The 70,568-nt window shown below is 48.4% G+C and overlaps 4 protein-coding genes across 5 annotated transcripts in view; 1 reads left to right on the forward strand and 3 right to left on the reverse strand.

Moving 5' to 3' along the window:
• Nucleotides 1-5,446: 5,446 nt before the first annotated feature.
• On the reverse strand, nt 5,447-26,633 carry six5 (SIX homeobox 5). The gene is made up of 4 exons (XM_033014370.1): nt 26,627-26,633; nt 8,120-8,563; nt 5,936-6,099; nt 5,447-5,699 (listed from the first exon to the last, which is right to left on the reverse strand). The coding sequence occupies exons 2-4, from the start codon at nt 8,513-8,515 to the stop codon at nt 5,462-5,464; spliced, it is 798 nt and encodes a 265-aa protein (XP_032870261.1). The 5' UTR covers nt 8,516-8,563; nt 26,627-26,633; the 3' UTR covers nt 5,447-5,461.
• LOC116967760 (hypoxia-inducible factor 1-alpha-like) lies at nt 21,179-38,510 on the forward strand. The gene is made up of 13 exons (XM_033014367.1): nt 21,179-21,677; nt 22,154-22,293; nt 23,608-23,692; nt 24,664-24,773; nt 25,345-25,547; nt 27,963-28,069; nt 29,032-29,179; nt 30,592-30,764; nt 32,106-32,347; nt 33,818-34,284; nt 34,628-34,721; nt 36,138-36,234; nt 36,614-38,510. Exons 1-13 carry the CDS (start codon nt 21,449-21,451, stop codon nt 36,754-36,756), a joined length of 2,238 nt encoding a protein of 745 aa, XP_032870258.1. The 5' UTR covers nt 21,179-21,448; the 3' UTR covers nt 36,757-38,510.
• A 3,534-nt stretch (nt 38,511-42,044) lies between these two features.
• nop53 (NOP53 ribosome biogenesis factor) lies at nt 42,045-59,308 on the reverse strand. 2 transcript variants are annotated; one of them, XM_033014369.1, is made up of 13 exons: nt 58,860-59,308; nt 57,901-57,965; nt 55,980-56,064; nt 54,513-54,700; nt 53,464-53,534; nt 52,000-52,095; nt 51,075-51,179; nt 50,673-50,852; nt 47,746-47,921; nt 46,595-46,661; nt 45,532-45,608; nt 44,639-44,695; nt 42,045-42,147 (listed from the first exon to the last, which is right to left on the reverse strand). In XM_033014369.1, exons 1-13 carry the CDS (start codon nt 59,204-59,206, stop codon nt 42,141-42,143), a joined length of 1,521 nt encoding a protein of 506 aa, XP_032870260.1. In that variant the 5' UTR covers nt 59,207-59,308; the 3' UTR covers nt 42,045-42,140. The 2 variants fall into 2 exon arrangements, with proteins under 2 accessions (XP_032870260.1, XP_032870259.1); XM_033014368.1 differs by having other exon boundaries at nt 47,746-47,918; nt 50,667-50,852.
• Nucleotides 59,309-68,637: 9,329 nt separating this feature from the next.
• The window catches only part of ehd2 (EH domain containing 2), a 19,100-nt gene continuing 17,169 nt past the window's right edge, over nt 68,638-70,568 (reverse strand). Inside the window, exons 4-5 of the mRNA XM_033014562.1 lie at nt 70,416-70,568; nt 68,638-70,010 (exon numbers count right to left, since the gene is read on the reverse strand). The exon at nt 70,416-70,568 is cut by the window's right edge and continues 12 nt beyond it. Of these exons, the coding sequence (XP_032870453.1) occupies nt 69,474-70,010; nt 70,416-70,568 (690 nt within the window). The 3' untranslated portion in view covers nt 68,638-69,473. The remainder of the gene's footprint in view (nt 70,011-70,415) is intronic.

A 70,568-nucleotide genomic window follows, 5' to 3' on the forward strand; every position in this document is an offset into this window, starting at 1 on the left:
AACTGGAAGATCAATCGCTGTTGTCTTCATCAGCGTAATTGGCTGCGGAGGTGTGGGAATTAAAGGAGGATAAAGTCAAAGAGAAGAGGAGAGAGGTAAAGGAAACAGATAATGCAAGGAACCGTTTTATAAAGAAAGACACAAAATACTAAAGTAACTCAGGTCAGGCAGCATCTGTGGAGAACATGGATAGGTGACGTTTCAGAGTGCTGGAGTAACTCAGCGGGTCAGGCAGCATCTGTGGAGAACATGGATAGGTGACGTTTCGAAGGTGAAATAAAATGATGCAAAACGTCACCAATTCATGGTATCCAGTGATGCTGCCTGATCACTCCAGCACTTTGTGCCTTTTGAAAAGGTCACTGCCCATATGACAAGGTGCGAACCAGCTCCTTGTAGCTGACCTGGGCGTGACCGGGCTGGTCTCCGCACTTGGACCTCAGAGTAGTGCCGGTAGGTCCGTGTAACGAAAACTCAGTGATTTTCCCACTTTAATTGCAGAGCTCCAGGGATTGAGACGAGAGCCGATAATCCCTGTTCCCAGGTCAGGGGCTTCATTGATCGGGGAACACGGACACATTCAGAGGCCGTGACCAGTCTTATTATTCCCATAATTTTATCTTTTTATCTTCTCTTTGACTTTAACCTCCTTTAATTCCCACATAAACCTCCTTCCCACACTCACCCAGTGACTCTCCGCCCTCTCTCCTCCCTGACACCCACCATTCTCTTATCCTTCACCCCCTCAATCTCCACACGCGTCCCTGCCTTCCTGACCTCACTCTCTACCCAAACCCTTTGAATTCCCCTCTCCCCCTTCTGCTTCCCATGGTGTGTAACAAAGGGAAGAGACTTAAGCTTTAGTTCGCCTTCCATCACAGTGAGGAATGTGGTGGATCTTCGTGTCAAAATGTGTTTTGGGTGATCTGTTGCTTTTTATTTGTATGACTGACTTGGCAAATTAAATTCCTCGTATGTTGCAAAACATACTTGGCAAATAAAGTACTATTCTGATTTCGATTCTGATAACCGGTTTACCCATCCAGAGTAAGTGATTATTTCTTTTTGCCTTCACGAAACACGGGCCCCTCCCATAAAGACCCTTTAGTTACTGGAATGCCACTTTTGATTCTCTCCCAGCCCAGTTTCATATTCCCTGAGAAGGCCATTCAACCCATCGAGTTTCAACTAGCTTAGTTCAACTGCATAGATCCTATTATACTCATACAGCACAGAAACACGTCACGCCAACCAAGATGCCCCATCTTCACGAGTCCCACATGTCCATGTGCCTCTCCAAATGTATTTTAAATGTTGTTATAATACCTGCCTCAACTACCTCCTTGGAAGCCCGTTCCATACTCCAACCACCCTCTGTGTGATAAAGTTGTCCCTCAGGTTCCTATTAAGTATACCCCCCCCCCCCCCCTCCTATTTCCTCGTAACCTTTTCTCTTTCAAATGCCCTTCAACTTCCATCTGTTCCTCCTGCCACCCATGTACACCTAGAGCAATTCACACTGGCCAAATTATTGTATCATCCAGCATGTGGAACAAACCAGAGGCCCCAGGGGACACAGGCTGCACTCACAGGATGAACGTGCAAACTCCACACAGGCAGAACCATAGTCAGGATTGAACCTAGGTCACCAGAGCTGTGGGGCATCAGCACTATCTGATTTGTCATTGTATTGACGTCTCCACTGAGCAAGATGCCTCATCTAAGCTAGACCCATTTCCCTGCTTTTGGCCCAGACAACCTTTTTCCCTCGGATGGAAATAACAAAAATCAGAGGGCACAGCTTGAAGGTGAGAGGGAGAAAATGTAAAGGAAATGTGTGGGGCAAGTGCTATTCCATTGTAGGTGGTGGGTGCATGGAACACACTGCCGTGGTACATGGTGGAGGCAGATAGATTGTGGCATTTAAAGGCTTTTCGATGAAAGACACATGAATATTCTCTTAAGATCTTCACAGTTAAACTGATAAAATAATGTTGGTGAATTACGGTGAATGTTACTGAATGTGATGGTGGGGAGGGCGTGATGGTGGGGAGGGGGTGATGGTGGGGAGGGCGTGATGGTGAGGAGGGGGTGATGGTGGGGAGGGGGTGATGGTGGGGAGGGTGTGACGGCGGGGAGGGGGTGATGGGGGTGTGATGGTGGGGAGGGGGTGATGGTGGGGAGGGTGTGATAGAAACATAGAAACATAGAAACATAGAAAATAGGTGCAGGAGTAGGCCATTCGGCCCTTCGAGCCTGCACCGCCATTCAATATGATCATGGCTGATCATCCAACTCAGTATCCCGTACCTGCCTTCTCTCCATACCCTCTGATCCCCTTAGCCACAAGGGCCACATCTAACTCCCTCTTAAATATAGCCAATGAACTGGCCTCGACTACCCTCTGTGGCAGGGAGTTCCAGAGATTCACCACTCTCTGTGTGAAAAAAGTTCTTCTCATCTCGGTTTTAAAGGATTTCCCCCTATCCTTAAGCTGTGACCCCTTGTCCTGGACTTCCCCTACATCGGGAGCAATCTTCCTGCATCTAGCCTGTCCAACCCCTTAAGAATTTTGTAAGTTTCTATAAGATCCCCTCTCAATCTTCTAAATTCTAGCGAGTACAAACCAAGTCTATCCAGTCTTTCTTCATAAGACAGTCCTGACATCCCAGGAATCAGTCTGGTGAACCTTCTCTGCACTCCCTCTATGGCAATAATGTCCTTCCTCAGATTTGGAGACCAAAACTGTACGCAATACTCCAGGTGTGGTCTCACCAAGACCCTGTACAACTGCAGTAGAACCTCCCTGCTCCTATACTCAAATCCTTTTGCTATGAAAGCTAACATACCATTCGCTTTCTTCACTGCCTGCTGCACCTGCATGCCCACTTTCAATGACTGGTGTACCATGACACCCAGGTCTCGCTGCATCTCCCCTTTTCCTAGTCGGCCACCATTTAGATAATAGTCTGCTTTTCTGTTTTTGCCACCAAAATGGATAACCTCACATTTATCCACATTATACTGCATCTGCCAAACATTTGCCCACTCACCCAGCCTATCCAAGTCACCTTGCAGTCTCCTAGCATCCTCCTCACAGCTAATACTGCCCCCCAGCTTAGTGTCATCTGCAAACTTGGAGATATTGCCTTCAATTCCCTCATCCAGATCATTAATATATATTGTAAATAGCTGGGGTCCCAGCACTGAGCCTTGCGGTACCCCACTAGTCACTGCCTGCCATTGTGAAAAGGACCCGTTTACGTCCTACTCTTTGCTTCCTGTTTGCCAGCCAGTTCTCTATCCACATCAATACTGAACCCCCAATGCCGTGTGCTTTAAGTTTGTAAACTAATCTCTTATGTGGGACCTTGTCGAAAGCCTTCTGGAAGTCCAGATACACCACATCCACTGGTTCTCCCCTATCCACGCTACTAGTTACATCCTCGAAAAATTCTATAAAATTCGTCAGACATGATTTACCTTTTGTAAATCCATGCTGACTTTGTCCAATGATTTCACCACTTTCCAAATGTGCTGCTATCCCATCTTTAATAACTGACTCTAGCAGTTTCCCCACTACCGATGTTAGACTAACTGGTCTGTAATTCCCCGTTTTCTCTCTCCCTCCCTTCTTAAAAAGTGGGGTTACGTTTGCTACCCGCCAATCCTCAGGAACTACTCCAGAATCTAAAGAGTTTTGAAAGATTATTACTAATGCATCCACTATTTCTGGAGCTACTTCCTTAAGTACTCTGGGATGCAGCCTATCTGGCCCTGGGGATTTATCGGCCTTTAATCCATTTAATTTACCCAACACCACTTCCCGGCTAACCTGGATTTCACTCAATTCCTCCAACTCATTTGACCCGCGGTCCCCTGCTATTTCCGGCAGATTATTTATGTCTTCCTTAGTGAAGACGGAACCAAAGTAGTTATGGTGGGGAGGGTGTGATGGTGGGGAGGGTGTGATGGAACCAGGGCATAAAAGGGAGAAACTCACGCAGGTATCAGAAGATGCTGTTTTACACTGGAGTAACAGTGGGTCAGGCAGTATCTCTGGGGAACATTGATAGGTTTCCACCCGAAAAGTCACCTATCCATGTTCTCCAGAGATGCTGCCTGAGCCGCTGAGTTACTCCGGCACCTTGTTTCATTTTGAGAATAAACCCGGGTTAATAACTGTATGAGTGAAATGGAAAAGGTAAATAAAGGCAGAGAGAGCAGATGGACCTGTAGGAGTGTGATGGGAGACGGGGTGTGGGTACCAATGGGTTTGCAGCAGGGAGTGTTTCCGTGGGCAGGCACTAGGGAACGCTGTCTGCACACGTATCATTGAACAAAGCCTTTTCTGCTTCAGACCAATGAAGAGTATGTCACTGCTTTTCCCATTATGTGGGCAGAGCACGTGTCCACAGGTAATATCAGTAATTAGTTTACAGATACAGCATGAACCTGGCCCTTCGGCCCACCGAGACCACGCCGACCATCGATCACTACTTCTGTTACATCCACTTCCCACACGTTAGGGGCAATTTTACAGAAACCCAATTAACCTACAAACACTCATGTCTTTGGTATGTGAGAGGAAACCGGAGCACCAGGAAGAAACCCACATGGTCACAGGTAGAACGTGCAAACTCCACACAGACAGACAGGGCCTGAAGCCTTTATCAAACCCGGGTCTCTGGCACTGTGAGGCAGCAGCTCTACCTGCTGCGCCACTGTGATATTGACTGAAGCACTGACAGGAGTAACCTTCGCTCGAACCCTCACAAACACAGTAGACCCTCTATAACGTTACCTATCCATGCACTGCATCTCCGTATGCCTGCAGGGTGACAGGGCGACGGCAGCGTCAACACCAGAATAGCGGGCTGTGTGGATCAGGGATCTATACTGGACTCAGCGCAGCCCCATCTCCTGCTGGTAAAACCAGGAAAGGGAACACAGAAGGTTGGAACGAGATTTAAGCAAAGTTGTAAACTAGCAGAGTGCAAAACCACTCAGCGGGCTAGGCAACATCTGGAGAACATGAATAACTTTCGGTCGGAACCATTCTTCAGACTATGATCACAGTGAATGGCGGTGCTGGCTCGAAGGGCTGAATGGCCTACTCCTGCACCTATTGTCTAATGACTGATTGTGCTGAGGAAAGGGGGCAAAGCCAGGTGAAGGGTGGTGTCCGGGTAGGAAGGCGGGGAGTAGGTGGGAGGTGGGTCTTTGTTGGTTGGTTTTCCAAAATTAGAGAATTCAATGCTCATTCCGTTAGGCTGTAGGCGACCCAAGCGGAATGATTGGCCAGTTGTTTGGAAGTTCTCGTGTTTCTAAACCCCCAACACCGCCCCCCCCCCCCCCCACTTCCCACTCCTCCCCCCCCCCCCCCCCCCCCCCACCCCACTTCCCACTCCTCCCCCCCCCCCCCCCCCCCCCCCCCCCCCCCACCCGCCTCCCAGCGCCCTCAGGAGCCCAGGTCGACGAGGCTGGAGGTGAGGGTGCCGAGGAGGGAGTCCTGCAGGAAGCGAGTGTGCTGGAGGGCCAGGCCGGGGGGGTAGAGAGCCCCGGGGGTGACGTCCCTCGGGTCGGGGCTCAGCTCGGCCAGCGCCTCCTCTTCGTCCGAGCTGCTGAGGAGGAGCCCGGCGCTAGGCAGCGGCAGGTGGGGCGGCCCGGCCCGCGGGCTCGAGTTCTCCGCGTTCTCTCTGTGCAGGGAAAGTAAGCGGGTCACTATGTGCGCTCCCTCACCCCCCCCCCCCCCCCCTTCACCCTCGCGGCGCTCCCTCACCCCCCCCCCCCCCCCTTTCACCCTGCGCGACACTCCCTCGCCCCCCCCCCCCCCTCTTCACCCTGCGCGGCGCTCCCTCACCCCCCCCCCCCCCCCCCCCCCTTCACCCTGCGCGGCGCTCCCTCACTCCTTTCCCGGGTCACTGGGCGGTACCTGTCCTTGGTCTCGGCCGCTCGGTCCCTCTGTCTTCGGTTCTTGAACCAGTTGCTGACCTGCGTGGTGGTGAGTCCCGTCGCCTCAGCCAACTCCCTCTTCTCCCGCGGGGACGGGTACGGGTTGTGCAGGTACCAGTCTCGCAAAACACCCCGGGACTTCTCCTGAACAGCGGGGGGAAAGACAAAGTTCCCTCAACTCAAAAGCCCAACCAACATCACCTGAATACTGAGGCCGGGTCCAACCATCCATTCATCGTAACCTTTTAATTCTACAGAAGAGAGGGGGTGGGATATACAGAAAGTGACCGGCCAGGGAGGGGAGGGGAGCAGAGAGGTGGCGAGAGCGGCCGATGATGGGGGTCTCACAGCAACTTACCGAATGGTGAAAGCCTTGGATAGAGTGGATGTGGAGAGGATGTTTCCACTAGTGGAAGAGTTTAGGACTAGAGGCCACAGCCTCAGAATAAAATGATGTTCCTTTACAAAGGAGATGAGGAATTTCACAAACAGAGCTCGATTAGTATGGGGTTGAGAGGGAAAGATAGATCAGCCATGGTGGAAGAGGGGAGTAGACTCGAATGCCCTAATTCTGCTCCTATCACTTATGAACTTATAAGAGTCATTTAACACCTGGGCCGCAGCACAGGGCAGGTAGGTAATGACAACTAACTGATTGAGAGCAAAACACATCGTGCTGGAGGAACCCAGCAGGTCATCTGTGGAGGGAATGGACGACGTTTCGTGTTGGGACCCTTCTTCAGATTAATGGACAGAGAGATAAGCCGACCCTCCTGGCCTACGGACAGTGGGTGAACGACCAGACACCAGACATAAAGGGAGAGAGAACATCAAGCGCTGACAAAGCACTGGGCAGGTATGGACAAACCTCAGCTAGAACCAACCCCAATTAGAAGACCCAGGCTCTGCAAACGTTTCGCGCGTTTAAATTCTTGTTTTGACAAGTTTGGAGGGATATGGTCCAAGCGCAGGCAGGTGGGCACGTTGGGCCGAAGGGCCTGTTTCCGTGCTGTATCACTCAGTGACTCTGTGACTCTAAGTCTACCGTCCTCGCCTGGGGTCCGGTCGGTTATGAATATTCCCGCCAACCATCACACGAGGAACTGCAGATGCAGGAATGTTCAGCAAGATACAAGGTGCTGGAGGAACTCAGCGGGCCAGACAGCATCTGCGGGGGGAACCCTTCTTCGGGCTGATGGAGTTTGGGGGGGGGAGGGAGAAAGTTGGGAAAGAGAGGCTGTCTCACACCTCACTTTTCCAGCTTTCTCCCCTCACAATCAGGCTGAAGACGGGATCCGACCCGAAACGTTGTTTCCCCTCCACAGATGCTACCTGGCCCGCTGAGTTTCTCCAGCACTTCGTGTTGTGATCACTATTGCCACTTCATTTGGCCCTCGCCCCCACCTGCCACCGACCAATCTCCGAACTGGAATCCCCAAACTAAGCACCCTCGACACCAATTGTACTTAAATCCAACCGAGTGGCAACATTCATGTTCCATTGACCCCCTAAACTCAACAACAACTCTGCCAGAACCGACCTTGCAAAGACCGATGTCCAATCCACTCCCAACACACGTTTCAACAACAACGACCCCTAAACTACAAATACAGGAACCCCAACACGGAACCAACACTAATCTCCATCCAAACACTGACCCATTCCTCACTTCCTGACACCAATTCCACTCGAAACTCCCCAATACCAAATCTCGCCGCGGTCCAACCACAAAACACGAGGCACTTATCAGCAGAGAAAGGCACAGAGTGCTGGAGTAACTCAGCGGGTCAGGCAGCATCTGTGGAGAACATGGATAGGTGACGTTTCACAGAGTGCTGGAGTAACTATGTGGGTCAGGCAGCATCTGTGGAGAACATGGATAGGTGACGTTTCACAGAGTGCTGGAGTAACTCAGCGGGTCAGGCAGCGTCTGTGGAGAACACGGATAGGTGACGTTTCACAGAGTGCTGGAGTAACTCAGCGGGTCAGGCAGCATCTGTGGAGAACATGGATAGGTGACGTTTCGGGTCGGAATCGTTTTTCTATCCATTCTCCAGGGATACTGCCTGAACCTCGTTACTCCAGTACTCTGACTTTCCTTGGTAAACCAGCATCAGCAGTTCCTTGTTTCTACATCTGAGCAGACGCCACTCCTGGCTCTCACCTTGAAGCAGTAGCTGGTTTCCTCTCCATCCCAGATAGTGCGGGGCAATGGGAACTTTCTGCGTACCCTGTACTTGCCCACCGCGCCCAGTGGCCGTCCCCGCAGCTTCTCAGCCTCGCTGTAGTGAGCCCTGAGCCACAGCTGCTGCAACTTGGGGTGGCTGTGCGCTGAGAAGTGGCAGCTCTCCAAGATCTTGTAGAGGTCTCTAAAGTTGCCGCGGTGGAAGGCTACTGCAGCCTTGGCCTTCAGCACGCTCTCATTCTTGTGCAGGTGGTCGCAGGCCGGCAGCGACCAGAGGAAGCGCCCCAGCCTCTCCACGCTGCCTCTCTGTTGCAATACCTCGCACACGCACGCTACCTGCTCCTCCGTGAAACCAAACGAACCCAACATGGCCATGGCGACTTGGCGAGGAGTGGCGGTGGCTGCTTGGGGCTCAGTCTGACCCTCACCCCGCCGCTGCCACCCTTTAACACCCAACCTCATTGCCATTGGCTCGTCAGCCGCTCAATGCAGGGAGGGAACAAGATCAAATTGTCTTCAATAATTCACCAGAGAGACTGGGGAAACTCGATCCCTGCGCCTAGCAGCTTCAATTGTTCGGCAGAGGCCGGCAGCAATAACACCGGCTTGCATTTGTGTAGCGCCTACCACACGTAGAAAGTCCTTGAAAAGAGTTTTGTGGAAAACGTGGTCATTAGTCAATGAATGTGGAGTGGATGTGGTCACTAAATAGTATGTGGGAGGGAGAGAAGAGAGAGGGTGAGTGAGGTAGAGAGGGTGAGTGAGGTAGAGAGGGTGAGAGAGGAGAGAGGGTGAGAGAGAGAAGAGGGAGAGGGTGAGAGATGGTGAGAGCGGAGAGAGGGGGAAGAGAGTGGGGGGGAGGGTGAGTGAAGGTGATAGGGAAGCAAATGTAGATTTTAGAATCTTGACATGTCAAACAATTGTGAAGCAAATAAAATCTGGGAAAATCATAAATATGGAAATGACAGAGGGGAGCAGAGGCCGGAGGTGGTTACAGAGGCGGGGAGGGGTGTCGGGGACCTCTGTGTCCCTCTCTCTCCACTAATGACATTTCTTGAAACCTTCTCTTTGACCGGGTTTAGTGTCACCTGATGTACCAAGTGCTGGAGGAACAGCATATGTGGAGGGAATGAACAGGTGACATTTCAAGTCCGGTTCCTTCTTCACACCAATGTAGGAGGGAGTAGAAAGCTGGAATAGAGGGGTATGGGTGGGGTAAAGCCTGGTAATTGATTGCCTCTCTGTTCCAGCTTTCTCCCCACCCCCCCCCCCCTCCCCCCACACACACCCCATTCCATCATTCTGAAGAAGGAAACAACATCTGTCCATTCCCTCCACAGATGTAGCCTGACCTGCTGAGTTCTTCAAGAACTTTGTGCTCCATCCAGTTCCCTGTATCTGCAGTTGCTTGTGTCTGCTTTGCTACCGCAAGGTCAGATTTACTTGACTTTACAGATACAGCACGGAAGCACGCCCTTCGTCCCACCGAGTCCATGCCGACCAGCGACACTAACAACAGGCAATGGACAATAGGTGCAGATGTTGGGCATTCGGCCCTTCTAGCCAGCACCGCCATTCACTGTGATCATGGCTGATCATCCACAATCAGTACCCCGTTCCTGCCTTCCCCCATATCCCCTGACTCCACTATCTTTAAGAGCCCTATCTAACTCTCTCTTTAAAGCATCCAGAGAATTGGCCTCTGCGAGTCAGAGGATTCCACAGATTCACAACTCTCTAGGTGAAAAAGTTTTTCCACATCTCCGTTCTTAATGACCTACCCCTTATTCTTAAACTGTGGGAACATGTTTCTTGCCTCTAGCATGTCCAATCCCTTAATAAACTTATATGTTTCAATAAGATCCCCTCTATTCCTTCTAAATTCCAGTGTATACAAGCCCAGTCCCCCCATTCTTTTAACAAATGACAGTCCCGCCATTCCGGGAATTAACCTCATGAACCTACACTACATTCCCTCAATTTCACAAATGTCCTTCCTATTTTCTGCTTTTCTACATACTAGGAACGATTTACAATTGAACCAAAGGCAAGGAACCCACAAACCTGTCCGTCTTTGGAGTGTGGAGTACCCGGAGAAAACCCACACGGTCACAGTGAAAACGTACAGCCTCTGTACTGACAGCACCCATAGTCAGAATCAAACCCGGGACTCTGGCGCTGTAAGTCAGCAGGTCAGGCAACATCTGTGGAGGGAATAGACAGATGACGTTTCCTTCTTGTGAAGTTTTGCGACGTTATAGTCGCCATCAAGATTCCCCTACCCCTTTACCCCAGATAGGGGAATCAAGAACCAGACGACCAGATCGTTTACAGTGATGGGGAAAGATTTAATAGGGATCTGAGGGCCAACATTTTCACACAGAGGGTGGTAGGTATATGGAACGGCCTGCCAGAGGAAGTGGTTGAGGTAGGTACTATAACAACATTTAAAAGACACATGGGCAGTTTTAAGTGCTGGAGTAATTCAGCAAGTCAGGCCACATCTCTGGGCAGGTACATGGATTGAACCACTGTTCTGTGCTGTATGTCTCTGAAGTCATTGTTGCCCTTCCTGAGATAAGTATCTTCAGGCAGTGAGTGTCCCATGAGGACTGGGGTCTAGTAATGGGCTGGCGTTGTGCTGGGTTGCTATGGGAGATTGTATCAACTTACAGCCCAGGCTGCTGATACAAACAGCCTACTCAGATTTCCTCTCTACAATGCACGTTGAATTGTTCGGATATAATTACCTGTATGCTGCACAATTAGATGGGTGGGAGAGGACGTTGTCATGGGGACATAACCCCAGCACATATCCCATGCACTACTTCCCCAATGCTCCACTTCATTACCTAAATATAGAAAACTCCCAAGATCCACTCTCCGATTATTCTGGAATCCCAACAGTTTGCTGCCTGGCTCCTCAGGAGATGTTGGCCAGTCCCTTTCACTTGGTTCTTGTTTCCTATGTTCTCTTTCAATGATGTTTTCAGTGACATTTACACATGCACTTTAGAAAGTATATGCAAGAGTTGATTCACAGCTCGATTTGGAAACAGCTCTGATCAAGGCTGCAAGAAATTGCAGAGTTGTAGATGTAGCCCAGTCCATCACAGAGACCACACTCCCCACCATTGTAGATGTAGCCCAGTCCATCACAGAGACCACACTCCCCACCATTGTAGATGTAGCCCAGTCCATTACACAGACCACACTCCCCACCATTGTAGATGTAGCCCAGTCCATCACACAGACCACACTCCCCACCATTGTAGATGTAGCCCAGTCCATCACACAGACCACACTCCCCACCATTGTAGATGTAGCCCAGTCCATCACACAGTCCACACTCCCCACTACTGACTCCATCTACGCTTTACGCTGCCTCAGGAAAGCAGCCGACATAATCAAAGAATGACACAAAGTGCTGGTGTAACTCAGCAGGACAAGCAGCAGCTCTGGAGAGAAGGAATGGGTCACATTTCAGATCGAGACCTTTCTTCAGTGATAGGTGGATACAGGTGAGAGGGGTTTTATGATCAAAGACTTGTCCCATCCCGGTCATTCCTCCCCCCTGCTCCCATCGGGCAGAAGGTACAGAAGCTTGAAAAGACGCATCACCGGTCTCTGGAACTGCCTCTGTTATCAGTCCTTCCATAAGCTGGGCTAATGTCTGATTCACATTTTAGACAATGTGAATGAGCACCCTGTGAATACCCACGTGGTCACAGAGAGAATATGCAAACTCCATACAAACAGCACCTGGAGTCAGGATCAAACCTGGGTCTCCAGAGCTGTAAGGCAGCAACTCTATGCTGTGTCATTGTGCTGCCCTCTCCCCCATTGCGGACATTGGATTTTGCCTGTGGAACTGGTGCGCTACAATGCTGAGAATTACATCCCACACTCTGAACTTGCCCCTTTGCTCTCACCTAGTAAACTTGAATTTGGCTTAATTGAATTGATCTTTGGTATTATCCAATCTGATTGGACAGAATGCAAAACAAAGATGTGACAATAAAACCACAATTCATCAAGTTCACGGGGACATTTATCATCATTACATGTAACCTTTTCACCCCCGAGAGTCACACAACCCAGATTCACGGTGACACCTCAGTACCAGGACCAAATCCCAGAAACACAGCCCTAAGGCCCACTCTGACACTTGCCTTCATTGGGAAGGGTATTGAATAATAAGTAAGTACTTAGTGAGTACTGTTTAGGTCATCATGATGCAGCTGTACAGGGTGTTGGTGGACCACACTTAGAGCACTGTGTGTTCACCCACCTACAGGAAGGATGTTGCCTGGGCTTGCGGGCTTGAGTTGTAGGGAGAGGATGGACAGGCTGGGGATTTTTTCAATGCATAGGAGGCTGAGGGATGACCTTATTGAGGTGTGTAATATCATAAGGGGCATGGATAAAGTGAACACTAACAGTCTTTTTCCTAGGGTTAAGTATTCTTAAAACTAGAGTGTACAGGGTTAAGAGTAGTGGGGAGAGATGTAGATGGAGGGATTTCAGGGGCAACCTGCTGTATCAGACTCCACTGTAGGCACAGACACTCCCAGAGGCAATGCGGGAACACTCACTTCAAGCGGCCCAGACGGCGAGGCTTGCTGGCTTCTACTTTCCGTTTCTCTGTGCGCTCGACTTTCTTCTCTGCCCGTCTCAGCTCCAGTTGCCTCACTTCCCTCTTGATGGATCGCAGGCGGAACAGCTGCTGCTGCCTCTCCCGTGCCTGCTTCTGCTCCTTTATCCTCAGCTCCTGAGATGAGATGACACGAGACACACAGTTGGAGACAGACATGGTGAGCATGGGCAGGACAATCCCAAGGCAAGGCTGCTTAACATTGATGGTCTTTTTCCTCTCAGGGTAATGGATTCTAAATCTCGGAAGATCTACGTTGTCCGGAATGGTGACTGACAGAAGGACTGATGAGAGTTGTGAACAATGACTGGTGGAGTCATCATGCAACAGAGGTCTGGGACACACTGCCTGAAGGGGCAGTGAGGCAGAACCAACGGCAGCTTCCAAAAGATCTGTTCCCCAGAATTTTAAAAGGGACCTCAAGGGTAATTTTTTCACTCAGAGGGTAGTTTGTATCTGGAACGAGGTGCCAGAGGAAGCTAAAGTGGATACCACTCCGACTTTTCCAGTCTAATCATAGATTCATACAGCACGGAAACAGGCCCTTCAGCCCAACTAGTCCATGCTGAATATAACTCCTCATCTAAGCTAGTCCCATTTGTCCGCGTCTGGTCCATATCCCTCTAAATGTTTCCCAGCAAAGTTCTTCAGAGATGCTACCTGACCCATTGAGTTTCTCCAGCATTATTTTTTGTAAGCCAGCACCTGCAGTTCCTTGTGTCTCCGACAGTGAAGAGTATTTAATTGGCATATGTAGCAGCAACGGAACAGTTAAAATCTTACTAACTGCAGATTAAAGGGGCCCATAAAGCCAATAACACACATATAAAGATATAATATAATAATCAACATACCTGAAATTAATAACCATAAATTGGATATTCCTTTTATTAACACACAATCACACTTCTAATTCACTTTAGAATGATACTCAGCAGACTGTGAAACAGATGTGTATCGGCCTCACAGACGAACATAGAAAGTAGAACAGTACAACACAGGAACAGGCCCTTCGGCCCACAATGTCTGTGCTGAACATGTCGCCAAGATTAACAAATCTCGTCGTCCTGCATGTCATCCATATTCTTCCATTCCATGGGCGAATCTAAAAGCCACGATCATATCTGCCTCCATCCCCACCCATGGCAGCATGTTCCAGTCACCCACAACACCCTGTGTAAACAAAATGTGCCCTGCACGTCATCTTCAAACTTTCCCCCACTCACCTTAAAGCTAGTCTTTCATTTCAATACTGAGAAAAAGGTTCTGACTACACTATCTAAGTTTCTCATAATAGTATACACTTCTATCAAGTCTTCCCTCAGCCTCCGATGTAGCCCAGAGCATCACAAAAACCAACCTCACTTCATCGACTCCATCTACACCTCACGCTGCCTGGCCAAGGCCAGCAGCATCATCAAGGACCAGTCTCATCCCGGTCACTCCCTCTTCTCCCCTCTCCCCTCTCCCATCGGGCAAGAGGTAAAGAAATATGAAAACCCAGACCTCCAGATTCAGGGACAGTTTCTTCCCAACTGAACCGTCCTCTCACCAACTGGACAGCGGTCCTGACCTCCCATCTACATAATTGGAGACCTTTAATTGGACTTTGTTGGACTTTATCTTGCACTAAACGTTATCCCCTTTATCCTGTATCTGTGCACTGTGAACGGCGTGCTTGCATCATGTATAGATTTTTCGCTGACTGGATAACACACAACAAAAAGCTTTTTCACTGTACATTTGACAATAATAAATTAAATTAAACTAAACTGCGGCTGCTGCTCCTCTTGGTGGCGACGGCAGCAAACGGCAGCTGGAGAAACTTTCTCCAAAACAAGATTTTGATTCAACCCCAGACATCTCAAACTCAGTCTAGTGTCGAGTGTTTAACTGCCATATGTTCCGTAAAGGTACAATGAAATTCTTACTTGCAGCAGCATAACAGACCTGTAATCGTTACACACACAGATAAATATAGAATCTACAAAACTTCAATAAATTAAAAACACAATACTTGTGTAAAAAAACACAAAGTCCTTAGTGCCAACCAAAGAAGTTCGTAATTGAGGTTCGAGTTGTGCACTCCTCCAATATTACAGTCCTGACATCAGAGACCACATATTACACTGCTGAATTACTGCATACTGGCGCAGTGGGTAAAGCCGCAGGTTCGATCCTGAGCTAGGGCGCTGCCTGTGAGTGGAGTTTGTCTGTTTCCCTGTGACCATGTGGGTTTCCTCCAGGTGCTCTGGTTTTCTTGCACATATCAAAGGCGTGCGAGTTTATAGCTTAAGTGTGTAGGAGGTGGATTAGAAAGTGCGACAACATAGAACTAATGAGAACAGGTGATCGATGAACTCGATGGGCCTGTCTCCATGCTGTATTTGTCAAAAGTTGTTTATCAACCTCGAGGTCAGTTTTAAGTCGTCTGTACCTTATTTCCGACGGTAGCAGCGAGATGAGAGCGTATTTCCGATTTAATCTCCTGAAGCAACCCCATGATGTGGTGACAGAGAACTGGCAGAGAGCACACCGAACGGGGTTGGCTCCCTGTAGTATAGGCTGATGTCGGCTCCTGAAGCACCAGCAGGGGGCAGGAGATCCCCGTCTGCAGATTGAGAGAGTCAGAGTCAGAGAGAGATAGAGAGACAGAGACAGAGAGAGATAGAGAGACAGAGAGAGTCAGAGGCAGAGGGAGACAGAGAGACAGAGAGAGAAACATAGAGACAGAGAGAGAAACATAGAAAGAGACAGAGAGACAGAGTTCAGAGGGATAGTGAGAAGAATGCAGGGACCCACTCCGTTTCACATCAAGAGTCAAGAATGTATAATTTTCATATACACCAGCAATGGAACAATTCCATTCTCACGTAGTTTGTGTGCAGTTCTTGCCCCATTACAACAGGACCCGATGCAGAATAGGTTTATCACAAGGCTAAAAAGGACACAAAGTGCTGGAGTCAGGCAGCTGTTCTGGAGAACGTAGATAGGCGATGTTTCGGGATTGAACCCTTCTTCTTTGTTCTAAAGGAGGATTCCAACCTACCAAGTCACCCATCCATGTAATTTTTTGCACAAAGGGCGGTCACTATATGGATCAAGCTCCCGGAGGGGATCATTGAGTCAGGTACTATCACAATGTTTAAAAAACATTTGGACAGGTACATGGATAGGATAGGCTTAGAGATACATGAAAGAAATGCAGGCAGGTGGGACTAGTGCGGATGGGGCATGTTAGTCTGCATGGGCAAGTTAGGTAGTTACCTGCCTGAACTACCTCCTCTGGCAACTCGTTGCATATATACAGCACCCCCCTATTAAATCTTGCACATCTTACCTTAAACCTTTGTCCTCTGGTTTTTGATTCCCCTGCCCTGGGTAAAATTCTGGTCGGACAGGAGCTAAACTTGCCTGGGAATCTCCTTGGCTTCCAATGATGGGAATGACAGAGGTTTTTGGCTAGCTGCCCTTTTCTTCACCCACATCAATCCTCACCTCCCCCTCCCCATGTAACTGTTGTCTCCCAGACCGATCTGACCCATGCTGACCCTTCATGGGAGTGTGTGAAGGGACCGCTCCCTGGATGTCCAGTCAGCCAGCAAACTGGAGGGCCCTATGGATTACCCTGGAGGAGGTCTTGGTTTTCAGGTTCCTTTACCTTCTTCATAATGTAAGACCCTCACCATCTTGGCCATGCTCTCATTTTACTCCTAAATGAGACCATGGCCAAGATGGTGTGGGTTTTACATGTTATAGGTTGCCTTATTAAGGCCACACCTCAAATAGGGAGCCAATATCATCAGAGATATTGATATGTCAGTACCTGGGGTGCGATCAGTACCTGGGGTGGAACAAGCAATGGCCTCCTTCATTCCTGGCTGCATGATATGTTTCTTGACTTCTGTTTTGTTTTGCTTGGCTTGTGTGATGTTTTGGTTATTAACATGGAGTGGATTGGAGAACAGTTGATGAGGTCTAGTTTTACAAACAGAAAGAAAACAACCCCCCAAAAGGCAATGAGATTATGTGCTCTTTCTGCCGACAGAATGAGGAAATGAGGTAAGATTTGTTTGTGCAGATTGGGGTGTCAGTACAGAATGTGCTGCCTTGCTGAGATAATTATTCTAATCCATTCAGGGAACATTCCTGCCTTTGACTGTACACAGAACTAGTCCCAGCTGGTTCCATGACGCTCACAACGTTTTGAACGGTTGTTTTGTGGGGGAAGGGTAGGTAACTTAAGGCAATTGGGGAAGTTTTTAACCCTTTCCCATCTGAATTCATTTGTTTAACGTACTCAGGCAGAAACAAAGGGGTGGCATGGTGGCGCAGCGGTGGAGTTGCTGCCTTACAGCTCCAGAGACCCGGGTTTGATCCTGAGATCCTGACTACGAGTGCTGTCTGTACAGAATTGGCAGATTCTACCAGTGACTGCGTAGGTTTTCTTCGGGTGCTCTGGTTTCCTCCCTCATTCTAAAGACATGCAGGTTTGTGGGTTAATTGCCCTCTGTAAATTGGAGAATAGGATAAAACTAGTGTACAGGGTGATTGTTGGCGCAAACTCAGTGGGCTGAAGGGCCTATTTCCACGCCGTATTTCCAAACTAAAGGGTGCAAACTCTGGGCACAAGCAACTGTTGATGCTGGAATCTGGAGCAAAGGACAGTCCCGGAGGAACACTGAGTGGGTCAGGCGGCAGCTGGGGAGGGAATGGGCAGATGATGTTTTGGATCAGGACCCTTCATCAGACTGATGGAACAGGGGAGAGAAAGCTGGAAAAGGGAGGCTACCATTTACCAGGCTTTGTCACAAGCATGCTTCTCTTTTGGACACAGAGTTGCCGGAGTAACTCAGCGGGTCAGGTAGCATCTCTGCAGAAATTGGACAGGTGATGTTTCGGATCAGGACACTTCTTCAGAGATCCTGCCTGACCTGCTGAATTAATCCAACACTTTGTGTTCTTCTGTGTAAACCAGCATCTGCAGTTCTTTGTGTTTGCTTCTTTAGTGCTCCATGCAAAATCTCCTCACGGTATGCCACTGTGAAGTAGTTCTCCTCCTCTCTCTGACAGGAGTTTTATGAGACGTTTGTCAGCCTGTACTGGGCCTGTACTCACTGGAGTTTAGAAGTTTGAGAGGGGACCTCATTGAAACTTATCGAATAATGAAAGGCCTGGATAGAGTAAATGTGGATAAATAAATTATCAGTTTATTTATTCATGTGTGTATATATTTATATCATGGTATATGGACACACTTATCTGTTTTGTAGTAAATGCCTACTATGCTCTGTGTGCTGAAGCAAAGCAAGAATTTTATTGTCCTATACAGGGACACATGACAATAAACTCATTTCGAGCGGATGTTTCAACTAGTTGGAGAGTTTAGGACCAGAGGCCATAGCCTCAGAATAAAAGAACATACCATGAGAATGGAGATGAGGAGGAAATTCTTTATTCAGAGGGTGGTGAATCTGTGGAATTCATTGCCACAGATGGCGATGGGGGGCCAAATCAACGGATATTTTTAAAGCGGAGATTGACAGATTCTTGAATAGTAAAGGTGTCAGGTTATGGGGAGAAAGCAGAATAGGATTGAGAGGGAAAATGATTGAATCAGCGTCAGCCATGATTGAATGGCGGAGTAGCCCAATTCTGCTCATATCACTCATGATCTTATGAGTCCCTCTCTCACTGTGATTCCTGCTGCTCTCTTGATGAAGGGTCCCAACCCGGAATGTCACCTATCCATGTTCTCCAGAGATGCTGCTGACCCGTTGAGTTATTCCAGCTCTTTGTGTCCTTTAGTGTAAGCCACCATTCGCTGTTCCATGTTTCTACACACCTCTCTTTTCCAACATTCACTATGATGCAATCTCTATGAAAGGTGGAAATTGCAAGATGCACACTATAGGCTCCCAATTACTGAAGAGAGAAAGAGCAGTAGATATTTAGGCAGATGATGGAAAGATGTAAACTCAATCGGGTTGTTGTAATGGGTGACTTTAATTTCCTCAATATTGACTGGGACTCCGTTTGTTGCAGAGGCGGAGAAGGAGCAGAATTTGTTAGTTGCATCCCGGCGGATTTCCTGAGACAGTATGTGGATAGCTCAACCCGGGTACGGTCCTTACTAGAGCCTTGCCACGTGATCTGTGTTTCAGTGCGAGATTGTTTTAAACACAGTTCAGACTTCACTTTAGAGATACAGCATGGAAACAGGCTCTTCGGCCCACCGAGTTCGTGCCAGCCAGTGATCACACCTGAACACTGGTACTATCCTACACACTAGGGACAATTTACAATTTTACTAAAACTAATTATCCTACAAACCTGTACGTTTTGGAGAAAACCCACGTGGTGACAGGTAGAAAGTACAAACTACACACAGATAGCACCCGTAATCAAGATCGAACCCGGGTCTCTGATGGTGGAAAGCAGTAACTCCACTGCTGTACCACTGTGCCACCCTAACAGTGATTGTAGGATTGATTTAGATTTTAAGGTAGTTATGGATATGGACAAGATCTGGCATGTCTGAGTCGTTTAAAGGCCAGCTGGCCAGAATTCAGGCCCAACATGGCAAGATTCAGGAAAATTGGATAACAACCTGTAGTAAATCTAGTCATACAAAATGAAGCATTAAGAACAGTCCAAAGGCATTTTAAAAAAAAAGAATGCTGAAGTAACAAAGCGGGCAGACAGCATCTCTGGAAAACATGGATAGGTGACGTTTTGGGTCGGGACTCTTCAGACTTCTTCAGTCTCTGCAGAAGGGTCCCGACCTGAAACGTCATCTATCTGAAGAAAGGACCCAACACAAAATGTTGCCCATTCATCTTCTTCAGAGATGTTGCCTGATCCACTGAGTAACTCCAGCACTTTGTATTTTGCGTACAATTTCAGCATCTGTAGTTCCTTGTTCCCCTAAAGCATTTTATGCATACATTGAAAACTAAAATGCAACTGAGGAGAGAGAGGATAGACACAAAATGCTGGAGTAACTCAGCGGGACAGGCAGCATCCCTCGAGAGAAGGAATGGGTGATGTTTCGGGTCGAGACTCTTCTTCAGACAGATCAGACTGGGGAGATAGAGGGATCGCTCAAGGTCAAAGAGGGAAATTACTAAAACTAATTATCCTACCAGATAATGGAACCAGAGGAAGAGGGCAAGATACTAACTGAGATATTTACATCAGTAATCACCAAGGAAAAGTACGTGGAGGATATTAAGGACTCTGTGGGGTGGGCTGATATTCTAGGGCAGGTTGACATCGAGGACAAGGTGTTGTGTTTTTGAAGAGCATTAAGCTGGATAAATACACAGGTCCTGACAGGACCTATCCCAGTTATTGAGAGAGGCAAGAGAGCAAATGGCGTGGGTCAACAGAAATATTTGTATGTTATTGAAGAAAAGGAAAGGATTAGCCTGGTCCAGTTCAAATGCCCAGGAACGAAGGAGACTACAGAGAGAGGTACACATTGCCCGACACTGCACAATCCATCACAGGTACTGACCTCCCCACCATCAAAGGGGTTTACAGGAGGCAGCCAATATCATCAAAGACACACACCACCATGCTCTCATTTCCCTTCTGCCATTGGGAAGAAGTTTCAGGAGTCTAAACAACTGTAAACACCAGGTTCAAGAATGACCTTCCCAATAACCACGAGAGTCTTAAAAGTACAAAGCACTAAGTGACGTATGGTCCACGAATTGTCTTGGTTGCATCAAGAGACTGAAGGGTGACCTGATGGAAATGTATAAAGCCACGAGAGGGTTGACAGGCAGGTTTTTTCCCGGGATGAAAATGTCAAATACTAAAGTTCATAACTTTAAGGTCAGATGGGGAAAGTTTAAAATAAATTTATGTGCTGGCTTGTTTTTCACACAGAGAGCGGTATGTGCCTGGATCATGCTGCCAAGGTAAATAGTGGAAGCAGATCTAGCAGTAATATTTGAGAGACATTTAGACATGCACATGAACGGGAAGGAGATTGATGGTTATAGTTAGACACAGAAAGGATTAGTTTAACCTGGCATTATGATCGGCACAGGCTTAGCGGGCCAAAGGGCTTGTTCCTGTGCTGTACATCTATGCTCTATTAAGGCTCCATCATTTGGAGAATTCATGGATCTTGCAAGATGCAAGGCTATAGTTTATTATTGTCATGTGTACAGTGAGTAGTGGGGAGGGTGTTTATGTGTGGGTGTGTGTGAGGGTGTGTGTGAGGGTGTGTGTGAGGGTGTGTGTGAGGGTGTGTGGGTGGGTGTGTGTGTGATGGTGTGTGTGTGAGAGGAGAGTGTGGGCATCCTGGGCCGCGGCGGGTTAAGCCGCTTGTTTACCCCGGGTAGGCGAGGGGGCGGGACGGGGGCGGTTCCATGTCCACCCGCTGCCCCGCGATCACAAAGCATTGAGCGGCGGCTGTGAGCGGCAGCGCCCGGCCCGGCCCAGTGAACCCTCATCCCATCCCGGCCCACACTCTACCCCAGGCCGCGGCTCCAGCGCCCGGCCCGGCCCAGTGAACCCTCATCCCATCCCGACCCACACTCTACCCCAGGCCGCGGCTTCAGCGACCAGGCCGCGGACCAAGCCCCGGACTCGCGTGATTCCCTCACCTGCCGGCGGGTCCGAGTTGGCGCGGAGCGGAGATGCGGGAGGTGGAGGCCCCAGCCTCGGCCTCGGGCCCGGCTCCGGCCCAGCACAGACGTCAGCGTTCCCGGGACGCGGCCCGCAGCCGCCGAGGCCGGGAGACGGAGCTGATGTACGAACTGTCCCGGCAACTGCCGCTACCCCACGGCGCTGCCTCGCATCTCGACAAGGCCTCGGTCATCAGGGTAGCGCTCAGTTTCATGCGGCTCCGCTCGCTGCTGCGGCCAGGTAGGCGGCCACTCGGCCCCGCGGCCCCTGCTGCCCCTTGGTGCGATGTGTTGGGATGGGATAGTACAGGGACGGGCTGAAGGGTCTGATGTTGGGTGGATGGGATAGTACAGGGATGGGCTGAATGGTCTGATGTTGGGGTGGGGAGGGGGTAGATGGGATAGTACAGGGACGGGCTGAATGGTCTGATGTTGGGGTGGGGAGGGGGTGGGGGTGGTTGGGATAGTACAGGGACGGGCTGAATGGTCTGATGTTGGGGTGGGGAGGGGGTGGTTGGGATAGTACAGGGACGGGCTGAATGGTCTGATGGGGGGGGGAGTTGGGGGAGGGGGTGGTGGTGGTGGGGGGGGAGCCCCTCGCTCCGGCTTTGTGCCCCTGAACTGTAATAAGGAGCAGGTGTCACTCGGGCCGGGCCGGTACCTACAGGTGATGCCCGCAGCCTCGACACACACCTGACATGTTGCTTCATGTCACAGACACAGCCGCCGGTGATCTGGACATGCACCTCAACGCCTTCTACCTGCGAGCTCTCCACGGCTTCTTCATGGTGCTGACAGAGGAAGGAGACATAGTTTACCTGTCGGAGAACGTCAACAGGTTCCTCGGGCTGACCCAGGTAAAGAGAGAGCAGCAGATGTGGGGTTACAGGTGGCAGAGTGAGTGAGGGTGGGCACTGATGTTGGTGGCTACAGTGCTGGCCACTGGTTCCCTGTGACCACAGCCCCATTAAAGTGTTTAAAAACTAGATTTTCACATTTTTAACGCATGATTGTATACTTGATTTTATTAAGTTATTAAATTAGAAATTGGTTTGGTCACATTGGGTTATATTGATGGAAGGAATTGACACAAATTATTGATGCAGTGATTTGTGACCATCGCCTTTTGCATATTTTGCGGACAGGCACATTCTTGAGGGAAACACAATGTGCTGGAGTAACACGGCGGGTCAGGCAGCATCTGTGGAGGGAATGGACAGATGACATTCTGGGTCTGAAGAAGGGTTCCTATGTGAAATGTCACCTGTCCATTCCCTCCACAGATGCTGCCTGACCTGCTGGATCTGTCCATTCCCTCCACAGAAGCTGCCTGACCCACTGAGTTCCTCCAGCACTCCGTGTATTGCCCAAGGGTTTGGGGATTCTAACAATTTAGGTGTAGGAAGGAACTGCACCGTTTTAAACCGAAGACAGACACAAAATGTTGGAGTAACTCAGCGGGACAGGCAGTATTTCTGGAGAGCCACAATGCTGCCAGTCACACTGAGTTACTCCAGCATTTTGTGTCTAACATTTCATGTATTCATTATCAAGCATCACCGGATTTTAAGATTTGAGAAATTGATTTTAGTTTAGTGTAGCTTAGACATACAGCACGGAAATAGGCCCTTCCGCTGATTGTCCATGCCGACCATCAATCACTCGTTCTCACTAGTTCTATGTTATCCCACTTTTTCAGCCACTCCCTACACACTTGGGGCAATTTACAGAGGGACATTTAACCTGCAAACCCGCACATCTTTAGAGTTTGGGAGGAAACTTGAGCACCCGGAGGAAATTCACGGGGTCACTTGGAGAACGTTTAAACTCCACACAGACAGCGCCCGAGGTCAGGATCGAACCTGGGTCTCTGGCGCTGTGCGGCAGTGGCTCTACCTGCTGTGCCACCATGCTGCCTCGGGCTGCATTGTTGATGGTCTTGGGATGTAATAAGGGAGGTCCTAAAGCTGTACCATGGCTTGTTGTTCAGTATTGGGGACTGGGGTTCAAGCATAACTGTGTGTGAGAATGGGGAGCTGGGGCTGTCGCCTTGGTTTTGGGCCATTGGAGGAGTGGTCTCGTGCCTGGAAATCACGGTACAGGAATCGCGGTCTCTGGACCTTCTCGACTTTGACTCCAAGCCAATAGTTTTTCATCCTCCTTTCCCGCAGCTCGCTCTGATTGGACACAGCGTCTTTGAGTTCATCCACCCGTGCGATGAGGAGGAGCTGCAGGACCTGCTGACAGCAAGGCAAGGTGAGACCCCCCCCCCCCCCCCCAAAATCTTCCCAACCCTACGCTATGGGGACCAGGAGGTGTGTAGAGGCAGGGGGTGATGTAGGTGTGTAGAGAGGAGCAGGGCAAGGAAAGGGGGGGTGAGGGACATGAGATGGGCTATGTTGGTCTGTTGTCCAATGGTTGGGTGGGAGGCTGGAGGTGTCAGTGTGGAGTCAGTGCTAGGTTCTGAATCCTTGGTTAAGTGTGTGTATGCTGGCTGGTGGGAGTGAGCGGGTCCTGTGTCCGACATCCTGGCTAACATTGTGGTGCTGGCTACTGTAATATTGGTGATGTGAGTGAGGGCTGTGATAATGACCACTCGATGCTGTGACACTGGGTATCTTGGGATCAATATTGGGAGACTCAACATTAATGTTGAGGGACTTGGGATTGTAATATTAGGGGCTCAAGCACTAATATTGCAGGCCGCAAGCACTAATATTGTAAATACTTTGTAATATTGATTGATTGATAAGATACAACTTGGAAACAGTTCCTTCGGTCCACTGAGTCTCCACCGATCATCGATCGACCTGTTCACATTTAATGCTATGTTATCCCACACATATCCACTCCCTACACACACGGGACAATTTACAGGGGGCCAATTAACCTACAAACCTGCACGTCTTTGCAATGTGGGAGGAAATTGGAGCACCCAGAGGAACACGTGGTCATGGAGAACATGAAAACTCCACACAAACAGCACGCAAGGTCAGGATCGAACCTGTGTCTGTGGCGCTGTGCAGCAGCTCTACACACTGCGCCACCGTGCAGTGATTTAGTAATGGGTATATGAGTTCACTGAACTAATATTGAGGATATCAAGACTGTGATATTCGGTGAGTGACCACCAACCCAATTTCAGTTTAGTTTATTGCGTGTAACGAGGTACAATTAAAAGCTTTTGTTGCGTGCAAGCTAATGATGGTGTTAATTCATCTTTCAAGGTTCCAATGTGAAACAGGAAGGTTGGGCTCAGAGAGAGTTCTTCATGAGGATGAAATCGACACTGGTCAATGGGAAACGGACCGTTGCCATCAAATCAGCATCCTGGAGAGTGAGTAATGGAGGGTGTTGCATGCTTGCCCCAACCTGGTTCCAGTGCCTCGACCTAAGTGGACCACCCTCCCCTCTCATCTGGAGCCTGTGTCCTCTAATTTTAGAAATCTTTACCCTGGGGAAATGACTATGAGAGTTGGACTTTAGATGGACACAAAGTGCTGGAGTAACTCAGCGGGTCAGGCAGCATCTCTGGAGAACATGGATAGGAGATGTTCCATGTCAAGACCCTTTAGAACACTTTAGCCATATTGTACACCGCAATAAGGTCACTGCCGAGCTCCCTAAGGGGTGGAACGTGTGGGTGGTGGTGCTCCTAGGCCTCTGTTGCCCTTTGTTTCTGGTAAGGTAGCGATGTAGTTGAAGGCTTGGTGATTAACTGCATGCAGTTTGTAGATAGTAGTGCCCCCCTGGATACGGTTGGTGAAGTGTTGACCCATGTTGGTGTATGTAATTATCATGAATGCTCGAGCTCTCAGTGCTGGCTCTGGGGTGTGAATGTCAGGGAGCAGAGGATCCCGTGAACAGATGCACCACCCCCGTGTTTCTAATCTGTTGCCTGTGTCCAGGTGCTGCACTGCACAGGACACATGAGGAGATGCACAGTGAACACCAAGGATCCGAGCGATGCCTTCCCGGAGCCTCCAATGTCCTTCTTGCTGCTGATCTGTGAGCCCATCCCTGACCCGTCCAACGTCCAGCTTCTGTTGGACAGCAAATCCTTCTTGAGTCGACACAGCCTGGACATGAAGTTCACCTACTGCGACCCACGGTAAGTGACGAGAGACTCGGGGTCAGCACGGTGGTGCAGCGGGTAGAGCCACTGCCTCACAGCGCCAGAGACTGGATCATGGAATTGCTGGAACCCAGGTCTCTGGTGCTGTAAGGCAGCAACTCTAAGGCTGCGCCACCCTGGTGCCATTCTTTAAACTGATGGAGGAGGGGACAAAAAGCTGGAAGAGAGAAGGGGCAGGACAGGGCAGGACAAAGTCTGGCAGGTAAGAGATTGATACAGGTGAAGGAGAGGTTTATTGATAGGCCGATATGGGTGGCTCAGTGGCTCAGAGGTAGAGTTGCTGCCTTACAACGCTTACAGCGCCAGAGACCTGGGTTCGATCCTGACTATGAGTGCTGTCTATACGGAGTTTGTACGTTCTACCCGTGACCGCGTGGGTTTTCTCTGAGATCTTCGGTTTTCTCCCACACTCCAAAGATGTACAGGTCTGTAGGTAAATTGGCTTGGTAAATGTAAAAAATTGTCCCTAGTATGTATAAGATAGTGTTAATATGTGGGAATCGTTAATCGACGCGGACCTGGTGGGCCAAAGGGCCTGTTTCCGCGCTGTATCTCGAAACTAAACTAAAGATAGTTGTACAAAGGGCAGAGATGAAAGGACAAAAGGATTGAATTGTGATTCTAAAACTGGAAGAAGGAATGTAAAAGGAAAGGGAGGAATGTGTGAGATGCAGGTGGGGGGAAGGGTGGATGAGGGGAAGCAGAGAGAGAGGGAGGATTATGTAGTTACTTACAACTGGATCATTCATTGTTCACACCATCTAGTTACGCAAGCAGAATACGAGGTGCTGTTCCTCCAGTTTTCAAATCTGCGTTTAATTGTCACGTGTACCGAAAACGGAACAATAAAATTCTTACTTGTGGCAGCATGACAGGCACATAAACGCGACACGCAGCGAATATTATAAGCAGTAACTCAATCAATTAATAACCATAAAGCTAGATGAGGAAATAGATATTTGCAATAATCCCTCTCCTGTTTTCCTGGGGTGGGGGTCAGCTGTTTAATTACCCAGTGGGGGGGTTATCAGTCTGGGGAAGAGTGATACAAGTACTCCAGTAACAGTCCTGTTTTTCTTGGCTTGTCCTGTGTTACGTGAAACAGGCAGCTGGTTGCGAGGGGTTAAATCTGTTGCTCGCTCTGTACATTGGAACACTCTGTACACTGGCAACCAGCCAAGCCTATGGCTGAAAATAGAAGAACATTTTCTTTCAGCAAACTCCTTGAGTTGGCAGCAGCTTTGCCCTTTCAGAACTGGTCTCAAGCACTTAGTACTGTGACAGAGACATGGTCATTCAGTGTGGAAACAGGCCCTTAGGTCCAACTTGCCCTGGCTGACCAACATGCCCCATCTACACTAGTCCCACCTGCCTGCATTTGGTCCATATCCCTCTAAATCTGTCCTATCCACGCACCTGTCCTATCCACATACCTGTTCATACACCCATGTCAGATAGCGTTATTTGAGTGGGGAATATTTTGTATGGCAGTGCCCTCCTACCGCTGCCCACGAAGGCTTTGTGATGTCGTTCGTTCCTTCACCTTGCGCTATAGGGCTGGGAATCGCTGGGATTGGTGCACTGATTTAAGGAAGTTTGAGCACATGCTTGAATGCGTTAGGATTATCCTTGTATGTTCCTGCCGTGGTCGTCTTAGACAAGGTCATGAAATCATACAGCACAGAAACAGGCCCTTCGGCCCAACATGTCCAGACCACACAAAGGGTGGTGGGTATATGGAACGAGCTGCCAGAGGAGATATTTGAGGCAGGTGGGACTAGTGTAGATGGGACCTGTTGGTCGGAATGAGCAAGTTGGGCCAACGGGCCTGTTTCCACGCTGTATCGCTCGGTGTTGTCCACTGTCCAGTCGCTTCTTGCATGTGGGCTTGGTAGATTATTTCTGTGCACTTGCTAATCGAGGATGTGCTTGGAATGGTAACACTGTACTGGACAGTAAGACAGAATATGACATCACCTGTGACAATTAAAGCTTAGGCTCTGGCATTACTGCTGCACCACCACAACAAAACAGTTTGGGTAAAACATCCTGAGGTTATTTCTGATGTTTGGTGCTGATGTATGTAAGGCCTGGTGTCCAAACATAGGGTGAGATTTAGAAATGGGGGGTGGGGGATATTCAGAGCTCAGGGTCTGTGCATCTGAAGCCGTGTCTACCTGAAGCACAGCAATTTAAATTTGGGGTTGATTGGTTTGAAGGGGTCGGGGGTTCGGGTTGAGGGGTCGGTTTGGGGGTGAGGGGTCGGAGGTGAGGGGTTGGGGGTGAGGGGTTGGGGTGAGGGGTCGGAGGTTGGGGGTGAGGGTTCGGAGATTGGGGGTGAGGGGTCAGGGGGCGGGGACACATTTGCCGCTCACCTCTCCTCTCCCACAGGGCGAGCGAACTGATTGGTTACCGGCTGCGTGCACTACTGGGACACTCTACCTACGAGTTCTACCATTCGTTGGACTCTGACCACATGACCAAGGCCCACCAGACACGTGAGTCCTTGCGGCTGTCACGCTAATCCCATGTCCCTGGTGTGTGGCATGTGTGAGATACCGTGACTGGCGTGTGTGAGATGGCATGTCTTGGGCAGCCTCTGGTGATCTCCCCTCCCGCCCCCTTACAGTAAACAAACTGATACCTAGCTCTGTATTAAGGCACATAAGCTCAGAGGATGGTGTGGCAGAAACAAGGAACTGCAAGTGCTGGTTTACAAAAAAAAGTGCTGGAGTAACTCAACAGGTCAGACAGCATCTCTGGAGAACATGGATAGGTGACATTTCAGGTCGGTACACTTCTTCAGTTTCAAAAGAAGGTCCTGACCAGAAAAGTCACCTGTCTGTGTTTTCCAGAGATGCTGCCTGACCCGTTGAGTTACTCCAGCACTTTGTGTCTTTTTCTCTTAATGTATGAGGTTGTGGCCAAGTAGATTATTGGCCTGAGGGCATCGTTGTCCATTCCAGTCATGGCTGAGAGCTGTAGAGGAAGCCCTCCAGACTCAGCCTGGGTAGACGAGACAAAGGTCTTGTGAGTGTTTGAGCTGGAGATGAATTGGGATAATGATGATCGATAAAGGAGATGGGGTGATGACAAAGATGGATGTTGCTGGCTCTAGGCTTCGAGGGACATTTGATGGAGGGAATCTTGCTCAGCGTGACACTACCATGGAGTAGTTGGTATTGTCACCATGTCTCTAGTCCAACCATTGTGCTCTTGGCCACTGCCGCTGGTGTTGGAGTTGGGGTTGTAGGGTTAAGGCAAGCCGTCCCTGGTAGGATTTGTGGATTACTTCTCCTTCAGGCAGCACCTGGCCTTGGAGTTCCCATAACCTCAAGGCAACTCTAGGGCTGGCAGAACCTTTGGACTTTACCATCTGCGTCATTTGTGGTCCAAACCAAATACAGACAACTCATGGGCATCAGCGAGGTGTAACACTCCTCTCTCCTTCGTCCCACAGTGCTGAGTAAGGGACAAGTCATCTCTAGTCGGTACCGTTTCTTGGCCAAGAGCGGAGGGTATATTTGGTTGGAGACACAAGCCACCACAATCTACAGTGGGGACCTCCAGAAGCCGGAAAGCATTGTCTGCATTAACTTTGTGCTCAGGTGAGTTCTGGAGCATGAGTGACAGTGTGTTGGCCCTGGGGGAATGATGCTGTTTTGTACCGGGAGGGGATCGAGACAGACATCTCAAACTTAATCTCGCAACCCTAGGTTTGGACCTCTCCATTATCTCACTTCCTTATCTCTGAACCTCTGTAGTTCGGAGGCACAACTTTCGTGTCCATGTCGTCCTCGTTCTGCAACACGGGCCTTTGTTCAACCTTTGCTGGCCATACCATTGGCAGCCAAGTCCCCCATCTCTCCCTTCCTTTAAGCTCATTCCCAACTTCTCGCTTGTTCACCTGTCCTTGGTATTCATCGTGTCCCAGTCACCCTACTGAGGAGCATCATGGAACATTTTATTACTTTGAAGGCAATACGATAGTTGCTGCTTTCAAGAGTCAAGAGTGTTTTATTGTCATGTATCCCGATACTTAATTTAATTTTAGGGTTAGAAGTTTGTAAAATTATGGGAGGCGTAGATGGATAGAGTAGACAGTCAGAATCTTTATTCCCCACGGTGGAAATGTCAAGGACTAGAGGACATAGCTTTAAGGTGAGAGGGACAAAGTTGAAAGGAGATGTGCGGGGCTTAGAGTGTTGGGTGCTGGGATGTGTTGCTGGGGGGAGAGTGGTGGAGGCAGATATGATAGTGACATTTAAGAAGCTTTTAGACAGGCACATGGATGGGCAGGGAATGGAGGGACATGCAGCAGGGAGGAGCTGTTCCTGTGCTGTACAGTTTTATGTTCAATGAAATCTTACAATCGAGTTACTGTGTCCTAAGTAGTTTGTGGTTGTAAATTACTATTTGATCATTGTGCAGTTCAGCCTCAGGAGGAAGGGGGAGGGGTGAAGTGTGAAGAGGATGGGGTGAAGTATGAAGGGGAAGGTGAGGGTGAAGGGGAAGGTGAGGGTGAAGGTGAGGGTGAAGGGGAAGGTGAGGGTGAAGGGGAAGGTGAGAGTGAAGGGGAGGGTGAAGGGGGAAGGGGGAGGTTTGTAGGGAGATGTGGCAGCTCCAGGATGAAGGTAGACGGCAATGTAAAGTTTGCTCCAGTCAGGATTGCAGCAACCAGTTGTGTTTGAAGTCGCAGTGGTGCAATGGATAGAACTGGGCTGGATCCTAGCCTTGTTGTCTGTTTGGAGTTTACATGTTCTCCCTGTGGGTTAACTCCGGGTACTCCGACTTCCTCCCACATCCCAAAGACGTGCATGTCTGTAGGTTAATTGGCACTCTGTAATTTATCCCTTGTGTGTCAAGAGTGAATGAGAAAGTGGGACAACGTAGGACTGGTGTGAATGGGTGGTTTATAGCCAGCAGGAACCGAGTGGGCCGAAGGGCCTGTTTCCGTGCTGTATCTCTAAACTCTGACCCTCACGTACTAACGACGCTGCCCTTTGCTCTCCTTCTGCAGTGCGGTGGAGGACGAGGAGCTCGTCTTCTCCCTGGACCAGTGCCGGAATCTCCAGGAGCCAGCCGAGGATTCGGAGGAAACCCCGGACCTCTCTCCCCAGCAGGAGAATCCCACCGGCGTGGATGAATCCACACATGCATGCGTCAATATCATTATCTCCATGGATTTCAAAGGTACGCTGGGGCTGTGGGGACCCTCAGGAAGAGGGACAGAGATCCTCAAACACCTGCGAACATCCCAGACCCTCCTTGAAGCACTAAAGGGTGCTCCAATACTCTCACAGGCCCTAATACAGAAGCTCATACACACGTGAATACACTTGCAGGCTGAGTCACAAAGAATAAGTGGTTATGAAATGTTATTATTAAGCATTTACAACTTTCTTATTTGTGATAGATATATGTAGGAGCTTACAGGGATCAGTGTGGACAAGTTGGACCAAAGGGCCTGATTCCATGCTCTGACTCTGGGAAGGACACAGGGTTAATTTCATGGTCTTCAAGTTGTGCCTCCTAACTACAGGATGTTTTAGAATGTGCAGAGCAAGTCCCCAAAGATGGCGGGAAGACCAGATAGTCTGATGTTGGTTAATGGATAGACATTGACCCATTACACACAAAGCCAATAGCTGCTCATTAGATATTTTTGGAGATTGTTTATTCCCGATCTTACTGCCGGCCCCCTCCCACACAGGTGAGTCTTGATTCCCCCCTCCCACACAGGTGAGTCTTGGTTCCCCCTGCCCACACAGGTGAGTCTTGGTTCAACATGAAGCAGCACTCTGGTAGGACTGCACAGCATTGGCCAAGGCGTCAAGGTGGATGTGAGAACCTTCTCCCCATGTGACCAGAGGGCATAGTTGAGGGCATTTGAGGAAGAGTTTTTCAGCCAGAGGGTGGGTGGAATCTGGAACCGTGAATGGGAGAGAGGTGGAGGCACACACTCTCAAATTCAAGCATGAGTATTTGAATTGCCAGGGCTTGCTCAGCTGGCAACTAGGTGCTGGTAAAGAGAATCAGTTTAGATGGGGACATGGTGTGATGGGCTGAAGGGGCTGCTTCTCTGCAACATATGTATTGAGAGCCCAGTGCCTGGACTGAAGGCAATGCTCTCACTAATCAAGGAGCAGTCTCACCTGGTCACTCATTCTTCTCCATTAGGCAAGAGGTCCAGAAGTATGAAAATGCCTACCATGAGATTCAGGGATGATTTTTTCCCCAGCCGTTATCAGGCAACTGAACCGTCCTCTCACCAGCTAGAGAGCGGTTTTGACCTTCCATCTACCTCATTGGAGACCCTCAGACTATCTTTAATCAACTTACTGGACTTTAGCTTGCACTAAATTCCCTTATCATGTATCTGTACACAGTGGATGGCTGGAATGTAATCATGTATAGTCTTTCCGCTGCCTGGTTAGCACACAACCAATGCTTTTCACTGTACGTCGGTACACGTGATAATAAACTAATTTAAACTGAGACTAATCTGCTCCGTGTTTGTGTGTGTGTGCCTAGAACGACTGGATTCAAGTGCGTTCCACTTCACCAAGAAACTGTCAGAGAGCGGCGAGGAGTCTCTGGCTCCTGAGGAATTCTGCAGCCCCGCTCTCTGCAAACTGCTCGCGCCCATCTTTGACCATAACGAGGAACGGGCACCCAGCAGCGGCCTGGAGGTGGACGTCCAACCACAGATTGAGGCTGTGGCCAAACCAGTGCCATCTGGCGCTGCAACCCCAGGCAGCAGCAGCTCTGAGGCAGTGAGTATGAGGTGGTGTGGGGGTGAGGGCAGGGATGGGCAGGACAGGAGGAAAGTTCCCAGAACTCAGTCGGGATCACGTTGACCATGGTCGGGGATCAGACAATGACAGTGTTAGTCATTCGAGCTAATGCTGTGGTCACCACATGGACCACACCTCTCAAGGTCTATTGCCACCTCAGAATCCGGTGTAGATTGGAGACCAGACTGTTGCAGGGCAGCAAAGCTTTGGTGGGAGGGAGGGTGAGGGGGGAGAGATGGGGAGGGTGGTGTTTGCAATCAAGGGGCCAGGGATCCATTGGAACAGGGACAAAGAGACCACAGATGCGGGAATCTTGAGCAAAAAACAAAGTGCTGAAGGAACGGACAGTGATAGGGTAGACAGTCAGAACCTTTCTCCCAGGGTGTAAATGTCCACTAGAGGGCAAGTGCCTTACACTGCAAGGCCAGGAAGCGAGTGGACAAGATCATCTCTGACCCCTCTCACCCTGGCCACAAACTCTTTGAATCACTTCCCTCTGGAAGGCGACTCCGGATTGTCAACGCTGCCACAGCCAGACATAAAAACAGTTTTTATCCACGAGTAGTTGCTCTACTCAACAGCCAAAAATCTGTAGCCTCCCTTTGATCTGGTATTTTGTTGGTTCACATGCTTGATCAATAGTGTTTTATCATTAATGTTTTATTATTATTAATGTTTAGTGTTTTCTGAGTCATTCGTAACTGTCACAGTTTGTCATGTTGTTACTTGTGGGTGGAGCACCAAGGCAAATTCCTTGTATGTAAATACTTGGCCAATAAACTTACTTACTTAGAGGGCGTAGCTATAAGGTTAGAGGGGAAATGTCCACTCGAGGGCACAGCTATAAAGTGAGAGGGGAAAAGTTTAACGGAGGTGTGGGGGGCGGGTTGACTTTACACAGAATCGTGAGCCCAGGGACGCACCACCAGCAGTGGGAGTGGATACAGATACGATAGTGATGTGTCGGAGGCTTTAGGATAGACACATGGAGATGGAGGAATATGGATCATGTACAGGCAGATGAGATCAGTTTAACTTGGCATCATGTTTGGCACAAACATTGTGGGCCAAAAGGCCTGTTCCTGTGCTGTACTGTTGCATGGTAGACACAAAATGCTGGAGTAACTCAGTGGGACAGGCAGCATCTCTGGAGAGAAGGAATGGGTGACGTTACTGGCCGAGACCCTTCTTCAGACTCACTTTGTACTATTCTATGTTCTATATTATGCAGTTTCTGTGGATGGTCCATGTTTTTGATTGATTCCTTTCCTCTGTTCTGGAGTAGTTGAGCCTGGATAAGAAAGGTTGTGTGTTTCAGTAGTGGGTGAAGGACATTGTTCAGGAAATGTTGGTGGTGGCTGTGGAAGTTGAGACGGGATCAGCATCTGAGTTTGGGGGAGTTCTCTGTTTGTGTGACTGGTGATAATGTGGCTGCTCTGGTGTTAGCAGGAATCCCAGGACCAGGACCTGGAGTTGTTGGCTCCATACATCTCCATGGAGGATGACTTCCAGCTGAGCAGCTTTGAGCCGCCACTAGAGGGAGTGGAGAGCCTGATCTGTCCCGATGAAATGGAGCCCAGCGAGGGCTTCAACACAAGGGCTGATGCTCCAGTACTGGCCAAGATGCTAACAGACTCCGAGAGCGAGCGACCTGCCACAACCCAGCCCAGCCAGAGCCTCGGTGCAGCAGCAAACCCAGCCGTCTCCAGCAGCCAGCCTCTGGTGTTCAGAGGGCCAGCGTTCACAGCCACAGTGGAGAAGGTTCTCCGCGAGATATTCCAGCCTCTGGACCTGTTGGGGAATGGAGTCGGCACTGGGCAGTGTCCAGAGGCCGGAGCACGGCTTGGGCCCACTGACCGAATGGATGCCGGAGCCACAGACAGTGAGAGCAGCCATTGCACACTGCCCAATGACAGGTATTGGACTCACTTCTCCAGCTCATACTGAGCTAAACCATGAGTGTGCAGGGACAGCGAGAGCATCCAGAATTGAGAGTTCACTCTGTATTTCCCTTTACTTGAGTTTGTATTTATGTGAAGTATTATCTAATTGTTTGGATAGCATGTAAAACAAAGCATTCACTGTACCTCAGTACGTGTTTAAGTTTAGGTTTATTATTGCCATGTGTTCTCGGGGTACAGTTTGTGTCGCAATTTATCCAGATTAGATATACCATAAAATACAATAGATAGAGCAAAGGGGAAGATAGAGTGTAGGATATAGTTCTTTGCATTGTAAATATGTCTTTGCATTCTACAGGTCACTTGGCGAGAAGGGTTTCCAGGGAAACCAGCAGCCTCAGGCTCTTCGCAGCCTGAAGCGCAAACACAGCCAGGAGCACGGGAACATGACGGTATGGGCAGACTCCTCTCACACCCAGAGTAGCCATTGATCCGTAGCTACTAGCCTAGTGAATTTGTTTGTATCTGTGCAGCAGCCTGGGTATTAGTTGGCTGGCTAGACTGTCGACACAAGGAACTGCAGATGCTGGAATCTTGCATAGAACACTGCTCAGCGGGTCAGGCAGCTTCTGTGGAGGACAGAGAGGCAACATTTCCTCTCCATGTACTCCACATGCTGCCTTACCCTGAGTCACTCCAGCACTTTGTGATAAAGGGAATAATGTGAATAACGTTTAGTGCAAGGTGAAGACAGTATTTGGGCACCATGTTGTCAAGCTGGGACGGGTGCAGAGAAGATTTACGAGGATGTTGCCAGGACTGAGATATAGGGCCTGAGCAGGCTAGGACTCTTCCTTGAAGTGCAGGATAATGAAAGGTGATCAAAATCATGAGAATAGATTGGGTAAACACATAGATTCTCTTGGAGAAACTCAGCGGGTGCAGCAGAAGGTCCTTCGCTCCATAGATGTTGCTGCACCCGCTGAGTTTCTCCAGCACTTTTGTCTACCTTCGATTTTCCAGCATCTGCAGTTCCTTCTTAAACACATAGATTCTCTTGCCCAGAATAGGGTAATCGAGAACCAAAAGACGTCTAAGGTGAGAGGGGGAAGATTTAATAGGAACCTAAGGGTGTAAAGAATAAGCTGCTGGAGGAGGTAGTTGAGGCTTATACTATCACAACGTTTAGGAAACATTTAGACAGGTGCGTGGATAGGATAGGTTTAGAAGGTTATAGTTGGAGGGACATGGGTCAAATGCAGGCAGATGGGATTGACTGGTGTAGATGGGACATGTTGGTTGGTCAGTCATACAGCGTAAAAACAGATCCTTCGGCTAAACTTGCCCACACCGGCCAACATGTCCCTTATCCCTCCAAACCAGTCCTATCCATGTACCTGTCTTACAATTTCTTCAACGTTGGGATAGTCCCTGCCTCAACTACCTCCTCTGGCAGCTTGTTCCATACACATATCATCTTTTGTGTTAAAAAGTTGCCCCTCAGATTCCTATTAAATATTTTCCCCTTCACCTCGAACCTATGTCCTCTGGTCCTCGATTCACCCACTCTGGACAAGAGACTCTGTGCATCTACCAGATTTTATACACTTCAGAGATCACCCCTCCTCCTCCTGCGCTCCAAGGAATAGAGTCCCAGCCTGCACAACCTCTCTCTGCAGCTCAAACCCTCTAGTCCTGGCAACATCCTCGTAAATCTTCTCTGTACCCTTTGTGGGCAAGTTGGGCCGAAGGGCCTGTTTCCACACTGCGACTATTTGGGTTTAATTAGTAATGATTGGGACTGGTTTCATATGTGGATACGCTGGCTTGATGGCATTTATTTAGAATAGTTTGTTTTTGATCCACAGGAGTTGGATATTTCGGGAGTTGCAGAAATTCTTGATGTCACAGGAAAGCGAGCGAGGAATGTTGCATCCGCTGATCCGTTGATTCCAGTTCCTTTGAGTAAGATCACAATTTAACTTGAGATTCCATGGCTTATGGTTTACTTCATCCACATTGTTTTCTCCAGAACGTCAGAGGTTGAGGGGAGATCTGATTGAAGCATATACAAGTCTTGAAAGGAGATTCAAGGGCAGTTTGAGCTTGAGGACGAGGAGGTGGTGTTGGGGCTCTTTAAGAAGCATTAACGTGGATAAATCCCCGGGATCCGGTGGCATCTATCCCAGGTTATTGGCATGAGAGGAGATTCCTGGAGCCTTGATGTAAATCTTTACCAACTGTTGGCGAGGTCCCAGATACAAAGGCAAGATTAGCTTCGGGTGGATGGTATGGAAGGGCTGGGCTCTGCCTGATTGTTCTCTCTCTCTCTCTCTCTCTCTAGCACTCACTCTGCACCTGCTGGGGACCGAGAGCTCTATGCCACCACCCCTGGCCTTTGCTGACTGTGGCATTGATGCCCTGCTGGTGGATAGCCGTCCCCTGCAGGCAGCAGAGTTGCTCACCACCCTGGACCAGGTCTTCTGAGTGACCTCTCTCTCCAGACAAGAACTCATCTCCAGCAGATATCGTCACAGACTGTTTGCTCTGTCTCGACCCACAGCGAGGCCTTGGTTCATCACAGAGCCCACTGCAGCTGACGTTTCACCCAGACTCAGTTACTGGATGTAACAGGAAACAATGCGACCACAACCCACAGAAGCTCACCACTTGCATGAAGTAAAGCTCACATTTCTCCACAGATCTGTTCCTGTCCATAATACCTTACCCAGCATTTACTAAGCAACTACCTCAGACAGAGAAATACTGCAGCTATGGGAATGTGAAATAACAGCATACTGGCAATACCCAGGGCAGGCAGCATTTGTGGAGAAAACTTACACTTGACAACTTCTGCTGTAATGTCAAATACAGAAGACATTGCAGATCTCTCTAGATAACAGCAACAACTTGTATTCATGTATTGTCACCGGGAAATATTTACTGCATTAATGGTGCTATTATCAATCAAGATTTACGTGAGATTTGTAGGACTGGGGAGTAAAAGAAATTGCAAAGCAAAAAAACTTCTGTAAGTTTGTTATAAAAAAACAATTGTTGCAGCCGGTCAAACAGCATCTAGGGGGAGAGAAACAACATCACTGTTTTGGGCCATTGACACGTGAAAAAACAAGTGTATTTTACATTTCAGGATGGGAAGGGGTTGCGAGAGAACAAAAATATCTTGAACGAGCAAAAAGTTGGTGCTTTAAGGAAAATCTCCGAGCCAGTGAGTTTTAGGACGGAAATTCACGAACAAGTACTCAAAGCTGAACTGTGAAAGGCACATGGCTGGTGTCTCCAAGTTATTCAAGGGAAGATGGAAAGTGAGCAGCAGGAAAGCAGATCCTTGTAGACAGGGGGTATCAGTCACTCAGTGAAAGCGATGTAGACTACTGTAGACGGCCTGGGGTGGGAGGAAATAGATGAATCAAAAGCTGGTTAACTTTCAGTTCAACCGCTCTAATCTTGCCCTGTTATCCTCTTTCCTTGATCCTCTAAATCTATTTCAACCCTAACCCCAAATTTGCCAGGACGTTGCATCGTGCCTCCCATTACACAGAAAGCAGAAACATCCCCTTTCCTGTAGAAGGGCTGACCGTTAAACACACATGTTCCTTTGCTATGCAACCTGCAGCCTCTCCCACCATGGGGCGACATAACTAGCGCTGTGCTGGCATCTCCAAACATTGAACAATGATCTCTAGATCAATACCACGGAGATAAATCACAAGGGCATTAAATTAACAAGGTTATTGTTTAATACATTTACGTATAAATTAGTTAGTCAGGAATTATCTAGTTGGTGCAGAAGAGTTTTCACTATCGGATTGATGGTAAGATGGGATAGGAAGAGCAGCCCCTCCAATGGCCAGTGATCGGAGGCACCGGGCCTGAGATTAAAAGGTCCAATACGTAACCACCCACCAGATTAAAGATCACACCTCAACACGCAGTGATATCCCTGTCAGTCGCTCACAAACTGTACTGTCCTCTCACTGAGTGCAACCAGGAACTGCCTCGTCCCCTCTCCTACCCTCTGAACACAGCACCTCCCGTCACCCCACCCTCGCTGATTCTACATCAGACAAGAACAAACCGGCGTGATTAATAATTATACAAATAGTGTAGGTATGAATGTTCACAATAGTAGCATGTGATGTTGTCATCATTTAATGTTCACCTAAAATATGTAATCCAAGAATCTCAATATTCTGGCAAATAAAACAAATGTCACTATATGTCTAGTTTGTTTCCTGACTGACATTCGCGGCTGATGAATAACAAGGTTTGTAGTTCGGTTACCTTCTGGAGGTCCTACCTAAAGATCAGAGCGGAGCAAGATACTCCACTCCTGCAAAATCCAATGCACTGAGGTGAAGTAAGTAACGGAGTGTAACGGCCGCCATCTTAGAATGCAAAACGCCACTTCTGTTATGCGTCTTGCAGTGTAATCAGTGTTGTAGGGGAACAGTATGTGTGTGATATAGCTCATTTGTCAATTCCGTTATGCGTCTTGCAGTGTAATCATTGTTGAAGGGGAACAGTATGTGTGTGATATAGCTCATCTGTCAATTCCGTTATGCGTCTTGCAGTGTAATTGTTGTAGGGGAACAGTTTGTGTGTGATATAGCTCATCTGTCAATTCACACATTAATCCATGACGTACTACGGCCTTTTCGCTGAGTAGATTTCGCTCTATGATCTTTCGTCCTCCCTACCTCACATGTTGGCATGAAATTTGCTTTCAAACACATTTCACCACTTGGATTGCACAACACAATGGCAACTGGAACAAAGTTAGATCGAGCTCTTAAAGATAGCGGAGTTAAGGGATATGGAGAGAAGGCAGGAACGGGGTACTGATTGTGGATGATCAGCCATGATCACATTGAATGGCAGTGCTGGCTCGCAGGGCCGAATGGCCTCCTCCTGCACCTATTGTCTATTGAATACGGCAACATGCAGGATCGCACGATCCAAATCTGGCCACTTCAGCGAGAATTGCCGAGTTTATTGGAGACAGAGAACTACTGGAATCTTGAAAAGTTCCCCCTTCTAGAGGAACTCAGTGGTTCAGGCAGCATCTGTGGAGAGAATGATCAAGATGTTTTGGGTTGGGACTGAATCAGTCTGAAGAAGGGCCTCGATTCATTTCCCTCCAGAACTGTTTCTCACCCAGTGTATTACACATTGAGCGAGCCCAAAGGCACTTTTGCAAGAAGCGAGTGATCGAAGTGATGCCGTGTGTCTGGAATATAAATCCTTTTTGTCCCATGCCGTCTGTGTTCTCATCTCTGGCAACAGGGGGCGCTGACCTGTGCGCGGCTGCCCAGCCTGCAGCTGTCTGTCTTTTCATTTTTATTTTTATTTTTAGTTAGTTAAAGTGTTTTTGTTTCTGGAGGTCTAGACTTTTTTGTGTGGGGGATGGGGGGGGGGGAAGGGGGAAACTACCTTTCAGGGTCCCTACCTGGTCGGAGAGGCAGCTTTTCTCCGGGCTGCAGCTTCGACCCGTCCTCGCGGCCTACCAGCGGGCCTGGAGCGGCGTTTCCTGTCGCGGACCGCCAGAACCTCGGCTTCGGCAGCGGCACAGCGCTGGAGCGCTATCGTGGAGCGGGCGATGCCTTGCCTGGGTCGCCGCGCTGGAGCTCCGGTGAGCTGAGACCGCCGGGAACAACATCGCGGAGTTGCGGGTCTGAGGAGCGGCCAGCTGCGGGCGGCGGCACTGAACTGTACACCGGGAGCCTGGGATCTCGCGACGAGATCGCCAGTTGTGGAGCTCCAACCGGCGCGGCCTTGTTGGCTTCGGAAGCCGCGGCCTCCAGTACGGAAGCGACCGTTCCAGGTGTCCCAGGCCGCTGTGAGGATTCTCCCGACGCCGGAGCAACATCACCCGGCGAGAACGGCCGGGAACATCGGGCCTCCGTGGAGGCAACTGTGGAGGCCTCAATTGGCTCGACTATGGGTAGCAATGTTACAACATTTTGAGATTTTAAAAATCAAGTCTGTAATTTATCCCATCAGATAAAGCATAAAAATAAGTTTAATTTGACACCTAATTCACTTTCATATCTCAAGTATTTAAAAAGTTATGGCCATTTTCATACTCGGAAATGAGCATCTTGTTCCCTATTGATTTTCTATGGATATAACAAAAAAGTTGTGATCGTGAACAGTCAAAAGCCCATAACTTTCTTAAAAATTAAGAGAACTGAATGAAATTTTCAGTTATCATAGATTGAAGCATTCTGAAACAAATATAAAATAATCTTACTTGGATGACCTGAAATTAAAGCATATAATTAGTTAGTTACCTAATTGTAGCTAATTTCAGACTTCAATTACTAGATCTAAACATCTATCCATTTCTTAATAAATGATTAACATTTTTAAATAGCCTAAATGTCCAAATAATATTCACAAATAATTCACAATAAAACATGATTTTTAAATCTCATTTACATTAATTTATAGGCCAAATGGAAGGAATTCAGTGTTCAATTGCTGTAAATTAAAGTCCATTTTAAATCAGCTTTCCAGTGGGTCCCTGTGGAACGCGCTGGTTTAGAACGTTCACATTGCGGTAGATTTGTGCCCCAAATGCCCAGAAAAATACTGCGCGATATAATGGGCCCAAAATGAGCTACTCGCAATATTAAACTTTGTATAAAGGGATCTTTAGAAGCCCTTTTTAATGTAAAAATATACAGCATACCTTCAGCTGTCTGCTTTATGAGACCCTGCGGTTGCTGGCGGTCGCGGGTTTAGAGATTGATTTTTAAACTACTATAACTATTATTCAAGGCCTTTAAACCTAATAATAGCTTTTGCGACGGGGTCTTCCAGCGATTTTTCGTTAATAATTAACTAGGCTGAACATCTTCGATTTGAACAGCCTAGAGAAAATCGCGTTTTAAACCCGCCCCCTCTAAACGGCGCCAAAATCGCGCACACCGCAGCGGCAGATTTTCAAAGACGCTTCAGGTAGGCTTTGCAACATACCTACTATGGGTGAACTGGGGTTGGGGACTGGACTTTGTGCCTTCCCTCATGGTGGGAGCCATTGTGGGGGGATGTTTTTTTATGTTTAAATCTCTGATTAATGTTATGTCTGTATTCTTTCTTTATGTGCTGCATTGGCAAGAAGCATTTCACTACACCTAGGTGCATGTGACCATTAAATAATCTTTGATCTTTGGCCTTTGTTAGCCCCAACTGCTGAAAATGGAGCGGGTCCCACTGTTGCTAACAGTGCAATGGCACCACCTGCTGGCAAAGACAACAAGCACAGGTGCCCGAGCAACTGGTGCTGACATTGTCTGTAACGCAACAATCTTCACCAAACATGATTTTGAACGACATGAGGCGTTAAAGTTTGATTATTATTAGCAGTAAGGGGATGTTGGACAAATTTGGATTGTTTTGTTAGTTTAATTTATAGATACAGCACGGAAACAGGCCCTTTGGCCCATCAAGTCTACGCTGACCATCGATCACCCATTCATTAGTTCTATGTTATCCCACTTGCTTCTCCATGCACACTGGGGCCAATTAACCTATAAGCCTACATGTTTGTGGGATGTCAGAGGAGACAGCTGTACCAATTGTGCCACCACTGTTTACTCTAGAACATCAGAGGTTGAGGGGAGACTTTTAGAAGCATATATAATTATGAGGGGCATAGATAGGGCCCAAAAATGCTGCTAGACTTCCAAACACTCACACCAGAGTTTCTGCGGCCTCCACATTGAACAAAGTAACAGCCAGCCAGCAAGTCGGTGCACAGCAAAATGTCGCTGACGTTTATTGGCAAACAACAATATAGCTACTAGCAACTCCAGACACAGGATTCTCACTTCTGTTTCCAGAGGCTACAATCTGAAAAATAAAAATGGTAATGGTAAGGGATGGAAGTCACTGAGAAACAACAGGAGTGTAATAACAAGGGCTGCAAGAGACTTTAGTGCTCAATGGTAACCGCAGTGTAAGCAAAGATCCTATGGCGGGCCAGATAGTCCACTCGACGAAAAAGACGTAGTACGGTCATGGGCAGATTCATGGGTAATTTTTGGCCCCATTTACGAAACCGGCTTCCGTCTCCGCACCAAAGATCCCATAGGATACTAGTGCGGAGACGGAAGCCGGTTACGGAAACATCTTGTAAAAATTAAAGTTATTTGGGAAAAATATTCTCCTCATTTTCAGAATTATAATTTATTAACACAAACTGTTCCCCCGCAACGTTGATTACACTGCGAGTCGGGTCGGGTCGGGTTACTGAAATGGATGAAAAAAAGGCCCACGTTCCGCTCCGTACTACACGTCAGCCCATTGCATTTAGAAGGAGTGGTCTATCTTGCTTTCTATAGGATCTTTGGTGTAAGTGTTTTACATGTGGACAGTAGCAGTGACAAATATCACCCTCTTCCCACTGTCCTGACAGCAGCGATGGGATTAACCAGGGCTGAAGCAAGAGCATCACGTGCATTGTTAAACCATTAGAATCAAAGCATTCAAAGTCTCTGTGACAGAGACAAGAGCTTTCACTCCTCAGACAGATCGTTAGCTACAGACAGCTGTGAGGTGACAACAGCAATTTGCGGGGATAACTAATGCTCAGGCAATCGAGCTGTCCTCTTATGTCAGATAAATAAGTGGAATCTTCCGAGCCGGGAGCTTAGACGTAAAGGTTATTCTATTTTGACCAGCACCAAATGTATTTAAATACAGATAATATCAATCTGGTTTTCTTCCATTTTGAAATGAATTTGATTCTGCTGGAAGAGTAAAGTAATACACAGTAGAGTTGAGGCTTGTACAAGAATCACATTCATACACGTAACGCATCAAGTTCCCCTTCACTCATCACCAGCTCAGCAGGATTGATGAGAAATGGTGATGTCTAATCAAGTGGGGATGATCGGGGCAGCTTGGTTTGAAGAGGAAGAGAGAGCTGAGAAACATAGATTGTGCAAAGACAAAATTGAGCGAGGGATTTTTCCTGGGGAAAAGTATGGAAATTCATTAAAATGGCAGGAAATAAAAATCTCAAAGCAGGGGTAAGGTTGGAGGGGAAGTGGTTGTACATAGTTCCCTGAAAGTGATGTCACATGTAGACAGAGTGGCCAAGAAGCTTTCTGCTGCATTCCTATCCATTCATCAGTCAGGGTAGTGACTATAATTAAAACAGAATGGGGCAGCAGTTACATCCCCTTGTCCCATCGCAAGGACAGGCTGAGCGGGGATGGGGCAAAGTGGATGAGTAATATTTCACTTAGGAGGGAGAGAGGGAGAAGGAGATAAGGCAGTGGGAAAGGTTAAAGCAAGGTAAGGAGATTGGAGGTAAGAGCAAAGACACAGTCGTGAATGCAGGAGGCACTGGGATTTGCTGGCAGAGGGCCCTTGCCAGAAATTTCCAGATTAAATGGAAAATGATTGTAAGTTGTTCCAGATGTCCGGAGCGCCACATAGTTCCAGAGAAATTAAACTGGAGGGGAGGGGGGAAAACCAGAGAGCTGGGCAGAGAGAGAGAGAGACACACAGGCAGGCGCACACACACACACACACACACACACACACACACACACACACATACTGCAACACTTCTTCACGGGTAGTTACAGACAGCAGGCAAGGATGTGGCATTCAGGTTACAAGTCAATCAGGAATGATCTTACTAAATGTGGAGCAAACTCGAGGGGCTTACTCCAACACACACAGTACAAAGCAGCAGTTGTTACCGTGGTACTTGTCTGAAGAAGGGTCCCAACCCAAAACATCGCCCATCCATTCGCTACGATGCTGACTGACCTGCCAAATTACTCTGGCACATTGTAGTTTGTTCTTTGAAAGCGGAATCAGGATGTGAAATGATGGGTAAACACAAAGCTCTGGAGTAACTCAGCAGGTCAGGCAGCATCTGTGGAGAACATGGATAGGTGACGTTTCACAGAATACTGGAGTAACTCAACAGGTCAGGCAGCATCTGTGGAGATCATGGATACGTGACGTTTCGGTCTGGACCCTTCTTCAGAATGAACGGTGTGTGACGTGTTTGTTAAGATAGACCAGTAGAGTTGGGTTGGGGTGATGGTGTAAGGCTGGAGACAGCAACTGCAGTGTGTACATGAGGCAGAGGATTAGCACACAGGCCCATCACTAAACTGTGATCAATGCTGAATCTTAAATAATTTCAAGCCCTGTCTGTCTCACAAACACTTCACCCACAGCTCGCAATTCCCCACAAATACTGGACACAATAATCACAAGCTTCACACTTGAATGAGGAAGTGCCGAGTTACGTTACGCTGGGCTACTGAGCTCACATTAATACTGGCCTCTGCTGTGGGACAGACGATGGTAGACTTACGTGATTTCTCGGAACGCTCTTTTCTCAACGTATTTTAGCTTGTGCTTCCTCTTGAATCTAGGAAAGAAAAGTCAGGAATGGGTGTTCCCAAGAGCTCATCAAAGCAGGCAAAGCTATTTACTAATCAAGCAGCAAAACCAGGCCACATCTGCCATAAGACTCATACAGCATGGAAACAGACCCTTTGGCCTAACTTGTCCACACCTACTAATCCCATTTGGTCCATATCCCTCCAATCCTATCGTCTACAGAAAGACCAATTACATAATTCAAAGGTAACCATTCATTATTTTTTCCCCCGTGGGTCAACACCTGTCGATTCATTAACGTCACTACAATATTTATTCTGTCTCATTGTAGTTTATGCAATCTTGTTATGTCGTTTCCATTATAACGCTGATCACATATCAAACCTGTTTCTTTGTTTATATCGCAGTTTGGGACTCCCCAAGATTGCAAAGGGCATTGTTGAACTCAGCTCTTTGTAAGAGTCCAAGCCATGTGCAGTAAAGATGGAGAATATCATTACCTATTTTGTTCCAGAACTTTAAATGGTGCATAACAATGTGGGCAGAGGATCCATTATTACTCTGTTACTGATTACAAATATAAAAGGCCTGTTAGTCAAAGGGGAGCTGGGCTGGGAGTGTCTGGCCCGTGATGTCACATTAAAACGGCCACACAAACGACATACAGTGTGGAAACAGGTCATTTGGCCCAACTTGCTCACACCCACCAACAAGTCCCACCTACACTAGTCACACCTGCCTGCATTTGGCCCAGATCCCTCCAAACATATCCTATCCATGTACCTGTCTAAATGTTTCTTAAACGTTACAATAGTACCTGCCTCAACTACCTCCTCCAGCAGCTTGTTCTACACACCCACTTACTTTGCTCTTTGACGAGGTTCGATCAGATTCCTCTTCTGTAAGCTCTTAAAGCGATCAGCAAGAATGCTGCCCTCTGGCTGTCAAAGCAAGAGTCACACAACAGATCAGAGGCTGTCACCACTTGCATTCGAGGTGAACATTAGCAGCGCAGCAGTCCAACCTACGTCACTCTGGGAACTGCAGACATTTACATTCAGTTACTTCAATAACAAAAGCAAGGTTCTGGATGTGGTGCATCCTGATAAAAATCTAGTTAAATATAAATGATAGTATGGTATATTGTGCTATGGCATGGCATATCTAAAAAAGATGAAATGCTAGAGTAACTTAGCGAGTCAGGCAGCATCTCTGGGGAAGATGGATAGATGCCGTTTCGAGTCGGGACCCTGTTTCTATCCACGTTCCCTAAAGATGCTGCCTGGCCTGCTGAGTTACTCCACCCCTTTGCGTGTTTTGTTGTAAACCAGCATCTGCAGTTCCTCGAGTCCATGGTATATTTGAATAGCAGCAAAACAAAGCTTTTCACTGTACCCAGTACACGTGACAATAACAAACAGAAACTGAAAAGCCAGGGCATTGCCCTTGAGTTGGGAATGGAAAGGGAAACTCGGGATGTCACGCCTGTCCTCAGTTCCCAGAGCTTAGCCCACTGGGCAGTGCCCGGGAAACCCTGAGCTTTCTTCACATTCCCAGCCACAGCCGGGAATACTTTGTGCGCAAGGATGGCTCTCGTCATGGGGCAGGCGTGGACAATCCGTCCCTGGGAACACTCAGTGGGGTGGGAAAGGATGGATGGGAGGAATAGTCAGAGGTACGAGAGTGAGTGCGTGACACAACAGCTGACGTTGTTCCAACACTGTCCTCGGGACAGAAGCCACTATTGCCCCATGCAGGGAGTGGGAAATGGAAGGGGTAAAGAGGCTGGATGTATGTAGGAGGAGGGAGAGATGGGATGGAAGGAGATGTCATGGTGGGGGGGGGGTGGAGGGAAGAATATAAAACAGGGGAGTAGAATAAAAAGGGACTGTGCAGCAAACTGTGGAGAAGATGCAGCAATACCAACCTTCAATGCCCGCAGTGATCCAGCGAGCTCGTCACTGAGCTTGACGTCAAGGTCAGGGTCCTGGTACCTAGACAGGACAGTAAGCACTCCCAGTCAGCAGACCCACAAGCCCTAACCCTAACCCTAATGCAAGCACACTAACTACAGCTACTGCAAACCCGAATAAAAACAAGGCGACACCTCACTGAGAGCACAAACAGAATGGGCAACATTCAGTGTGAACAGGTGCAGGTGTAACACTCCAGCCTGAATGAGAACATAGAACATTAAACAGTACAGCACAGGAACGGGACCTTCAGCCCACTATGTTTGTTCCAAACATGATGCCTTTACACACTGTTAAAATGCTGTAGGACCAATCCCTACACCCAGTTGCCTCTTCACCATCAACAACAGTGATGATGCACTTGACAAAGTAGCAGAGCTGCTATATCGAAACAGATGAGTGACCAGAGACTCAGATATCCCTCACTTCCTCTCAACATGTGCTACTTGCTTCATTAAACAGGAACAATTCCAGTTATTGTTCCACGTTAGGTTCTGGGAACTTTGTCTGTTCTTTCCCTGCATAATGCAGAAAACTTTACTGTTAGTTGCAGAGTCTCCAGCATTTGCAGCAACACAGAAGCCAAGACTCGAGGCCCCGTCTGCACAGGCAGTGACACTGACTAACCCAACGCTTGCTGCGTTATCCTCAGCTGCTTCCAGAAACAAAGTCAACTTTTATAGTCCAGCTTGTCTACAATTACCTCGATGCATCTCCGTTTCAAGTGACTCACCAATAGTTTTAAGGAGGCCAAAGATATGCGTGTGTTTTTTTTTCTACACAGAGGATGGTGAATGCCAGGAATAGGTGCCGGCGGAGGTGGTGGAAGCAGAAATGATAGTGGTGTTTAAAAGACTCGTGGATAGGTACATGGAATGCAGGGAATGGATGGACTGGGATTATTTGCAGGCAAATAAGAATTGGTCTTGACACATATTCGGACCTATTCCTGTGCTGTACTTTTCAATGTTCTGTGTAATTAGTAAAATCACAGTGGAAGTTCCATCACCAAGTGTATTTAAGGCAAAGAACAGTGGATATCCCTTGCTGTATCAGACTTCACTGTAGGCACAGACACTCCCAGAGGCAATGCAGGAACACTCACTTCAAGCGGCCCAGACGGCGAGGCTTGTTGGCTTCTACTTTCCGTTTCTCTGTGCGCTCGGCTTTCTTCTCTGCCCGTCTCAGCTCCAGTTGCCTCACTTCCCCCTTGATAGATCGCAGGCGGAACAGCTGCTGCTGCCTCTCCCGTGCCTGCTTCTGCTCCTTTATCCTCAGCTCCTGAGATGAGATGACACGAGACACACAGTTGGAGACAGACATGGTGAACACGGGCAGGACAATCCCAAGGCAAGGCTGCTTAACATTGATGGTCTTTTTCCTCAGGGTAATGGATTCTAAATTTGGGAAGATCTACGAAGTCTGGAATGGTGACTGACAGAAGGACTGATGAGAGTTGTGAACAATGACTGGTGGAGTCATCATGCAACAGAGCTCTGGGACACACTGCCTGAAGGGGCAGTGAGACAGAACCAACGGCAGCTTCCAATAGATCTGTTCCCCAGAGTAGAAGAAACTAAAACCACACGACACAGGCTTAAGGTGAGAGCAGAGATTTAAGAGGGATCTCAAGTGTAACTTTTTCACTCAGAGGGTAATCTGTATCTGGTACGAGCTGTAAATATTACTTTTATTAGCAATTTGGACAGATATACAAATAGGAAGGAATTAGAGGGCTCTGGGACAAATACTTGGCCACTATGGACTAGCCCACTATGCCAACTTGGTCAGCATGGACTAAATGGGCAGAAGGGCCCGTGTCTGTGCAGTACAGCTCTATGGGCTTTCAATGGCAGTACAATAAGCTGTCTGCTCTATGTCCTTCTCTTACATGTCCCCTTACAGGGCAAGAGATTCTCTGCAGACAAATGAAACTTAACACAGGCAGTAGTTGATGAATTGTCATACCAGTAAAAGTTGGAGAAAGGTGGCGAGGGAGAGGAAACAGTAGGTGTAAACCATCAGAGTCCACTAGCAGTCAAGGTCAAAGATCAGACTAATCTTATCCAAACTGCCAGCATTAAGGCCAATAAATGAGGACCAGTCTATATTCATGAACTGTGCCAACCCTCTGTAAATCCCATTGATGAATGTCTGGGTTACAGCCTCCAGACAGCTGGTGTGGGTGAGTCGAGAGTGTTTAATTGTCCTATGTACCACCAACAGAACAATTAAGTTCTTAGTTGCTTCAACTGACCAGGCCCGTGAAAACAACACACACACATAAATATAGAATCGATAATACAGTTAGATAATGTTAGTAATCTTATTACTAAGTGACCATCATATGTGCTTTATAGTGTGACCAAACACAAAAGAGATGGACAATTGCTCCTTTCCTGTTTGCTGCATGAGGAACGAGAACAGTTGTAGGATGGTGGGCCTGATTGTGTGCTGCACGACTCTGTACTGACACCGCTACTCCCACTGCCCTCAGTTCCCAGCTGCCCACTCGGCAGAGCTTGGGAAACCCTGAGCTGTCCTCACATTCCCAGACTGGAGTCGTGGGAATTCTTTGTGCGCAAGGATGTCTCTCATCATCAGGCAGGGAAATTATTCTGGTTTTCTGGGTGCATCCAATGTGACCTGTTTACATTCTGTGCCCCATATGAATGACAAATCCTATTAGACCTTCATTATGTCCTTCATTTAACATAGAACAGCACAGCACAGGAACAGGCCATTCAGCCCACAATATCCGTGCTGAACATGATGTAAAGGCCAAATCTCATCTGCCAGCACATAATCCATATGCCTCCATTCCCTGCATATCCATCTACCTGTGTAAGTCTCTTAAAGACCACTATCATATCTGGCTCCACCCCCAACCCCAGCACAGCCCAGCGCTCCAGGTACTCAACCCCCCCCCCCCCAACCCCAGCCCAGCGCTCCAGGTACTCACCACACCCCCACCCCCCCCAACCCCAGCCCAGCGCTGCAGGTACTCACCACACCCCCAACCCCCAACCCCAGCCCAGCGCTCCAGGTACTCACCACACCCCCACCCCCCCACCAACCCCAGCCCAGTGCTCCAGGTACTCAACCCCCCCCCCCCCCCCCTCCCCAACCCCAGCCCAGCGCTCCAGGTACTCACCACACCCCCCCCCCCCCCCCCCAACCCCAGCCCAGCGCTCCAGGTACTCATATTCCAAATGCAACCTGACCAAAGTCTATAAAGCTACATCATGGTATCCTGACTCTTGTACTCAATGCCCTGACCAATGAAAGCACGCACACCAGATGCCTTCTTACCCATGTCACTTCTCCAATAACGCACCATTTATTGATCCAACCAATTAAATGTTTATTTTAGTTGACTTCTCTTCACAATAGTGTTGGTACATTTAGTTTAGGTTAGTTTAACACCTACTGATCAGCAGATGGGCCCGAGTTTCAACACCTCAACAGTGCAGCCTTGTCACTGGAAGCTTTGCTCCTGTCTACCAAAGATCCTGTAGCAAAGCAAGATAGACCACTCCTTCTAAATGCAATGGGCTGACGTGTAGTACGCAAAGTAGCGGAACGTGGGCCTTTTTTTCATCCATTTCAGTAACCCAACCCGACCCGACCCGCAGTGCAATCAACAGTTTGTGTTAATAAATGATAAAACTGAAAATGAGAAGATTTTTACCAAGGATGTTTCCGTAACCGGCTTCCGTCTCCGCACTAGTATCTTTGCTCCGCTATGGGATCTTTGGTGTGGAGACGGAAGCCGGTTACGGAAATGGGGCCGAAAATTACCCATGAATCTGCCCATGACCGTACTAAGTCTTTTTCGTCGAGTGTTCTATCTTGCTTGCTATAGGATCTTTGCTGTCTACATCACACCTGTAATATAGTCATACATATTCATGTGTCTGTTAATGAGTTGGTGTTCAGGGAATGCTGGGTACTAAATCTCTCTCATGATCCAGGCAAGCAGTGTGTAAGCCTAGTTCTTCATTCTCCCGTCCGGAATATAACAACACCCACCTGTCTTTTGAATATCTTTTCCCTTTTCCGATCCTTTTCAGTTTTCTTCTCACAAGAGAAAACATTCCACACGGGTCCTTCTGCTGCCTCTGTGTTGCCACTGGGATGAGTGTCTGGCTCCTGTTCCTCACCTTCAGATTCCTCCAGCAATCCCTGACACAACTCCTGGAGGACTGTTTCCTGCAAGTGCATCAGACATAACCCGTTAGATAAGATCATACATCAGGTCCAAGCAGTGGGAGGCAGCAGCAGCAGCAGCAGCCACGGAAGATCAAAGAGGAGAAGACACACATCGGCATCTGGCTGAGCTGATTCCATCCATCCCTGTGAGATATAACCTCACAGAGACCAGAGGGAACTATGGTCAGAAAAGGGCAAAGGAAACACAACATCCACGCTTACCTGTGTTGGAAGTTCAGCTGCAGGCGGCAAGCATACCTGCCGATTAATTTTCTCCTCAATTCTCCGCTTCTTAACTTCCACTTCATGAGCAGCAAGGAGCAGAGCCTATGTGAACAAGACATCCTTTCAAATATAATTAAGGTGGCACAGTGGCGCAGTTGATAGAGCGGCTGCCTCACAGCACCAGAGACCCGGGTTCGATCCTGACCTCGGGTGCTGTCTGTGTGGAGTTTGTACACTCTCCCTGTGACCACGTGAGTTTTCTCAGGGAGCTCCGGTTTCCTCCCACATCCAAAAGGTTTGTAAGTTAATTGTCCCTCTGTAAGATTGCCCCATGTGTGTAGGGAGTGGCTGAGAAAGTGGGATAACGTAGATCTGGTAAGAATGGGAGATCGATGTTCGACATAGAAGCTGAGCTGAAGGGCCTGTTTACGTGCTGTATCTTTAAACTAAACTACAATTAAAATACTACCAACATTAAACTCTATGCAAGTGCATTTAATTCTGATATACGGTTATTTACATGAAGCAAAGTAACAAGCATTTATCAGGATAATTGTTGTTTTCTGTTCTTTGATAAAATACGTTGACTCTTCAGCTGATTCATTACAAGCTCACAGGGCAGGAAGGTGTTAAAAAGCTATCAGGTGTGATTGGTCAAAAGGCCATCTGGAGGTTTGATGCCAGGCAGCAAGCATCACTGACCATCACTGACCGACTCTCTCTGACCGACCATCACCGACTGTCAATTACTGATTATCACTGACCGACCCTCACTGACTGACACTCACTGAATGACCATCAGGCATGATTGGTCAAAAGGCCTTCTGCATTTGAGGATTGGTGGCAGGCAGCAAATATCACTGATGTCTGTGCAGCTGCAAAGTGCTTTTCCAGGAGAGGTCACTACCTTTCATCACCTTACCTGATGAGATTCAAATGTGGGGTTGTACGATCCTCCCGGGGCAATCACTTCTATCGCTGACACTTGTGAGGGTTTCTGCTGCTGTTTGATTGGGCGCTGTTTACCATAAAGAAGAAAATGTAAAGGCGTAAGCATCCTTCATTGCAACTAAACTAAAATCTGTTTCCTCTGAAAGTTATTCATGCCCAAAGTGAAAACAGGTTTCACATTTCAGAAAATCTGGAAAACTGCACAACAGCTGGATAGGAAAGGTTTAGATTATGGGATTAACAGAATAACACAGATGGAGCATCTTTGTCAACATGGGCAAGCTTGACTGAAGGGCCTGTTTCGTGCCGTGTGGCCTTATAACAGTTGATTTAATACTCACACCAAGGCTAGAATATTGTCCTGCCTCAGTGTGTAATATTCTCCATTTAATTTATCTACTTACAAACAATATACATTTACTTAACGTTGCAAAATGTGCTGCCATGCTTATCAGATACATGGACATTGATCTACAGACAGAAATGCAGCTTAAATGACAGTCTACAACTCAGTAAAAAACAGTTGCCTTATGGGTCTTACATTAGAGGGAAAAGATCAACAAATGAAGGGTCCTGACCCAAAGAGTCACTCCATTCACTCCACAGATGCTGCCCAACCCACTGAGCTCCGCCAGCACTGTGTTTTACTGTTGATCAAGAGACAGTGTTGGGAAATAATACAAGACTTAGCAGCCGAAAGCATGGAAAATCTAGGAGGAACTCAGAGAGAAATTAGTTATTAATTAATTTTTTGTCTTATCTCAATGCTGAAACTCCCAGGATACTGTGCCAGAAACATAAATGGTCACAACATTGCTGTCCCTCTTCTCTCAAGCAGAGGCTGTCATGGTAACAGACATCTGGAGAAAACAACAACTTGAATGTCTCCCCTGTCACAACCCTGCAGGAACACCCTGTGGTGGATGTTTAATTTGTGTTTATTGTATGTTTTGTTTTTATTGGTTCTGTGTATGACTGCAGGCAACATAATTTCGTTCAGACCGAAAGGTCTGAATGACAATAAAGGAATCTAAAAAAAAAAAAAAGAACAGGTTGAAGATAACTGTAGCTCTGCATACAGGCATGCACAGCAAAGCCATACTTCCAGCATTCTTCTGCTTTCCCCATGCAAGCGCCTGCCAGCAAACCAGGGACAGAAAACAGAGCTGAAGAATAGGGCCTCCACCTCTAGAGCTGAGGCAATGGCTCTACCCGCTGCGCCACTGCGTTGCATTGATTGAAGATGACCTGCTCCTTACATCTTGCCGTACTGAGAGGCACCAAGTCACTACCCCAGAATAAAAATGCCTATATGCATGGACAAGGTGTTCAGATGTGCCCGAGTCCATGCTGTATAACTCTATGACCATGACTCTATGACACTACTGCCATGTGTGTTCAACTAAAACTGCTTTTGCGATCCTCACACACCTACCTTTGGCCTTTTTCTCTTGGTCTGTTCCAGGAACCACTCCTCTTTGCCTTCAAGCTCTTGGTCAAGAGGATCTTAAGAAAAACAAGCAAAACAGTGGATTGACACCAAGAGTGGTGGCAAAGGCTGGACATATATTCACAAACCAAGATTATAAAAAGCAAAAAAAAAAACTACAGATCTGATAAAAAACAGAATACTGTAAATAACAGGTAGGATAACATCTATAGCTGGAGAAAAGGTCAAGATAGTTATGAAATAAAAACATTAAAAACGTCATCTTCAACTGACATTAATGATCATATTTATCTTCGCACAGATGCAGCCACACCTGATAAATGTTTCCGTCTTTAATTAGATTTCCAGTGCTTACAGTTTTTTGGTATTTCATGTTGGTTATATGATTCTAAGTAAAAAGACCTGTACTGCGAGCCTTATTCCTTTCTCCAACCCAGCACCAACCTCTGTGGCCCAGTGGTGTTAAACACTAGGACAGATTTATGGAGGCAGGTCTTGGTGGTGGAGGAATGGCTGGGTGGCGATGCCAGAGAAGATGAGGAGAGAAACAGTCGAACGGTACAGGTCCCCCTAGGAACAACTGGACAATGTTTGAACATGAAGAGTATTGATTTGGAAAAGAGGCCCCAAAAAAGATCTACTGGTCAAGAAGCATTTCTGGAGGACATGGATGGGAGATGTTTCAGGTCGCGACCTTTCTTCAGACAGATTGTGAGGTGAAAGAGAGGAGAGGTGGGATAAATTGGCATATAATAGGTTGATACAGGTGAGGGGGGGTTTGATAGGCAGATGGTGGACAAAGGCCCGAGATGGAAACACAGCAGGTGTGAGACATAACAATGAAAGAGATGCAAATTGTGAAGCTAGAGGAAGGAATGTAGGTGGAAGGGGAGAAAAAAGGGGGGAGAGGGGAATTGGAGAATGTAATGTCCATACCATTGGACCTTAAGCCACCCAACTCAGCATCAGAATCATTGTCCTGGCGATAGAGGATGGTGGAGCTTCGCAGGTGAGGTACAACACCTGTCGCTTACTTGTGTTTGACCAAAGGTCGTAGAAGCCTCGGCTGGGGTTGTTGTTGGCTCCAGGCTTGGTTTTCACTGCAGGTTTCTTCAGTCTGGCATAAAGCAGCCTCTCTTTACGACGGACAATCCCAAAACGCTTCTCCTGATCCGCTTTCTTTCTTAGCTTCCGACTGTTGGGTATCTGATGTGCTAAAATACTAACAGAAATGGGATATACAAAAAAAATACCTCTTGATTCAAAAAAATGTAAAGCAGAGGATTACGAAAAAAAAGAGCAGTTCACCAAACAAAAACTGTGATGGGTTTAATAATAATTAAGTGTAAGTGAAGATTAGAGCAGGTCCAGAGCTGGAAATAAAACCCGTGAACAACCAGCCTAATGCTCAACATTTCCAAATCACTGACAGGCCTTCTCCATTCTTCACCCACGGCATTTGGACACGGACATGGAGAAGGACAGTCTAAAGGGAGACAGGCCAAACACCGGTCAAATTGGACCAGCTTAGATGGGGCATGGATGAGATGGGCCGAAGGGCCTGTTTCAGCGCTGTATGACTATTCTTATAAAACTACAATCCAGATATCTCCATATCCGACTAGCTGTTTATACGTGGCTAGGTACTGAAAGCCTGCAGGATATATTCAAGAGACTGATATTTCGACTGCAAATTACAGTAAACCCTCGTATAACAGACCGGGAGGAGGGGTGGGGATAGTGATGTCATTGCCGATTGCCCGCTATAACGGAGTACGGGTTAGCCGCCCATTGACAGAGTCCCGGAGCCCCGTCATTGAGAGCTCAGTGGGGACCTCCCTCACCACACAGAGTTCGCCCACAAAGGACGCCCGCACCACCTTCTCCAGCGCAGGGAACACCAATAACCGCTACCCTGTTCCTGATTCCCACGGCCAGAGTGGGAATAAAACAGGAGGCGTTGGGGCCAAGAAACCCTCTCCCGTTCTAAGTAAGATCCCCAGGACTAACTGTCTGCCCAGAGTTCAGGGTGAAAGGACATTGATCAAAAATGTTAACTCCATTTCTCCATCCAAAGACACTAAGCTGCTGAGTGAACAAAGTTCTTTTTAACAGCATAAATTCCAATACCATGTCAATCTCAATGGCCTCCGCAGTGCAACTAACAGCCTGTGTTCTTAAAGAGACTATAAACCAAACAGTTTTAAAGAGTTCTGTAGTAACGAGGGTTTACTGTATTTGACTACATGGGAACATACAAGATGGTCAATATCATTGCATTATTGAATGGTGGAACAGGTGCAAGGAACACTATGTTCTTCTCCTGCTCCTTATACCTGCACTTCACAGTAGCATAACACACGTATACAGTAACAGACCTGTCCCCATCAGTACCATATACCAGAATCATACAGCAACAGGCATTTTATGTCACTTCATCTGCAACGGTTTAGGTTTATTAGAGGGGAACGTCTGCTAGAGTACTGGAGGAATATACTCACTCTTTGGGAACTGCGACTTTGGAATCTGATTGTAGAACGAGATCAACCCACAGAGGCTTCAACTTTCCCTTATTGTGGATCAGGTCTATCAAACACAAACAATGCGTTAATGTTCATGCACACAGAGAACTTTAAAACTTCTGTCAAGAGTAGCTACCCAAGGTTATAACCCCATTATCTCGCTGAAATCTACTCACTACATTTACGAGTTTTCTTTCCCATTCATTTATTCCCATTTTGAGGGGGAAGCCAGGATTTAATGCCTTCCCTCATTGTTATGGTTGTGGAGTGTGAACCTTCCTCAACCACTCCATGGTCTTAGACAACTTGGAGCTTCATGGAGCCATTTCAGAGAGCTCTGGGTCAGGAGTGCGTAGGAAAGGTCTAAGAGGGGGTGGGCAAGACGTGCAGCTGCTTTGGGATCCACTTTCTCTGTATCCAGCTCCCTGACAGAGGCAAACAAGTGAAAGAGTTGCAAAGGCAGCATACAGCACACTTGCTTTTATCAGTCAGGCCACTGAGTAAACAAGTTGGGAAGTCACGTTGCACTTTTTTAAAATAAGAAGCCCCCAGAGAAAAAGGAAAGTTTTAAGCTGTGGGCCAAGGAGCTTTATTCTGCAGTTTCGTAACCCAAGTCAACAAACTACATGAAATTTTCACATATTGTGTAAAAAAAATTATATAAATCACCCCCTGAAACTCGATATGAAGAAGACTTGCACATTTTTATTAAATTAGAGAAAAACCGGAAAATTTCGGGAATTATTTAGTCCAATCAAAGCACGTTTAACATTGAGTTGTCTGCCAGTTGGCCAATCACACGCTTTGTTTCAGGCTAGCACACAAAATGGCTGAGGGGGCTTCACAGATGCCTGTTTTACTGAAGATGTGTTCTGTGGAATAAATGTCGTGGAAACTTGCAGCAGGTAATTGTATTTAGTGGTAAAAGCATTAAAAAGGCTGAAGAAAGTGCTGCGAAGTGGATTAAAGTGCAAGAAAGCCTTGAAAGCAAAGTCCCTGTTGAGGTCCTGGAACACAAAGATTTAATAATAATAATGATAAATTTTATTTAATGGGCGCCTTTCAGACATCTCAAGGACACCTTACATAGTAATCGGAATAACATATAATCGGAATATAACAAGTAATAAAGACATCACAGAGACACAAATTAAAAACAGAATTCAATCCAAAAACAGAAAATCAAAAACACAGTGTGAAGAGAGAGCAGCGGCAGCCAAAGCGCTCCAGCGTCCACTCTCTCTTCACGGCAGCCATCTTGGACACAGACCTACAGGACTACAATTAGACAAAAAAAATTAGACAGCCAGGGACCAACTCTAACTAAAAGGTAAAATCTAAAGTCTGAATTTATGAAAATCTATCTGTATGGAGTTTAATTAATTTAATTGCACCCTTTTATAATGTGAAAAAATTAATTCATTCATTCACTTACTTCATTCATGAAGTTGAGGGCCTAAACTATATGTATTCAAAACACAGTAAATTAAACATTGTCACTAATGCCAGCCTGTTGTAGAGTAATAAGTCTTTAACAGCTAATCTCGGAGCTGCCTGCGAAAACTTACCGGGAAAAAGTGCTCTGACCGCGGGACGTAGGTACTCGCGGTAAAGTGAAGCCGCGGTCTCAATTAATAAGCGGCCGATTCGCGAACGCGGATCATCTCCGCGGGAGGGGGGGGGGGGGGAGGCTGTAAATAGTGCCGTCTATAGCAGCCGTTTCAGACCCCGACAACGGGAAAAAACGGAGGGATATCTGACCATTTCTCACTGCAATGGAAGCCTATAAATAGCCATCGATATCCCTCCGTTTTTTGGTGTCTCCAAACACCAACTGATGGAGATGTTTGGCTTTGAACAAACTCTGGTGCATTTCTCCCAGAAGAAAGAGGTTTCTCACCTTTCTTGTCATCTCCTGTGTCAACAAAGTACAGGCTGTCATCTGTCTTTTCAGACACGAGACCCCTAAAAATAAACAAAGTTCCATCAGACATTGTGAAACCGAGTAAGTGCAGTTAGAACCAGTCCTGCAGTGAAACTATTCGACATGAAGTTGCACATCAACACAAATACTAACACTTTATCAGGTGCTGCAATCACAACAAGTGTTCAGGACAGCCCAGGTAAACATAAGGAAGCCTGGATGACGAGGGAAAATGTAGCTTTGATCAAGAGCAAGGAGGAGGCATGGGGCCGCTGGGATCAAGTGTATCCCTGGAGGAGTTTCAGGAACGAAAAAAGGAAATCGGGAGGGCAAATAGGGGGACAGGCGACATTTCTGGCAGAGAGCATTAAGGATAATCCCAAGAGATTTCATAAAGGGTAAAAAGGGTGACCAGTGAGAGAGGGACCCCTCAGGAATCAAAGAGGTAAACTCTGTGTGGAGCCACAGGAGATGGGCATGGTCCTCAACGAGTATTTCTCCTTTTTACCGTGGAGAAAGACAAGAGGATGGAGGGACGGGGTAGACATTGGAAGTGTCTTCAGAGCAGTCAGTGTTACAGTCAAAAATGTGCAGAAGGTCCTGACACGTGCGAAGGTAGACAAACCTCCCTGGCCTGATCGGGGGGGGGGGGGAGAAGGTTGTGGGAGGAGCTCTCTTGGTCTCTGTGGGTAGGGGGTGATTTGGGAGGGGGGTGAAGTCTCTGGGAGGGGGGTGATGTCTCTGGGAGGGGGGTGATGTCTCTGGGAGGGGGGTGATGTCTCTGGGAGGGGGGTGATGTCTCTGGGAGGGGAGTGATGTCTCTGGGTATCTGTCATGGATGGGGGGGGGGGGGGGCGGGGGTGTTTGTGGGTGTCTGTGCGGGTGACCTCCTACTCCCCCCCCCCCCCACACCCACACCCACATCCCCCACTCACCCCACGATGCGCTCCTGCAGCCGCACGTCCTCCAGGAACTCCTCCACCTCCCGCACGTCGCTGTGCTTGTTCCAACTCTTCTTCTTGTTCTTGTTGAGCCGTTTGCGGCGGCCCGGGGCGGCGGAGCCCGGTGTAGAGTCGCTGGGGCCCGGTGTGGAGGCGCTGGGGCCCGGGCCCGGTGTAGAGTCGCTGGGGCCCGGTGTGGAGGCGCTGGGGCCCGTTGTGGGGGCGCTGGGGCCCGTTGTAGGGGCGCTGGGGCCCGGTGTGGAGGCGCTGGGGCCCGGTGTGGAAGCGCTGGGGCCCGTTGTGGGGCCGCTGGGGCCCGGTGATGCTGCGGCCGCCGCCATTACACAGAGGGCGAGGGCGAAGGCGGGCCGCACGTTCGCTTCTCCCGGCGGCGGAACCTCCCAGGGCAGCGCCCCCTGCAGCAAAGATCCTACAGCGGAGCAAGATAGCCTATTCCAACGAAATGCAATGGGCTGACGTGTAGTAGCTACGGAGGGGATCCTGGGCATTTCCCCCCGCCCATTTTAGTAACCGGAACCTACCCGACCCGACTCGCAGGGTAATTAACATTGCGGGGGAATAGTTTTTGTGCGTGATATAGGGTTAGATTCATAATTCTGTTACTTCATACTTCAGTTAATTCTTGTTAAAGAATAAAATGTTGATAAATACACGATACATGAATGTGATATAAATGTATATAATCATATAACGCACACAATTATATTTATTCTGATTTTTATATCCAATGATGAACTTTATTTCAGACTAGACAAGGGACATTAAATAAGAAACATTGTAAACCTCCCCGCAACTTAACACACACTAGGCCCTATCCCACCCCTCAACTATTCCCCCCCGGCACTCCCTCGCCTCCCCCCACACTACAATGTCTCCCCCCCCTCCTATGCCCCTCTCCCCGCTGCCCCGGGCCGCACACCACCCTCACCCCGGGCCGCACACCTCCCTCACCCCGGGCCGCACACCTCCCTCACCCCGGGCCGCACACCCCCCTCTCCCCGCCCAAGTTAAAGACCAAAGCGGAGATACGGGAGCGGAGGCGGAAGTAAAGTTCCGATCTTTGGCCGGAAGCAAGATGGCGGAGGCTGGTTGCTAAAATGGCTCCTATAATCACCCATGACCGTAACTACGCGTTTGCGTGAGAGTCGGTCATCTTGCTATAGGATCTTTGCCCTGCAGTGCAGGCGCCGTCCTCAACCCCTCCCTCCCGCCCGCCCCCTGCCGGCCACGGCCCGACTAGCAGCTTGGTACCAACGAGACCACGCAGTCCCAATCAAAGATCTTATAGCAGAGCTATAGGGTTAGGGTTCTAGCTCCGCTATAGGATCTTTGGTCCCAATCAAAGATTATAGAGCAGAGCAAGATAGACCACTCCTCCCAAATCCAATGGACTGACGTGTAGTACGTCACGGAACGTCACGGCCGCCATTTGTTTATGCCAGGTAGACAAACAAGCTGGAGAAACTCAGCGGGTGCAGCAGCATCTATGGAGCGAAGGAAATAGACAACGTTTCGGGCCGAAACCCTTCTTCGGGTATAGTAGCGGGGACAGACTCCACAGTTATAGGGGGGTTGCACGGAACTACGCTTTTTTCGCAGAGTGGCGCATCTAGCTCTGCTCTATAATCTTTGGTCCCAATGTGCCTTACAATAATGTACTTCTGATGCAAATCCACAGTTGTGCTGCACTGCAGGGCAGTGAGTTTGTGCACAGCAAACTCCCCAAAACCTCTTTACTTCTATCTCTATCTGTCTAACCTCTTTGCCTCCGTCAGATTGTGCTTACACCATGTGTAGTAGGAAGGAACTGCAGATGCTGGTTTAAACCGAAGGTAGACTTGAGTAACTCAGCGGGACGGGCAGCATCTCTGGAGAGAAGGAATGGGTGACATTTCGGGTCGAGGCCCCTTCAGACCTTCTTCACTGGTCTGAAGAAGGGTCTCGGCCCGAAACGTCACCCATTCCTTCTCTCCAGAGATGATGCCCGTCCCGCTGAGCTGGTCCTTGCATCTTTCCCTTTCACCAAGCACAGAATCACATCTTTAAATGTCCTTAGGTGATTGCTAAATGTTGTAATAACATTGCAATTGATTGCTTTACCTTTTAGACAGAGAGAAGTCTTTACCAAATGGAGACACAAGAGACCGCAGATGCTGAAATGCTGAGCTAAAAACAGGCCACTGAAGGAACGAGAAAATCAACTCGAAACGTCACCCATCAATGCTCCAGAGATGCTGCCTGGCCCACTTTTATTGCAGCACATTGTGCCCTTTTGTGTATTAACCAGCATTTGCAGTGCCTTGTTTCTATGCTGAAGGAACTCAGCGGGTCAGGCAACATCTATGGAGGGAAATGGTTCAAGGTCCGGAACCTTCTTTGGATGCTATGTGATATATTTTTGAAGACTAGGTGTTTGTTGCAATACCTATGTACAAGGTAGGAAAGATTTAAAGGGATATTGCAGGTAGAATTAGGTAAATCCCCATACTCTATACTCCTGATAGAAGCATATAAAATTATGAGATACGGATAGGGTAAACAGTCATAACCTTATTCCGAAGATGGAAAAATCAAAGACGCGAGGTCATAGCTTTAGGTGAAAGAGGTAAAGTTTAAAGGTGATGTTCGGGGCAAGTCTTTTTACACAAAGGGTGGTGGGTGTCTGGGACTTGCTGCCAAGGGTGGTGGTGAAGGCAGATATAAAATAGTGGCATCTAAGAGTTTTTCCATCAAGCATATAGATATGCAGGGAATGGAGGAATATGGATTACGCGCAGGTAGGTAAGACATAGTCTTGGTATCAAGACACCTCTCCATGTTCTCCACAGATGCTGCCTGACCCGCTGAGTTACAATACAATACGGTTTTATTCGTCACATTGCACATAAAGTGCAAGTGAAATGAATTTGCCAGCAGCGGTACATTGATAAAGAACACACAAACACAATAAAAATTTAACACAAACATCCACCACAGCATTCATCACTGTGGTGGAAGGCACAAAAATTGGCCAGTCCTCCTCCATTTTCCCCCGTAGTCGGGACCTCAACCCTCGCCCGCTCCACGCCGAGAGTCCACGCTGTGCCCGCCGCTGAAGCCCCGGGCGCGTCTCCGGGAAAGGCCGCGCCGATCCTCGCTGTTAGACCACGGGGGAGGCGACCAAAGCGGTTTCCCCCCTCGCCCCTCCCCTCACCATTCACACACACACCCCCCTCACCCCCCCTCACACCGCCCCCCCTCACACCTCACCCCCACACACCCCCCCTCACACCCCCTCCCCTCACCCCTCACCCCCTCCACACACCCCTCCTCCCTCACCCCCTCATCCCTCACCCCCTCCACACCCCCCTCACCCCTCACCCCTCACGGACAGTAACTGCCTGCTACTTCCTCCCGCCCTGAGGCCACAGAATTTGGAGGCATTCGCTCAGGCTGCTCTGTAATGTCACAGCTGAAGGCTGAGAGATTTTGGCAAGGATTAGTTGGAGCTGCTGGCTCTCTGACTCAGTGTGTGAGTCAGTTCACCCAGCAGAACTTTCCAAACTCCCGTCACTGCAACATCAGGAATTTTATTAGGAAAATCTGTGCAATGGTCATGAGTGCAGAACGCTGCTCTATATATCTGGATACTTTCAAGAGAGCTTGATAAGGCTAAAAGATAGTGGATATGGGGAGAAGGCAGGAACGGGGCACTGATTGTGGATGATCAGCCATGATCACATTGAATGGCGGTGCTGGCTCGAATTGCCTACTGCACCTATTGTCAATTGTCCATAAGGAGAGAAGAGGAGGAGTTAAATGATTGGAAGAGGACAAAGGGAGGGGGAAGGTACACAAAATTGCTGGGGAAACTCAGCGGGTGCAGCAGCATCTATGGAGCGAAGGAAATAGGCGACGTTTCGGGCCGAAACCCTTCTTCAGACTGATGGGGGGTGGGGGAAAGAAAGAAGGAAAAGGGGAGGAGGAGGAGGAGGAGCCCGAGGGCGGGCGGATGGGAGGGTGGGAGGAGACAGCTAGAGGGTTAAGGAAGGGGAGGAGACAGCAAGGGCTAGCCAAATTGGGAGAATTCTATGTTAATGCCATAAGGGCGCAAGGTCCCCAGACGGAATACGAGGTGCTGTTCCTCCAATTTCCGCTGTTGCTCACTCTGGTAATGGAGGAGACCCAGGACAGAGAGGTCGGATTGGGAATGGGAGGGGGAGTTGAAGTGCTGAGCCACCGGGAGGTCAGGTAGGTTATTGCGGACTGAGCGGAGGTGTTCGGCGAAACGATCGCCCAACCTACGCTTGGTCTCACCGATGTAAATCAGCTGACATCTAGAGCAGCGGATGCAGTAGATGAGGTTGTAGGAGATACAGGTGAACCTTTGTCGCACCTGGAACGACTGCTTGGGACCTTGGATGGAGTCGAGGGGGGAGGTGAAGGGACAGGTGTTGCATTTCTTGAGGAGGTTGTGAAACTGTCTCCGGAGAGAGGAGGAGAACTTCTTCAAAGTAGGCATACCTTGAGGAGATATCGCAGTGGAGTAGACAAAGTGTTCAAAAGGGAACTGCAGATGCTGCAGATACTCCACTGCTATATCTCCTCAAGGTATGCCTACTTTGAAGAAGTTCTCCTCCTCTCTCCGGAGACAGTTTCACAACCTCCTCAAGAAATGCAACACCTGTCCCTTCACCTCCCCCCTCGACTCCATCCAAGGTCCCAAGCAGTCGTTCCAGGTGCGACAAAGGTTCACCTGTATCTCCTCCAACCTCATCTACTGCATCCGCTGATCTAGATGTCAGCTGATTTACATCGGTGAGACCAAGCGTAGGTTGGGCGATCGTTTCGCCAAACACCTCCGCTCAGTCCGCAATAACCTACCTGACCTCCCGGTGGCTCAGCACTTCAACTCCCCCTCCCATTCCCAATCCGACCTCTCTGTCCTGGGTCTCCTCCATTGCCAGAGTGAGCAACAGCGGAAATTGGAGGAACAGCACCTCATATTCCGTCTGGGGACCTTGCGTCCTTATGGCATTAACATAGAATTCTCCCAATTTGGCTAGCCCTTGCTGTCTCCTCCCCTTCCTTAACCCTCTAGCTGTCTCCTCCCACCCTCCCATCCGCCCGCCCTCGGGCTCCTCCTCCTCCTCCTCCCCTTTTCCTTCTTTCTTTCCCCCACCCCCCATCAGTCTGAAGAAGGGTTTCGGCCCGAAACGTCGCCTATTTCCTTCGCTCCATAGATGCTGCTGCACCCGCTGAGTTTCCCCAGCAATTTTGTGTACCTTCGATATTCCAGCATCTGCAGTTCCCTTTTGAACAAAGGGAGGGGGAAGATGGACAGGGGGATGGACATGCCCACCCAACCTGTCCAAGTCACCCTGCATCCTCATAGCATAGACCAATACATCTGAAAATAAAACTGAACGACTCAGACATCTTTTCATTTGCACAATTGATTTTATTGTATTAATTTTAGTATATTAATGTTTAAAATCCATGCATTAAAGGAAGAATATTTTACAGCCCATCTGTGGTCCCTAACCCTAACCGGGCCACACACGCAGGACAGCATACGTCAGCGTGTATGTTGTACAACTTGATGGTTTTACGGGCGTCAGTCACTGACGCTCGCATCTCGCCGACAAAAATCGCAAAGTGGGACAGGCCCTGTACTGCTATTCAAACGTGTCGCTATTTCATCTTTTATAATTGACTCCAGCATCTTCCCCACCACCGATGTCAGGCTAACTGGTCCATAATTCCCTGTTTTCTCTCTCCCGTCTTTCTTAAAAAGTGGTATAACATTAGCTACCCTCCAATCCACAGGAACTGATCCTGAATTTATAGAACATTGGAAAATTATCACCAATGCATCTAGATTTCTAGAGCCACTCCCTTAAGTACCCTCGGATGCAGACCATCAGGCCATGGGGATTTATCCACCTTCAGTCCCATCAGTGTACCCAATACCATTACCTGCCTAATGTGGATTTCCTTCAGTTCCTCAGTCACCACAGATCCTCTGGCCACTAGTACATCAGGAAGATTGTTTGCGTCTTCCTTAGTGAAGACGGATCCTAAGTCCTGTTCAACTCATCTGCCATTTCCTTGTTCCCCATAACAAATTCACCCTTTTCAGTCTTCAAGGGTCCAACTTTGGTCTTAACTATTTTTTTCCTCTTCACATACCTAAAGAAGCTTTTACTATCCTCCTTTATATTCTTGGCTAGCTTACCTTCGTACCTCAATTTTTCTCCCCATATTGCCTTTTTAGTTATCTTCTGTTGCTCTTTAAATGTTACCCAATCCTCTGGCTTCCTGCTTATCTTTGCTATGTATTACTTCTTTTTATTTTTATACTATCCCTGACTTCCCTAGTCAGCCATGGTCGCCCCTTACTCCCTTTGGAATCTTTCTTCCTATTTGGAATGAACTGCTCCAGCTCCTTCTGTATTATTCCCAGAAATACCTGGCATTGCTGTTTCACTATCATCCTAGCTAGGGTATCTTTCCAGTCAACTTTGGTATTTCAAGGAATAGCTGTGAGTGAACTGCCAGCCCACCAGCCCTGACTGACTGAGCTGCCAGCCCACCAGGCCTGACTGACTGAGCTGCCAGCCCTCCAGCCCTGACTGACTGAGCTGCCAGCCCAATAATCCATTCGGCCCACAATGTCCATACTAGCCCTCTGGAAATCAGCCCCTTCAGCCCACAACACTCATACTAGCACTCCAGAAAGCCACCCCCACAGGCCACCAGTATTGGAATTGGTGTAGAGGTGGAATATTGCGTCGGGGGACCAGCCCTCCCATGTGAACATGGGACCCAACGGGTCCAACTTAGTCTAGTATCACTTAAAGTAATATCTACCTGCATTGGATATTGGGAGCTTCCCACCACTGGAACTGTGGTCAATGTTGTAACAGAGGAGATGCCAAGTCCCAAGGAGATGGGGAACTGCAGGTGGTGGTTTACAAAAAAGACACAAAGTGCTTGAGTGACACAGCAGGTCAGGCTGCATCTGTGGAGGAGATGGATAGGTGACGTTTTGGGTCGGGTCCCCTTGTTCAGACTGTGGACTTTCTTGGTTACACTCTGAGCAACATCTGATTTATACACAGCTGCCTCCCATCAGTAGCAGTGTGGTTTTCTTTCATGCTGGAGAGATGCAAGTATGCAGATCATTGCCTGAGAGAAGATGCAAGGTCTCGTTCTATTTAACACGATCCTTGATTAACACTCAGTATTGGAGTCACATTATCAAAACAGCCTGAGCCTGACACGTTACCTATCCATGTTCCCCTGAGCCGCTGAGTTACACCAGCATCTTGTGGCAATGCTGCTTTAAATCTGGAACCTTTATCCCAGGAATGGTTTAATTGGAAAGGAATGTGCGACACAATGGCAGGAAGTGGGCCTGACGGTGTGGCCATGGTGATACGATCTTCACGCAGCAGGGCAAGACCAACACCAACAGCCTTGCCTTTAGCTGGCGCCTTTCCCCTCCTCCGGATGTCCCAAAGCTCCTTACAGCATTGAAGTTACAACTTCACAGCCACAGAGATCCAGGTTCAATCCTAACTTTGGGTGCTGTCTCTGTGGAGTTTGCACGTTCTCCCTGTGACTGCGTAGGTTTCCTGCAGATGCTCCCATTTCCTCCCACATCCCAAAGGCGTTGCTTTGGTTGGTTGGGTGGGCTCTGAATATTGGCCCTAGTTGTCGGTGGGGCTGGATTCTATGGGAATTAGGGAACAGGGGAGGAGGAAAGGGGAATTTCCAGACATGGCTTACTCAAACATCAGAGATGGATGGGCAGCTGATTTGTTTCTGTGCTGCTGGTGGAAGGTTTAATATTAGACCCAGTACCGTGGAGAGAAGCCTTGTTCGTGATCGACTGTGACAGGGTGGTGGGGGAATGGAACGAGCTGCCAGAGGAGGTAGTTTTGAGGCAGGGACTATTAAAACATTTAAAAGACATTTTGACAGGTACATGGATAAGAAAGGTTTAGTTTAGCTTATTACTGAGGTAGTGAAAAGCTTTTATGTCGTGCTATGATTACTATGAAGCCATCACAGCATACAGATAAAGGATAGAACATTTAGTGCAAGATATAACATTCAAGCCTGATAAAGTCCAATTGGTCAGGACTGCACTCTAACTGATGAGAGATGCGTTCAGTTGCTTGAGAACAGCTGGGAAGAAACTGTTCTTAGGAAAGGTTGAGAGGGATATGGGCCAAATGCAGGCAAATGGGACTAGCTTAGATGGGGCACCTTGGTTGGCATGGGCGTGTTGGGCCGAAGGGCCTGTCTCCGTGCTGTACGACTCTGACTTACACCCATCGTTCTGAGGCTGGGACAGAGAAACCTCAGGCATTTGAGGGATGTGTGGTCAGTGATCAGCGGTCAGGAGAGGGACAAACAAAGGCGACACAAAGCTGCTGGGCACGGCTTGCTTTATTTCAGAATCTGAATGAGGAAAGACAGGTCGTACATGGAAATAAAATCATCCATCACAATAGCAGAACAAATAATAAACTTTATAAAGTCAGGACAGAGCCACAATATCCATCAGCCCGTGAGCAGTGAGGGAAATATAATCTGTTGCTTGGTAACATGTTTAACCTGACTGTTGGCAGTCCAGCATCTTGCTGGTTTAGATTATTATTGTCACGTGTACCGAGGTACAGCAAAAAGCTTGGTGTTGCATGCTATCCAATCAGGTCATATACACTGCACATAAATACAATCAGGTCAAACTCCAGTACAATCGGTAGGGCAAAGGGGGAAGATTCAGAGTGCAGAATATAGTTCTCAGCATTGTCGTCCCCCTTTTCACCATGGCTAACCCTCTAGGAGTTAGTGACTCAAATACAGGAAGACAGAGAGAACAAGAGGGGAGGGAGCAAGAGGGCAGAGGGAGAGTGAGGGGAGGGGGTGTGAGGGGCGGGAGTGAGGGGAGGGGGAAAGAGGGGTGGGGGAGTAAGGGGAGGGGGTGTGGGGGAGGGGGAGGGAGGGGGTGTGAGGGGAGGGGAGTGAGGGGAGGGGGTGTGAGGGGAGGGGGTGTGAGTGAGGGGAGGGGGAGGGGTGTGAGGGGAAGGGTGTGAGGAGTGAGGGTAGGGGGTGTGAGGGGAAGGACTATGACCATATAGCAGACAGACAGACAGACAGACAGACAGACAGACAGACAGACAGACAGACAGACAGACCTGAAAAGAAGTTTAACTGCATGAAATTCCATAATGTGTTTCTACACAGCAACATATTCTGGCACTTTAAGGCTGGATACTTGGTCAGAATATATTCTTATCAAAGCGGGTGGAGCTAAGGTGCGTAAAGGTACTGACCCTTGGCTTCAGGGTGGAATTACAAGCAAGGGCTGAGCTACTGAGTCTTGAGCAAAGGAGACAGGAGACAATTCAAGCATTGGCAGTGAACTTAATTATTAAACAGTTAATAAAAACAGAACATGTTGGTGATACTCAGCAGATCAGGCAGCATTTGTGGAGAGAGAAACAGGAGCAACATCTCAGGCTGATGGTTTTGCATCAGAGAGTTGTGCAGAAGGTGACTGGTCTGAAACATCACCTCTGCTCGAGCCGGGTGCTGGCATTATTCCCAACATTTTCCATTTCTATGTAGAAACCAGGAACTACAGATGCTGATTGTACACAAAGGGACACAGAGTGCTGGAGTAACTCAGCGGATCAGGCAGCATCTGTGGAGAACATGGATAGGTGACGTTTCACAGAGTGCTGGAGTAACTCAGCGGATCAGGCAGCATCTGTGGAGAACATGGATAGGTGACGTTTCACCAAAGAAGGATCATGACCTAACATATCACCCATCCATGTTCTTCAGAGATGCTGCCTGACCCGCTGAGTTACTCCAGCACTGTGTCTTTTCCATTTCCAGCGATATTCTGGTCTTGTGTCAACACGTAATCGTGGTCTGGTCCAAACACAGATGAGGCAATGGAGCTGAGACGAGGGGAGGGGCGAGGGGAGATGAGGCGAGGGAAGATGAGGCGAGGGAAGATGAGGCGAGGGGAGATGAGGCGAGGGGAGGGGCGAGGGGGGGAGGGGCGAGGGGAGATGAGGCGAGGGGAGATGAGGCAAGAGTAGAAGAGGTCACCTCCCTCTGAGTGAGGATCATGGTTCATCATCCTGGCCTGGTGATGAACTGTCCAGTTACTGGCCGGCTGAAGGCTACACTGGGGGATATCTTGGTTTGGGAGCTGCGGCCTGATCTGCTCAAGTGGATCAGGCCTTCAGATCGGCTCCTGGGAGATTGGAATCAATTGGAAATTCGTGGAAGACTATTGGTGCCAGGGAATGCAGGGGAACCTTTGTTGAGAAGCTGAGGTGGTCTCGGGAGGGTGGAGCGGGGTGAAAGGCAGCGTTATCCCCTGCACCAAAGTCTCCCGTGGACGGGTGGATGTCATGGTCATGGGACAGTTTGGGGTCAGCGCCAATCAACATGAACCAGGGGAGTAATTTGCCAACGACCAAGGCCCAGCCCCTTCCCCCCCCTCCCCCTTCCCCCGGCTCCTGGGCAAGAGTCCGCGGCCTCCGTGGCACAGCACAGCCGCGATTCCTCGTGGCATTACTCGACCGATCCCACCTGCCTCCTCTTGGATGGGGGCACCAGGTAACCCGGCAACTGGCTGGGCAGCCCATGGCCATCCAGCTTGACCTCGATGAGGTGGCTGGCCAGAGCAAACTCCTCATCGTCCAGCATGCCATCCTTGTCCACGTCTGAGAGCTTCCAGATCTTCCCCAGGACAGAGTTGGGCAACTTGGTGGTGATCATCCAATTCTTGGCCTTCACACCATTGATCTTGCCATCAGTGGGAGACAGGTTGTAGAAGATCTCATCGTACTTGGGTTTGTCTTTGGTGACAACCCACTCATCATCCTCGCCCACCTCGTAGGCCCCGTCACACATGCCCTCGATGAACGGCCCGTTGGACGTCCCATCAAAGGCTCCACCGTGCACCATCTGCTCTGGCATCTCCAGCTCTTCCTGCCGTACAAGGGGCATCAGCTTGGCGATCTCGTACGTCATCATGTCATCCAGTGCCTCCAGCATCTTGGGCTTCAGCGATGGGAACTTGGAGAAATCGTGGACCATCAGCTGCTCCTGGAAGGACACAGGTTGTCAGTCTTGCCCCGACCCCTCACCACAGCACCAGCGCTGTCCCGATACTAACGTGTCCCTGACAGTGAACGGCCTCTCCCCACCTCACACCTACCCTGGTTTGTGTGCAACACATCAGTAGCGCAGCGGGTATCAATCGAGCACCCGTTCTCACTAGTTCTACATTATTCCACTTCCCCATCCACTCCCTAAACACAGAGGGCCGATTAACATACAAACCTTCCAGCCTTTGAGAAACCGGAGCACCCGGAGAAAACCCATGCAGTCACAGGGAGAAAGTGCAAACTCCACACGGACAGCACCCGAGGTCAGGATTGAAATTGGGTCACTGGCGTTGTGAGGCAGCGGCACTACCCGCTGCACTGCCAGTAGCCGCTCCGCACTCACCTGCATTTTGTTTATGTCTGGAAAGTCTCCGGGAGAGATGTGATGCTCCAACTGGATCTTGGCAAAGATCTGTCCCAGTTTTAAGATCAGCTGCTTCTTCTTGTTCTCCTTGCCAAACACCGAGGGCATTTCCTTCTTGAGGTAGCTCATGAT

Source organism: Amblyraja radiata, chromosome 41 (assembly GCF_010909765.2).
Source record: "Amblyraja radiata isolate CabotCenter1 chromosome 41, sAmbRad1.1.pri, whole genome shotgun sequence".
NCBI lineage: Eukaryota > Metazoa > Chordata > Chondrichthyes > Rajiformes > Rajidae > Amblyraja > Amblyraja radiata.

What these genes read in the sequence shown, in the direction of transcription:
- six5 (XM_033014370.1), bottom strand. Translation starts at nt 8,515, where the DNA reads ATGGCCATGTTGGGTTCGTTTGGTTTCACGGAGGAGCAGGTAGCGTGC. An exon ending in AAACCAGCTACTGCTTCAAG is followed by an intron (nt 6,100 to 8,119) that starts GTGAGAGCCAGG and finishes CCCGCTGTTCAG; the next exon opens with GAGAAGTCCCGGGGTGTTTT. An exon ending in GCGGCCGAGACCAAGGACAG is followed by an intron (nt 5,700 to 5,935) that starts GTACCGCCCAGT and finishes TTCCCTGCACAG; the next exon opens with AGAGAACGCGGAGAACTCGA.
- LOC116967760 (XM_033014367.1), top strand. Translation starts at nt 21,449, where the DNA reads ATGCGGGAGGTGGAGGCCCCAGCCTCGGCCTCGGGCCCGGCTCCGGCC. An exon ending in TTCACCTACTGCGACCCACG is followed by an intron (nt 25,548 to 27,962) that starts GTAAGTGACGAG and finishes CCTCTCCCACAG; the next exon opens with GGCGAGCGAACTGATTGGTT. An exon ending in AGGAGCACGGGAACATGACG is followed by an intron (nt 34,722 to 36,137) that starts GTATGGGCAGAC and finishes TTTGATCCACAG; the next exon opens with GAGTTGGATATTTCGGGAGT.
- nop53 (XM_033014368.1), bottom strand. Translation starts at nt 59,206, where the DNA reads ATGGCGGCGGCCGCAGCATCACCGGGCCCCAGCGGCCCCACAACGGGC. An exon ending in CACAGGAGATGACAAGAAAG is followed by an intron (nt 56,065 to 57,900) that starts GTGAGAAACCTC and finishes TGTGTTTGATAG; the next exon opens with ACCTGATCCACAATAAGGGA. An exon ending in AAAGTCGCAGTTCCCAAAGA is followed by an intron (nt 54,701 to 55,979) that starts GTGAGTATATTC and finishes CATTTCTGTTAG; the next exon opens with TATTTTAGCACATCAGATAC.